This window comes from Camellia sinensis, chromosome 12 (genome assembly GCF_055761805.1).
Source record: "Camellia sinensis isolate YWXY chromosome 12, ASM5576180v1, whole genome shotgun sequence".
Taxonomy (NCBI): domain Eukaryota; kingdom Viridiplantae; phylum Streptophyta; class Magnoliopsida; order Ericales; family Theaceae; genus Camellia; species Camellia sinensis.
This window is the reverse complement of record NC_138972.1, coordinates 131,101,990-131,174,078: the sequence shown is the minus strand read 5'-3', so window position 1 is coordinate 131,174,078 and position 72,089 is coordinate 131,101,990. Positions and strand designations below refer to the sequence as shown.

General features: G+C 35.6%; 2 protein-coding genes across 9 annotated transcripts; both read right to left on the bottom strand.

Moving 5' to 3' along the window:
* Positions 1-17,408: 17,408 nt before the first annotated feature.
* On the bottom strand, positions 17,409-26,322 carry LOC114306674 (protein argonaute 4). Of its 5 annotated transcripts, none has more exons than XM_028251955.2 (24): positions 26,164-26,322; positions 25,922-25,948; positions 24,320-24,576; positions 23,994-24,199; positions 23,678-23,893; positions 23,455-23,591; positions 23,249-23,346; positions 23,045-23,142; positions 22,718-22,886; positions 22,512-22,628; positions 22,331-22,438; positions 22,138-22,200; positions 21,908-22,021; positions 21,657-21,822; positions 21,459-21,571; positions 21,193-21,330; positions 20,872-21,002; positions 20,403-20,468; positions 19,813-19,876; positions 19,591-19,702; positions 19,439-19,512; positions 18,459-18,553; positions 18,319-18,350; positions 17,409-17,785 (listed from the first exon to the last, which is right to left on the bottom strand). In XM_028251955.2, the coding sequence occupies exons 3-24, from the start codon at positions 24,563-24,565 to the stop codon at positions 17,610-17,612; spliced, it is 2,739 nt and encodes a 912-aa protein (XP_028107756.1). In that variant the 5' UTR covers positions 24,566-24,576; positions 25,922-25,948; positions 26,164-26,322; the 3' UTR covers positions 17,409-17,609. The 5 variants fall into 5 exon arrangements, with proteins under 5 accessions (XP_028107756.1, XP_028107758.1, XP_082756010.1 ...); XM_028251957.2 differs by having other exon boundaries at positions 24,320-24,571; positions 26,164-26,293; XM_082899884.1 differs by having other exon boundaries at positions 26,111-26,277.
* Positions 26,323-37,549: 11,227 nt separating this feature from the next.
* Positions 37,550-52,949, bottom strand: LOC114306676 (cyclin-dependent kinase C-1). Of its 4 annotated transcripts, none has more exons than XM_028251958.2 (13): positions 52,663-52,949; positions 52,282-52,574; positions 48,979-49,060; positions 47,898-47,988; positions 47,740-47,781; positions 47,496-47,605; positions 47,308-47,380; positions 47,100-47,220; positions 45,775-45,892; positions 39,925-40,064; positions 39,778-39,835; positions 38,506-38,576; positions 37,550-38,392 (listed from the first exon to the last, which is right to left on the bottom strand). In XM_028251958.2, the coding sequence occupies exons 2-13, from the start codon at positions 52,389-52,391 to the stop codon at positions 37,831-37,833; spliced, it is 1,578 nt and encodes a 525-aa protein (XP_028107759.1). In that variant the 5' UTR covers positions 52,392-52,574; positions 52,663-52,949; the 3' UTR covers positions 37,550-37,830. The 4 variants fall into 4 exon arrangements, with proteins under 4 accessions (XP_028107759.1, XP_028107762.1, XP_028107760.1 ...); XM_028251961.2 differs by having other exon boundaries at positions 47,752-47,781; XM_028251959.2 differs by having other exon boundaries at positions 52,282-52,571; positions 52,663-52,932.
* Positions 52,950-72,089: the final 19,140 nt, after the last annotated feature.

Here is a 72,089-nt window from a genome sequence, read left to right as displayed (position 1 = left end):
TCCATTCACACACACCCCCCCTCCAAAAAAAAAAAAGAAGAAGATAAATGAAGAGTGAGACTCAAACCTTAAACATTAGATTTAATGAAGAAGACTTTCGTGTCCCTTGAACAATAAACAATATAAACCTAATTTAGATACACGTAAATATAATAAAATTAAAATTTTGTTATATATAGTTAGCTGGTTACTTACAAAGAAAGCAGAGTACAAATAGACATATCATGGCAAGTAGGGATGACAATTTGAACCCGGCTCGACGGGGACCCGACCCCCGATTAGAGCGGTTTTTTCCTGAAAAATACTCCCAACGGGCCGAGGATGTTATTCGAAAATGAATCCCCGTTGACTTTCAGGCGAGGGACGGTGATATGTTTTCTAGCCCCGACCCCGACTCCGTCCCCGTTACCCCCCCGAAATAAACATACTATATATACCCCTAAAAAATTTATGCCCTCTGTGTCTCACTCTCTCTCTTCCCTGTACTCTCTCTCACTTTCGCACCTCTCCTTTGCTTCCCTCTACTCTCTCTCACTCTCGCACATCTCCTTCTCCTCAGTGCTACTGCCACTATTCGCGATGTCGGAGTTGCTGTCGTCCTCCGTTGTTCGTCGCAGTCACATCGTCCATCGCCGCCGATCTCTTCCGTTGTCTGTCGTAGTCACCATCACCTCTGCCGATCTCAGATCTGTGTTGATCTCCTACGTCATCGCTGTCGATCTCTGCCGATCTCCATCGTCCTCTTTGTATGTGTATGTATACAGGTGTATGTATGTGTGTCTCTGTGTGTATATATACATGTATGTGTGTGTCTTTCTCTTTGTGAATGTATATATGTATGTATGTATGTATGTGTGTGTGTCTCTCTGTGTGTATGATTTTGTTGATGATGTTGATGTTGAAAGTTGTTGTTGATGACGTTGTTGAACAGATTTGGACCGGGGTTGTTGTTGATGATATTGTTGAACAGATTTGGATCGGGGAATTTTCGAGGTCGGGGAAACCCGATCCCTGCTGGGGACCGGGATGGTGATAGGTTTCCCGTCGGGGATCAGGGCCGGGGACAGATCAGGGATCGAGGACGGGGAGTGGGATCCCTGGCCCCGCCGTGCCCCATTGCCATTCCTAATGGCAAGAGAGGATGAACATATTATGCACCAGGATTCCAAAGATAAAATAAATAAATAAAATCAAAGTGGATATCTATGTTTTGGTTTTAGTTTTTAAAACATAGTTTTCAAAAAAAATTATTTTTTTATTTTTTGTATTTTAATGCAAATTTTTTTTTTTTAATTTTTAGACACGCCTAATATAAATACATTTTAAAAGTATAATATTTGTGAAATTTTAAAAAAAAAATTCAATAAATACCAAAAAAATATATGAAAATTCAGTATTCACTAAATACCAAAAGAAAATATGAAAATTCAGTATATTTTTTATATTTTTGTGTATTTATTAATTTTTTAAAATATTTTTTCACAAATATTTTACTATTTAGATATATCTAAGTAAGATGTATCTAAAAAAGTAAAAAAAAAATGCTTAAGATTTTAAAAATATACACTAAAAACAAAAATGCTTAAGATTTTAAAAATATACACTAAAAACAAAAAAATCACAAAAAATGAAAATTTTAATTTTTAAAAAACTGAATTTAAAAAATTAAAAATAAACATACTGAATGGGGTGATGTTGTTGTTGCCTAAGTTGAAGTGTAGCTGTGCTGCGTGCTTTCAGTGTTATAAAATTCTTGAAAGTACTGTTCAACTTTAATTATTGATTGTTTTGAGAAATTAGTTAAAAGTTGGCTTTTTAATTTTTTATGACTTTTTTTAAAAAAATGTATAAAAAAAAATAGAGAGTTAATATGATCTAAAATAAATTAAAATTAAAAAATAACTTTTAACTATCTTCCCAAAAGAAGCGTATAATTATCAATTTAAACTTTAAAAATAAATCCACCAAACAAGTCCTAACTTCAAAGCGTGAAACTACTGTTCGCCTGTCTGTAAAATATTAGACCGACATTTATCTAACCAATAGTAATTTGAGGAGACAACTTCTAATTAGCGGGACCTAGTCTCCATATCTAAAATCAGATTTTCAAATCAAGTTCCTATATGTTTTACAGAGTGATGTAGTCTTGGCGAGTAGCTTCTTTCTATATAATTATCATTCATATTTTTTTATAATAATGCTAGGTAATTCGAGAGTGAAGTGGTTTAAATCGTTTTGATACTTTTTTTTTTTTTCTTTTTCTTTCTCCTTTTCTTCTTCCTCTTCTTCATTCCCCCTCTATTTTTCGTTCTTCTTCTTCTTCTGTTCTTTCTGAATCCAAACTCAAAATCACAATCAAATTTTGTTTTTTGTTTTTTCTCTTTTTCCTTCCCCTTCTCTTCTTCCTTCCCCTTCTCTTTTTCCGTTCTCTTCTTCCTTTGTCCTTTTCTAAATCTAAACTTAGAATCAAAATCAAAATCAAAACTCAAAATCAAAATTCAAATCCAAAATCAAAATCCAAAATCAAAACCAAACTCAAAACCAAACCCACAGCCACAGCCAAAGATCTAGCTTCGGTCTCTCCATCCATGGTGATGGGTTGGGTTGTTGTGGTTCGAGTGGTTCGCAACCTGGTTCCGCTATTCCTCGTCTTTTTCTTTTCTTCTCCTCTTTTTCTCCTTCTCTCTTTCTCTCGGCTCTCTCACTTCTATGTTTCTCTCTCTTTCTCTCAAATCAGTTTCAGAGAGAAAAGAGAGGGAGAAGGAAGAAGGAAAAAGAGGGGAAAAAAAGTGCCAAAACAATGTCGTTTTGGCACTACCAGAATTCAGGGCATTTGAGCCCCTCCAATTTCAGCTATCCCGCATTTTTGTATTTTTTATTATCAGCGTCATTTTAAACTCACAATCATAATTCGGATAATTTATCTCGTGTATTTTACAGTAATGACCGTTAATATAAAAAAAATTAATTTTATCGAATATCAATAAATAAATAAATAAATTACATTGAAATGAACGTTGTCATCTATTTTAGTTAACATAATATAATTTAATTATGGGAGTTAATGTAAATAAATTTAATGATTAAATTCACAAAAATTCTATAACTATTATTTCATAACGGCTATTATATTAAATATAATTTATTTGATGTGTCACGTTGATGTGATTTAAAATTTTCTTAATACTCAATTTAAAATTGCATATTAATATATTTAGTGATCCTTCAAAAACATCTAAATTGAGTCCACAATTCCTAAAAATCATTTCAAATTAGGTAAATTATAAATACACCTATTGAAATTTGCTTTAAAAAAAAATCGCCCTTGTAATTTTAGAACATACATTTCACCTCCTGAGATTTATAATTTCATAACAAATCGTCTAATTTATTAATAAATCATCAAATCAATTAATAATTTTTAATGATATTAAAAATATATTTTAATTAATAATTTAGCTCAATCAGTATACTTTTCCTAAATGTGACAACATGGTGGGTATGATGTGACACTTAAAAATAAATAAAAACTCTTTAGTGTACTTTTCTCTAATGTGACAACATGACGGATATGATGTGACACTTCAAAAAAAATAAAAATTCCTTAGCGTACTTTTCTCAAACGTGACAACGTGGCGGGTATGATGTGACGCGCTAAAAAAAATATACTCCAATGTGGCTAAGACACACACCAAAAACAAGCTCCCAAATTTTCAATCCTCTATTGTCTCTCTACTCTTCCCTCTCTTCCGCACACCAAAAATGAGCTCCGAAATTTCCAATCCCACATTGTCTCAGTACTCTTCCCTCTCTTCTCCTCTCATTTCGCCATGGGCAGCGATATTGAAGCTTCAAACTATATTACGCCTGGGTCCTCCTGTTTGCAGAGTTTGATGAATTGTAGGAAAGCATGTGCGCACACAGTAAAGATAGAATGCATGAAGATGAAACAGTGGTTTGGAAATTGTTTAAAAGCTTGTGCCCTTAATATTTAATAAATTGAGTATTAAGAAAATTCTAAATTATATTTTCTCTCACAAAAGTTTAAAAAATCAAAAAGTTCAACCAAAACGAGACTTTTTAGTCCCAAACTAAAATAGCTAAAAAGCTAACTCACATCCCAAATGTAACGCCCTCAAAATAAACCCATAAATCATACATTCAAGACATCCATAATCTCAAGGGAATAAAGCTTAATTCTATTTATTCATTACAAAGTATTACATGTTGACATCAAAAGTAAATACCCTACGGGCTTACAACTTTCTAAGCCAACACCTGGTTACAAAAAGAGAGTACTAACTCAAAGCACAAAATAAGCCCTTGGCTTGATTTACATGTAATACACAAATTAATCACAAAAGGAAGCCTTCAGCTTCTACAACTTCCCAAGCTATAACCTTGGAGGCGACATATCACCTGTACCTGAAAATGATGTTCCATATAGGGTGAGCCAACGCCCAGTAGAGATATGTTAAACATAATATGAGCAATAACTAAAACATTAACATCTGATAAATGTTTAACTCATATAAATCAATTCATAACACATTTCAGTCCCATGACACATATGTCCATGCTTTATTCCATTTTCCTTTACTTAATAATTTCGATTTATAAACATGGCTTAGAACCTGGCCAACCAATTCCCATGAGACCACGGCTCATGTTAAAAACCTTTCCAATATCAACAATTCAAATGAATTAAAATTCATAACAAACACTTCCATACTTCACAATTCACATGAGATAACAACTCATATTAAAACACTTCCATACTTCATAAATGATACACAAATTTGTTGTATCAATAGAGTCCATCCCCTATCTCCTCCCAAATAATATCCGGTTTAGGAGTCCATTCCCTATCTCCTCCCAAACCGTAGAGTACATCCCCTATCTCCTCCCACACAATACAATGTATATAAACAATTATCATATACACGATCAATCAATACACAGATTCGATGTATTATTCCAACCGTCATATTCAATGACATATTCAACCGATTAGTTTTAATTCACCTAATCATCATGCAGTGTCTAGAACAATCAAGACTATCCTCCACCGATAGCCCAAAGCAATTATTTCTAAACAGATAATAATTACATCCAACAGATAAATTATCAACATTTCCAAGGTGGGTGATTAATAAATCCAACTCCACCATTCAATCTCATATTAAGCCAATTTCATCATTTTCATCCCAATTTCATATTTCACAATGAAAGTCATTAATTACACTAATGACCCAATAAAACCCAAATATGGCATTTTTTCCAATATTGACCCAATGGTCCAAATATCAACAATAAATATCACTAATCTCATTTTAAGGCCCATAATACACATGTATGGGTTAAAACAACAAAACCCCTTTTTCTCAATGTTCCAAATCTCAAACCCTAACACCCAAAACAAACCATTTACACAAAATGCCCAAAATCTATGTCAAAACTCATAAAGATGAGTAGTTATCCCTATCTCAAGAGATGAGACCAAATGGAGAAGATGAAGAATTTTGAAGGTGCTCCAAAACTCAAGATTTTCGGATGGAAAGGCAGCCCAAGCCAAGCTCTACACTTTTTACAAAGGGACAAGGATGGAAGATCACTCAAACTAGATCAAACCTTAGAGAGAAGATGTGTTTTAGAGAGAGAAGCTCTCCAATGGAGGTTTTGAAAAGTTAGAGAGAGAGAAGAGGTCAAAAAGTGATCCAAAAAGTGAAATCCCGAACTGATATAAAAATAGGTCCGCTCAAGCGTGGGATTCCCCGCTCGAGCGTCAGACACAAACTTACGCTCGAGCGTCAAAAGCACCGCTCGAGCGCCGGATGCATACTTCCAGAAGTTTTGCAGACGATGGTCCCCGCTCGAGCGTGAAAGTGGACGCTCGAGCGTCCGAAGACCTGCAGACCAAAAATATTGGGAGATGAAAAATCACACTCGAGCGCCAAAATGCCCGCTTGAGCAAAGAAGCAAAAACAAAGTGCTCGCTCAAACGTCAAAAGCCCCGCTCGAGCGTGAAAGCCAAAATCTGGGCATCAATCTTTAGTTTCTAAACACAACTAACCTGTTTCAAACCTGCCCAACACAACCCAAGACTCAAATACAAAGAGTAAAGGATGGAAATACGAATACGACAATAAAACATCCATGGACCCGAGTCCAGAATACAATAAACAAAGAAAGAAAAACCGGGATCGCTATAACCTCCACTCCTTAAAGAATTTCGTCCCCAAAATTAGATATAAGTTTCAAAAACATTTTTTCTCAATTCTTAACAATATTACAACTCAGTATTCAACAACCTGACCCATTACCGGTCATCTCATCTCTTTTCAAGAGGCAAATCACAATATATTACTCAATATGCATTATCAATATGCTTTCGCTTGAAATTTACCAATTTCAACACATATTCCACCATTCAACTACATATTCAATGCTAATAATATATTTTCATTTCTAAAATAGAATTAACATATGCGATGTTAAAATAAACTTCCACTTTAAGGCAAGTTCCATAATACTTTCATAAATCGAAACATTTACAAAGTTTTACAACTTAAGACATATTCAATGCTCTTAAAGTTCATCAATACAACAAAATACACAACATATGCTCAAACATCCACAAATAGATCCAGATATTTCTCTCGGACCTCCAACTCACGTTCCCAAGTGGCTTCTTCCATTCCGTGATGTTTCCACAAAACCTTCAATAAGGGAATGGTCTTGCCTCGCAAGACTTGACCCCACCTATCCAAGACCCGCACCAGTCTCTCCTCATACGAGGCATCCTCGTCTACCTCTAAGTCGGTCCAATCCAATACATGCGACGGATCCGACTCGTACTTCCGAAGCATACTAACATGAAACACGTCATCATGCACTCCAGACAACTGTGGCGGTAAAGTTAAATGGTATGCAACCTCCCTAATCCTCTCAAGGATCTCAAAGAGACCTATAAATCGAGGAGACAACTTCTCACTCTTCCCAAATCTCATCAAACCCTGCCTAGGTGATATTTTCAAGAAGACGTGATCACCCGCCTCAAATTCCAAAGGCCTCCTCCTACGGTCGGCATAACTCTTTTGGCGACTCTGGGCTGTAAGAAGCCTCCTACGGATAAGCTCAACTTTCTCCGTCGTTTCCCTCACCAACTCCGGGCCCAACAAAGGTGCATCACCCACCTCGGCCCAACACACTAGAGACCTACAAGATCGGCCATACAAGGCCTCAAACGGTGCCATACCAATACACAACTGGAAATTGTTGTTGTAGGTAAACTTCACCAAGGGCAAGTGCTTCTCCCACGACCCACTAAAGTCAAGAACACAACCTCGAAGCATATCCTCAAGGATCTGAATAGTACGCTCGGACTGTCTGTCAGTCTGAGGATGATAAACCGTGCTAAAGGTCAATCTAGTACCCAAGGCACTCTGCAAACTCTGCCACAACCTAGCAGTAAAACGTGGATCTCTATCTTAGACGATCAACACTGGGACCCCGTGCAACCTCACTATGTCCCGAATATACAAGTCGGCAAGATGATCTACCAAATCTCTCACGCGTGACATGCTCCCACTTCCACTCGGCAATAAGCAAGGGTTGCAACAAACCCGCTGGCCTCTGATGCTCGGCCTTCACTTACTGACAAGTAAGGCACTTTGATACAAAAACTACCACATCTTTCTTCATACCCCGCCATCAAAACTGGCGACCTAAATCACGATACATCTTAGTGCCTCTCGGATGCACCGAAAGGCGTGCATGATGAAACTCTCGAAGTACCTTCTCTCGGCAAGACTCCGGCACGAACAAGCGATCTCGGTATCTCACACTCAGGTTGGGATACACAGTCAAACCCTTCTCAACCTTCCCACTAGAAATCTTATCTCGGAGGGATTTTACCTCAAGGTCACCTCCCTGTGCCTCTAACACTCGACTCACAAGTGTAGGCTGCACAACTACCAAAAACAAGGCCGCAACCTCAACAGATTTGCCCAGAAGAAAATCAAACTCGCCAAGTGTACCCAACATCTCCCACTCCCGGATGGCTATACAAACTACATCACTAATGAATTTCCTACTAAGGGCATCGGCCACAACATTGGCCTTTCCCGGGTGATAGTACAACTCGAAATCATAATCCTCAATGAATTCCATCCATCTTTTCTGCCTCAAATTCATGTCTCTCTGTGTAAACAGATACTTCAGACTCTTATGATCCGAGAACACCTTGAATCTCTCACCGTAAAGGTAATGCCTCTAAATCTTCAAGGCAAAAATCACAGCTGCTAACTCTAGGTCATGGGTAGGGTAATTCATCTCGTGTATTTTCAACTGCTGCGAGCCATAGGCTACCACTTTCCCCTCTTGCATCAGCACACAACCCAAACCCTCTCGTGAGGCATCACAATAAATCGCATAACCTAAACCTCTCTCTGGAATAATCAACGCTGGAGCAGTGGTAAGTCTAACTTTCAACTCCTAGAACAACTTTTCACAAGTCTCACTCCACACAAATTTGACCCCTTTCCGCGTCAATCTAGTCAACGACGAAGCTAGCCTGGAGAAATCCTTCACAAACCGGTGGTAATATCCAGCTAATCCCATAAAACTACGGATCTCAAAAACACTCTTAGGCTTTGCCCAATCTTGCACTGCCTCAATCTTGGATGTATCAACAGACACCCCTTCCCTGGAGACTACATGGCCTAAGAATTTAACCTCTCTTAGCCAGAACTCACACTTCCCAAACTTAGAATACAGCTTATGGGCTCTAAGCAACTCAAGCACCACTCTCAAGTGTTCCTCGTGCTCCTCCTCAGAAGGTGAATAAATCAGAATGTCGTCTACGAAGATGACCACAAAACGATCTAAGAATTCTCGGAATATCCGGTTCATCAAGTCCATAAACACTGCTGGTGCATTGGTGAGCCCAAAGGCATCACTAGAAACTCATAGTGGCCATACCGCGTACGGAATGCCGTCTTCGGGATATCCTCCTCCCTGACCCTCAACTGATGGTAACCCGATCTCAAGTCTATCTTAGAGAAACAACAGGACCCTTTCAACTGGTCAAACATATCAACTATACGAGGCATAGGGTATTTATTCTTAACTGTAGCCCCGATTCAATTTCCGGTAATCAATACAAAGTCTCAAGGCACCATCTTTCTTTTTAGCAAAGAGGGCCGATGCTCCCCACGGTGAAACACTAGGACACACAAAACCCTTATCTAGCAACTCCTGGAGTTGAACCTTCAACTCACTTAACTCGGCTGGGGCAAAACGATAAGGTGCCATAGAAATCGGTGTCGTGCCGGGCACTAAATCAATAGAAAACTCCACCTCTCGATGTGGCGTCAAACTAATAAGATCCTCGGGAAAGACGTCCAAGTACTCACAAACTACTCTCAGCAATACAGTTTGAGTCTCATCACACTCACTACTCATAAAGCTAGCGAGAAGACCACTAAGCTCACTTCGCCTTCGCGGATCATAGACTGGTGGCAATACTCTACCAACCTGATCCCCCAAGAAATGGAAACAATCCCCGCTCAAGGTACATGCAGTGACCCTCTGGCGGTAACAATCGATAACAGCTCGGTATGACGATAACCAGTCCATACCTAAAATCACATCAAAACCCGACATAGTCATAACTACAAAAGAAAATAGAAGTTGACGGTCGGCGACCTCTATATCACAACCCCGACACCCTTGTTTCAAAATCAACTCACCCCCAACAGGTGATACAACACAAATAGGAGATGCTAGTTGTGCCAACTCCAACCCCAAAACAGATGCAAATGCAGCAAATATAAAGGAATATGATGTACCTATATCAATCAACACATTGGCAACCGAGTAGCAAAACAAAAAGGTACCTCTCACAACAGATGGAGTCAGTACAAGATCCTGCGCGGTATCAGCATACACGCGCCCAGAAGGTCTCTGGTCTACCTGTTCATCTCTAAGAGCAAAAAGACTGCTGCACAGACTGAGACGATAAAGCCCCCTGATTGGCCCTCGAGGCCTGAACTGACTGTGCTGGCTGAAAACTCTGCGATTGCCTCGAACCAGACGCACCAGATGTGCCACTCAACTGCGGCCAATACCTCTTCAGGTGCCCCGCCTGACCACACTGGTAACAAGAGAGCGGCTGGCCTCTGTCCTGACTCTGGCTCTAAGGTCGAGTCGAAGATGAAGCTGCTCTCTGCCCTCCTCCCCTCTGCGGGCAAGCTGGAGACTTGTGGCCCAGCTGAGCACATTTGTAACAAGTAATGTCTCCTTGACTGCCTCTCTCGAAGCCTGCACTCGGCACTGGAAAGGTTCATCTAGCAAATGCACCTTGGGACTACTGAGGGTTAGAACCCCTCTGCCTCCTACCATCCCCCTGGCCATCCCAACTCCTCTTGGAGCCCCTCATCCTCTCCTCCTCCTCTTGCATGATAATCTCAAGATGCGTCGCGGCATCTACAAGGCGTCCATACTCCCGAGTCATGGACCCAGCAACTCTAGTCTTAAGCCCATGTCTCAGCTTCTTCTCGAACTCAAGACAACGGCGTTCCTCAGACGCCACAAGCTCAGGAGCGAACCGAGATAGACTAGTAAATGCGGCCTCAAACTCGGCCACAAGCATACTCAGCTGCTTGAGCTGACAAAACTGGTCCTTCAATTTCCCCCTAACAGTTGGAGACAGAAACTTCTCTTGGAAAGCATCTACAAATGCCTCCCACGTGCCACCAATACAGCCCCAGACAAACTTCCACCACTAACCCGCGTCTCCCTTCAACTGGAAAAACGCTCAAAGCCCCGTCTTCGATGCCAAGCATCTTAAACGTCTTCGTCATCTATTTAAGCCACTCATCAGCCTTAAGTGGCTCTTTTGGATCACCTACAAACTCGTCCAGATTAGACCGGAAGAACTCCCTCTTCAAGAAAGAAGGCCCTACCTCAGCAACTTGGGCCTGGACCTGATTCTCAACTCTGAGAATGTCCATGGACTCCCTCAATGCTCCTGCCATCTCGCGGGCTAAGGCGCCCATAGCCTGCTGACCTACTGGCTCAGCCACATTGGCCTGACCAATACCCTCCTGCTGCGCCAGAATTTCATTCGGTATAGGCATCTCCTGCCTCCTAGGCCTACCTCGCCTACCACCACGTCCTCGTCCTGACATCCTAATAAAGGTAACGAAGAACATTAGCACATTCATAAATGTGCCGAAACTATAACACTCGCGTCCTAATGCATGGAAAACTGTAATTCACTCCACATAAGCACATAATCACATAAGCACTTACGAATTTCATCTCCGGATAATGACAGTCCCATGGCATTACTAGAGTTCCGGTTAGAAACAGTATTGATCAAGTGCTTTTCCAACAAGACTCACAGAAACCCAAGGGTCCAATCAACATCCTAGAAAGTAAATCTCATACCCATATAGTCACATAAACATGTTATCACATAAGCACATAACATTACACCTAAGTCTCTAACAAACGAGACAAACCCATTGTGATACTAATCACTTCCCACGTACCCAAAGTATTCAAACCCGGTACGCTCTAATACCAAGTTGTAACGCCCTCAAAATAAATCCATAAATCATACATTCAAGACATCCATAATCTCACGGGCATAAAGCTTAATTCTATTTATCAGAGTGTTCATTACAAAGTATTACATGTTGACATCAAAAGTAAATGCCCTACGGGCTTACAACTTTCCAAGCCAACACTTGGTTACAAAAAGAGAGTACTAACTCAAAGCACAAAATAAGCCCTTGGCTTGATTTACATGTAATACACAAAATAATCACAAAAGGAAGCCTTCAGCTTCTACAACCTCCCAAGCTACAACCTTGGAGGCGGCATATCACCTGTACCTGAAAATGATGTCCCATATAGGGTGAGCCAACGCCTAGTAGAGATATGTTAAACATAATATGAGCAATAACTAAAACATTAACATCTGATAAATGTTTAACTCATATAAATCAATTCATAATACATTTCAGTCCCATGACACATATGTCCATGCTTTATTCAATTTTCCTTTACTTTACAATTTCGATTTATAAACATGCTCAGAACCTGGTCAAACAATTCCCATGAGACCACAGCTCATGTTAAAAACCTTTCCAATATCAATAATTCAAATGAATTAAAATTTATAACAAACACTTCCATACTTCACAATTCACATAAGATAACAACCCATATTAAAACACTTCCATACTTCATAAATGATACACAGATTTGCTGTATCAATGGAGTCCATCCCTTATCTCCTCCCAAATAATATCCGGTTTAGGAGTCCATCCCCTATCTCCTCCCAAACCGTGGAGTACATCCCCTATCTCCTCCCACACAATACAATGTATATAAACAATTATCATATACACGATTAATCAATACACAGATTCGATGTATTATTCCAACCATCATATTCAATGACATATTCAACCGATTAGTTTTAATTCACCTAATCATCATGCAGTGTCTACAACAATCAAGATTATTCTCCACCGATAGCCCAAAGTAATTATTTCTAAATAGATAATAATTACATCCAACAGATAAATTATCAACATTTCCAAGATGGGTGATTAATAAATCCAACTCCACCATTCAATCTCATATTAAGCCAATTTCATCATTTTCATCCCTATTTCATATTTCACAATGAAAGTCATTAATTACACTAATGATCCAATAAAACCCAAATATGGCATTTTTTTTTTCAATATTGACCTAATGGTCCAAATATCAACAGTAAATATCACTAATCTCATTTTAAGACCCAAAATACACATGTATGGGTTAAAATAACAAAACTCCTCTTTCTCAATGTTCCAAATCTCAAACCCTAACACCCAAAACAAACCATTTACACAAAATGCCCAAAATCTATGTTAAAACTCATAAAGATGAGTAGTTATCCCTACCTCAAGAGATGAGACCAAATGGAGAAGATGAAGAATTTCGAAGGTGCTCCAAAACTCAAGATTTTCAGATGGAAAGGTAGCCCAAGCCAAGCTCTACACTTTTTACAAAGGGACAAGGGTGGAAGATCACTCAAACTAGATCAAACCTTAGAGAGAAGTTGTGTTTTAGAGAGAGAAGCTCTCCAATGGAGGTTTTGAAAAGTTAGAGAGAGAGAAGAGGTCAAAAAGTGATCCAAAAAGCGAAATCCTGAACTGATATAAAAACATGTCCGCTCGAGCGTGGGATTCCCCGCTCGAGCGTCAGACACAGACTTACGCTTGAGCGTCAAAAGCGCCGCTCGAGCGCCGAATGCATACTTCCAGAAGTTTTGCAGACAATGGTCCCCGCTCGAGCGTGAAAGTGGATGCTCGAGCGTCCGAAGACCTACAGACCAAAAATACTGGGAGATGAAAAATCACGCTCGAGCGTCAAAATGCCCGCTCGAGCGGAGAAGCAAAAACAAAGTGCCCGCTCGAGCGTCGTAGCCAAAATCTGGGCATCAATATTTGGTTTCTAAACACAACCAACCTGTTTTAAACCTACCCAACACAACCCAAGACTCAAATACAAAGAGTAAAGGATGGAAATACGAATACGACAATAACACATCCACGGAGCCGAGTCCGAAATACAATAAACAAAGAAGAAAAAACCGGGATCGCTATACCAAACGAAACTTAAATTAAAATTAAGAATTTACTGATAATATATATATATATATATATTTAATTTGTTAGATATTATATCCGGTCTAGTGGAAATATGAAAGAAGAGTTGTTAATCAACAATTATTTGAGAGAATTTATAAAATTTTAAGTGTTCAAGTTCCTGAAGCTCCCATCCAAAAAAAAATTAAAAAAATTAAAAAGCTAAATTACTATGATGAGCTAAGAATACCTTAATCATTTATCATTTTGATAAATTATTCTAATTATTTATCGTTTTCATAAATTTATCAATATTATTACCAGTACTAAATAATTATTCTATAAACACAAAGATACAACTAAAAAAAATTAAAATTTTTAGACTATAAACACAACCATTCATCTAAAAAATTTAATTTATTTTTATTATCAAAACGATAAACAAATATAGTTAAAATTAAAATTTTCACTCATGATTTACGAGTAGGCAAATTTTAAAGATAGTGGTCTTATGATTATATTTTATAATTTTTGATCATTAAATTTTACCTAAATATATTTTAAAGTGATGTTATACAAACATAAATTTTAAGGACATTTTTTCATAAATTCCTTTTTACATACTTATGTTTTATTTAATTTACATTATTTTTTTATATTTCAATAAATCTTATAAGTGATATAGTTATCAAAATATCTTTAATAATATTCACATTTACAGTATGAATGCTCTGTGATGTGAATGTTTACACTATTAATGTGAATGTTAACATGTCAATGTTAATATTCATATTGCAAAATATGAATGTTCACATTATTAAATTGCTAATGGTTCAAAAAATATTTGACGGTAGAAATGTCAATAAAATACCTTAAATATGAAAATTAGGATTTGATACATCAAATGTTCAAATAATAGAATTTATTGGAATATAAGAAGATTTTATGCACTAATTGGGATATAAACACTTGGAAAAAGATTTTTTAATAAATCTCCCTAAATTTTATATAAGATTTTCAAACATAATGATCTAGTTTAATGGTGACTTTCTATTTTAAAACAAAACACCTATAAATATAATTTATATTTAGGGTAAATTACAAATACACCTCTTGAGGTTTGCTTAAAATACGAATTGCCCCCGAGGTTTGAAAAATTACAAATAGTTCCCTATCGGAATTTTTTATTTAACATAATTAATTAAAAACGTGAAATTTCTAACTGTTCACCTATACAATAATAAAATTATATGAATTATTAATTGAAATAAAATTTTAACATTATTAAATACTATTAAGTAACTTGATAATTTATTAATAAAAGGACATAATTTGCTATGAAATTAGAAATTTTAGGGGGCATAATGTAATTTCTAGAACTACAAGGGGTAATATGTAATTTAAGTAAACCTCAAGGGGTGTGTTTATAATTTACCCCCCAAAAAATTTTGATCTTTACTTTATATTTGTTAATTTTATTGAAACTCACATTTGTAGTGATATGTGATTAAATTTATTTAAAAAAAATTTTAATTTATAATGATATTAATATATTTATTTAAGAAATATATAACGTGTGATTGAATTTAATTACAAAATATTTTATTTTTTCATAGCTCAATCAAATTTATCATGACCACCTATTATCAAATGAGACCATTAAAAAAATAATCGTATTGAGGCTGGGGCTGGACCAATAAATATATGTTTTATTATTAATCAATATCATTAAAATAAATTTTAACCATTGAATATAATTTTAAAAATAATTAAAACTTCTCAAATTAGCATCCAATTTAACAGAGCGTTTAGATTCGATGAGCCAATTTTTTGGCCAATCTTAGTGATAAAAAACGGTTCATTTTTTAATGATTCGTTGAGTATATATTCATAAAAAAAAATTGAGATGATCGGGCATCAATAACTATATATTTAAATCACATTTGTTTTTGAGCCAATTTAGATTATTTTAATGATTCGTTGAGCCAATTTAGATTATTTTATTTTATAATTATATATGAGAGTAGTTATAAATTTAATTTTTTTAGTTAATAATATTAAATAAAAAATTATGACATTAGAGTATTTATAATTTTTTAAATCACATGAGATAATTTATATTTTATATAAATCTCACAAGATGTATTTGTAATTTATCCATCAAATTAAAATGATCAATTTTAGATAATCTAAACACATTTAAAACAATTAAGTTCATTATATAATTGTATACGAAATGTATTATTATATATTAATAAGAATTACATCGTTCTAAATCAAGAAAGTTCCATAATTATATATGAAATATATTGTTAGTTTAGGGATTATTAAATTATTTTTGGGTAAATTACTAATGTTTACTTAAATTATAAATTACTCATTGTGGTTCTAGAAATTACATTATACCCCTGAAATTTCTAATTTCATAACAAAGAGGTCCTTTTATTAATAAATCATTAAGTTAATTAATAGCATTTAATAATGTTAAAATTTTATTTCAATTAATAACACGGATAATTTTATTATTATATAGATAAATAGTTAGAATTTCACTTCTTCAATTAATTCTGTTAAATAGAAAATTCTGACAATATAATATTTGTATTTTTTCAAATTACAGAGAGTAATTCGTATTTTAAGCAAATCTCAAGAGGTGTATTTATAATTTATCCTAAATATAAATTATATTTATAAGTGTTATGTTCAAAAATAAAAAGTCACCTTTAAACTATATCATTATGTTTGAAAATCTTATATAAAATTTAGGGAGATTTTTTTTTAAAAAAAAAAAATTATTAATCCATAAAATATTGTTATATTCCAATAAATCCTCTCATTTGAACATTTCATCTATCAAATCCTAATTTTCATATTTAAGATAATTTATTGACATTTCTACCTTTAAATATTTTTTAAAGGGTTAACAATTTAATAATGTCAACATTTATATTTTATAATATGAATATTAACATTGACATATTAATATTCACATTAACAGTGTAAACATTCATGACAAAACATTCACACTATAAATATAAATATTATGAAAGATATTTTGATAACTATATCACTCATAAAACTTATTAAAATATAAAAAAACAATATAGATTAAATAAAACATAAATAGGTAAAAAGAAATTTATGAAAAAATACCCTTAAAATTTAAATTTATATAACATCATTTTAGAATATATTCAGGTAAAATTTCATGATCAAAAACTATAAAATATAATCATAATAAAAAGAAGAAAAAATGGTCCGAAAAAAGACAAGATAATCGTTGAAAAAATTTTAAAACATAACATCAACAATCTCAAGGAGGAAAACATAATTTTTCAAAAGTGAAGTGACATCTCTACTAATAAAAAACCTCAGGGGCGTTGTCAGTGTAATTTACCCAATGATAAAATCACCTCAAGAGAATTCCACTTCAAACCCTGATGTTATTAGCTTTTATACTGCGCTTCAACATCCAACATTCCATCAAAATTGGATGAAAAATACATGCCAACCTCTTGGCATAATAACCCATAACACACTCCCTTCCACTACCCCCCAACCCAACTTCCATTAACGCCCTCCACAGGCACAATACCAGCACCTATCCACCGCTTTCTTACTCACCTTGGGCAGTATATAACTGTATTTCGGTCCACATTTACTAACTCGGCGCAACCCATCCATGATGGCTCTACCTACTCTAGCAACGGATATGCATCACTTTCAGGCACAAGAAAGAGAACACAAAATGCAATCTGAACAACCTTAGTAACTCTAGCAATATCTATAACATGTCTCTGCAAAACAGGCATATAGCCAGAGCGCACAGTCGAAGGAAAAGTTTAAAAAGTACTAGAGTCCAAGAAACCAAAAGAGGATTCGATGTTCCTACGTGAAGTCGGAGCCCCTCCATAGAGGAAGGTCAACACCATAGGTTTTACATAAAAGGGACCTTACTTAACAAAAGAACATAGAATTGCAAACATTCTCTTTTAATTTCGGCAGCTGGGGGACAGGAACAGCCCCAGCAGATGTCATTCCACCATGGCTCGAGGACGTCTCTGATTGGTCCTCAAATTTCATGAATTGTCCCACTTGAGTCGCCGCCAAGTGAGCGTAACATATTGGAGCAACTGCATACAAATAGGGGGGGCGGGGGGGGGGGGGGGGCGCAATAAAAAAATCAAAATTTGAAATCAATAGAATTGGAACAAAAAATGGAGGAAACCACATTTTTGCATTTGAGTGAACCAACCACCATTATGACTAAACATCAAACACATAACCATCATCATTTGGTTAAAAAAACGGAACACGCTTCTCTTCTCTCCGGTCCTTAATTGGACTAGAGAGGTTCAGTTGGCCCATCTAGGGGCCACTTCGGTGATCCAAACCATTCAACATGTAGGCTGTACAAGTAGATGGCCGGACATCGATAGCTATACAGTCAGATCACATTTGTATTTAAAAAAATGGATGGGCTATTCTCCAAATCATAATTATTTTTAAGAGGATCCGATCATATGGCTACCGATCTCTACAACCATACCGAGAGAGAAGGCAACTATATCTTTAGGTTAGATTTTAGAAGGCTAACTACTGAACAACATGATAATAATATTTTTGCTAGAATTAGATGATGCATTCATATGAAGATCATAATTACCAACGGAAATTGCAGTTGTGCTTCTCTGGTACCTAAAAAAATTTTAAAACACAGATTAAAAAGGAATTTATAATTTTCTATAGTTCTACAGATATAATTGAAGTGATAATGTTCTAGACACCGGTCAAAAATCTACTTACACATAGGACAAGGAATGTACAAGCTCCTGGAGGTCGTCAGCTGAAAAACCAACCTCATCTAATAGAACGTGGTAGTGTGTTGGCCTTGTGGTCCCCTATAAAGTAAACATGAGACAAAGAAAGTTCAATATACTCTCAATTGTCAAAGCAAGATACAAAGATTACACAAGGATACATATAAGGACAAAATCGGAACTTCAAAAAGCATTTCTACTGTAAATAGGTTTGCATGTTAAGTATGTAAATCTAAACTACCACTCCCATTATGATATACATGGAGGGATGAGCTAAACAACAGGGGATAGAAAATGATAAAAGGGCAGGCAAGAGAGGGGGGAATGAAGGCAAAGACTTAACATTTGTTACTTTGCTCTCATTATATAGTTTATAATTACAAAGCAAACACATTACCCTTATGAAGAGTAAGGAACCAGACAATAGAGCCAACAATTTCTGTTCCAAAACTGAAGCAGGTTTTAACTTGGTGTAGATGCGCAACACTAACTAAAAATTTAGGGCAAAAAAATGAAATATGTGGGAGCAATTCAAACTTTAAAGGGAAGAAAGAGGGCCAAAACCAAATTGCCCAAAAATTAATCTCTATACTACAAAATTAAAAACTGGTACTAACTTAAGAATCATGGTTATCACCCACTTTTCTTTTTACACCAGCAGCAAATAGGTTTGTTGGGTGGGGGACGGGGGGTGGAAGCGCTATCACAAAAATAAAATCCTAAATGGGGACTTCACAGGTCAAGCCACACAGAATTTAATAATGTACTTAAAAAGTTCAGCATTACTAGCAAAATAGAGGCAAAGGCTCAGGCCAGCCTGTTTCATCGATTGCTGAATCAACAATCAAAAGGAAACAACTCCAAAAAACACTTCTAGGAAAATAAACATATAAACAGACAAACATGCAATCAAAGAAAACCGAGTTTGAATCCAATGTCATATGTGTATGGTATGGTAATACTCACAATCATTCCAGCTTGTGCACACAAGTAAAAGTCATTGTTCTTCGGATGACATATTTTATTGTCTATTATCGTCCCTGCATAAATTGAAATGTTAAGGGCTTTCATTCAATACAATTTTTAAACTTTCACCGCGATGTTACTGGAGGACTAACCTGGTGGAACATTATCTGGAGATCCAGGCTGGAAAAATTTTGTATGATGATTTTTCTGAGCAACAATCACCACAAACTTGGGTGACCATTTCTCATCAAGGAACTTGCAGGCCTGCACACACAATAGATAAATAAAAATTACAACTACAGCTTTTAATTTCACTAAACCGGAAATAGATGACTGCTTCTAAGCATATCAAAGGATGAAAATTAGCCAAAAACCTCAATAATTTGATCGAGTTCAATATTCAGAACTTGGTTGAATTGTGATTCACTGACTCCATCCCTAGAAGAATTCACAATGTTATTCATTGACAAAGAAAGGGTAAAATTGGCAGACTACATAGTGCAAAAGAAAGTAGAACATCTAAAGAGAAAAAGAAAAGGCATAAAAATACACATGCATGTAAGAGAAGTTTATGTTGCAGAGGCCTTGTTAAATCTATCAGGCCAAAGGGTTACAAGTTTCTTTTTCTTTCCACTTGATAAATGCAACAGGGCAATACTACAAAACATAAGTTGATGGCAATGATGTATATGGTAAAATTGAGCTCCAATAAACCAATAGAACTATTACACATGACAAAAAGCAAAGCCAACATCAAAGGGTACAAGTTCATAGCATCCATTAAGCATATGCAGTATGAACAACAGGGGTAGAAACAATTAATTATGAATCAACCAACCCATGCCCGAGAATCTCCTTTATATTATTTACAAAGATGCAGAGCCAGAGCAAGTGAAAAAGTCAGTCATGAATATGATAACATGATCCAGAGAAAATACTTGCTATTGGCCAAACAGAGAAGTACCTGAATATGATAATTTGATCAGGCTTCCTTTTCCCTGATGTCACATAGAACTCCAATAAAAGCTCCCTGAAATTAAATGAATAATTCTCACATGGCTCTCTAAAGCTTACCCACAGTCAAAGGACAATAACTAGAAACTAATCACATGCACAATCTAATAGCATTCTAAAATCCATAACATTAATAAATCAACAACAATGATACATCCCTCTAATTTGGGAGCTCTAATTGAGCTCTGATGACATGGAAAATCCCAAAAAAAAAAAAAAAACAAACAAGGCCAAAACATCACATCACAGTGGGACCCACCTCCCATTAGAGCTCTTAGAGCTCCTATATTAAAGCTCTAAAACATTTTTGATAAATCAAACAATCAACAGAATTTGTAAATAATAAACAGTGAAGGCATGCATGCAGTCTCTCACACAAAAGCAAAAAACGTCACATCATTAAACACAAAAATCCCCACCTCATTATACCCTCATCTTCACTTTCAGAAACACGCTTATATAGCGAATCTATCATCTCAACCTTCGGGGACTGTGTGCGGACAGATGCCCTATAACGTGAAATCAGTGGCCACTGCCTGGAGCTCACCACCTATGAATTTAAACAATAAGACGAAATGTATTTCAATAATACGGAAACATAATAGAAAAATAAAGTAAAAAATGTGACATTTTTGTATGGATTCCCAAGTACATGTTAGATACTGATAGTATCAGAGGGAAAAAACAAGTATGGCAAAAGCATACAGAAAGCCAGAGATGAGAAAAAGGCAGCATGTTACCGCAGCAATAGATGGTATATCAGACTGCCCAGGAGAGCCATGTGAGACATCCATCCCGAGAATTATGGTGGGAACCTTCGATATCAAGGGAATAGAGGGAGAATGTTCAACAGATAACATTGAATTCAATCCACCAAGCTGCAGGTAAGAAGATGACAAAGAAGATGACAAAAAAGGATATCACAATGTCCAAACTTATAATCTGAAAATTGAGGGGAAGCTTGTCTCATTGAGGAACTCACACCTCCATACAGTAAGTACCTCACCTTCGCATTGATCTTAAGGAGAACATTAGTAAGATACTGGTCATTAACTCTTGTAGGTGCAATGCATTGAGTGACAATGCCGAAGTCAGCGAGATTCTTTCGTTTCCATGGACCTTACAAATTAAAATGGATTTATTCATTGAACACTGGTAAAAAAAAACAACAGTGTGATAAAGGAATAAATCAAATCAAACAAACCATATAGATCAGAGTTCTTCCTCTCTGGAAGCAGACAGAGAAGGAATTGAGGAGCCCCAGGAAGCTTGGATTGTATATCTTCAAACATTTTTTCCACTCTAACAAGAGGTGGGGCCCGCCTATTTTGTGGACTCTCTTCAAATACATCGAACGGAGCATCAATTTGCTACAAAAACAAAATAAAAAAGATTTGTATTTTAAATCATATAGTAGTGAACCTGAGTTAAGCTAGAATAAATGACAGGACATACAATTCCCTTCATGTCTCCACATTTGATCAAATCCCTAACAAGGCCACGGATATCGCAGCGAGCTGAAAAGTTCACGACAGCCCAGCGATCGATCTTTGTTGGGTCCACTAGTTTCTACACCAGCAAAGAAAAATTTTGTAAGAACACAGAATTAAAATTGAACTGTGCCAAGTTCTAAGAAAAATAAATAAATAAATAAATTAGAGAGCCATGCAGAACCCAAAGATCACCTTATTGTTAAAATTCCACCGGCCATTTCGAGGAAAGAAGTCTTCGCCATTCCCCACTTTCAACTGTAATAGGATAAAGGTATAGTTAGCCCAAAATCAGTTAACGCTTAAGGTAACAAAATAGAAGATCAAATAGATCAACAAAACAGAAAGACAAACCACAAGCCATACACAAATGGAATTAGATAAATACCCTTGGAGCTGGGAGCACACGACCTTCAACTTGGGTGAAGTTAGTACCAATTGAAATGCCACAAGACTTCAGCATAGGCTCAGCTTCATATTTGTTGAGTTTTAAAGCCTATCAAAACCGATGAAAGACTTAGCCAAATGCAAAGAGCAATATCAATCACATGTTTGAGGACGACACCTACATCACTTAATACTCTCATCCTTTCTTGTGGCTTTTGTCTTGATTTCTCCACTAGAGAAGATCTTTGAAAAGTTGACAGAGCTTTCGTATAGCGTTGCAGGGACACCAAAGAACATAGCTAGAAAAACAAAGCTGTGATTAGATACCATATATTAAAATTGGATCACGTCAGGCTTTTCATTTAAATAGAACTAACTCATCATTCACCTCAAGAGGGAAGTAAGTAGGGCGCTTTGGCTTCCCAACATTAATGCATGGAAGATCACCAGAATATCGTAAATCTATGTGGCGATAATTAACAAAATAATCATAAACAGTCACTTCCAGTGTCTGAACTTCGCCATCATCATCTTTTCCCTTCTGCTTCAATGAAAACCTACAACATGCAACCAAAAAGAAAAAGAAAAAGAAAAAGAAAAAGGGGAAATGGCCAGGAACATTAACATAAACCCAATTATCTCGCAATTCATAAACTTAGCAGGGAAGAAATAATAATCATGCTTGGGAAAGGGAACTAATAATAGGGAAGCCTACATCTGCTCTTTGCAAGGCTTCTCGCTCAATCCAGTTATTTTGTACTCAGTATTGGAGGGATTTGTCTTTACCCTCAAATTCTTAAGAATACGTTTGGCCTAAACAAAACAAGTTACAAAAGATTCAACATAATTCAGGAAAGAGAAAGAATATGATTACGAAGAAGTAAAATTAAAGTAAAAACAGAAAGGTGAAGATTACTACCTTTGCCCAGTCAATTGAAAAAGGATCTTTCACATTTTGGTTTGCAATCAGAAAATCCACCACTGGCCCAGGCTGGATTATCATGGTGGTAGACACATCTGAAAGTGAAGCGTGCAGAATTGTGATGAACATAACACAATTGGATAAGAAAGTAACATAGACCAAAGAAAGTGCATATAATGTCTGTCTCTGTATTCGTGTCCTACCTATGTTCAGAGACAGGCCACCCTGGGTAGTTCTAAAACTCGAATGGAACCCTCTGCAGCCGAGGACACCACCTCCCACATCTGAAAAGTTCCTCGGGTCATTATGGAAGAAAGATTGACGAACAAGAAGGCAACCCCTGCAATTCACCCTCATTAGGTTAGAAAGTAGATAAAATCAAGCCTTGCACACTTCTAACTTCCAAGTATATGAATTATCACTCACTGTTTTGCAGCATGCTGTCTCAGGATAATATCAAGAACTCTTAAGCCTTCTTGAGAGTTCTCCGACTCCTGACCACGCAATGCATTTGCAATTGCCTGCATAGGAATTTTAGCAGCAAAGCTTATCTCCACTTTAAAAGTTTTAGATTGATATGGTCGTCGTTGTCTCTTTCGGTCATTCTCATTAGGACTTCCTGGGCTGCGATTACCATTATTTCTGAACATGAAAATAAAAAACATGTTACTATATATAATACAAACAAAACATCAATAAAAACGTGCAAACAAAGCAATAGCAAAGCACTCTATGTCTATACCTGTTTGACGATATATCCTCAAGCACAACAGTGAATTCAAGCTTGTTCCGAGGAAGGGGACCAACTGTAAACAAGCTCTTCTCGCCATCATAAGCAAAGTCCTTTCCTGCTAGCTCCGTGTCATAAGTCTCATGAACTCTATCAATCACTTTTCTTCCAACACCCTTGCCATCTACCGGCCGGCCATCTTCGTAAGAGACTGAAACCTGTTTAGAGAATGCAAAAAAACAAAAAATGAGTATGAATGAGTTTTACAACTTCGTAGATTCCATCAAATTCCAGAAAGAGTTGTGACATAGTATTAGAAAGACAGATATGAAACATACACTGTAGTGGAAGAAGTGCCCATCAACATTGGTTACATTCACTTTGAAGTGATTAGTTAGGAGCGGAACCTTTTGCCCCTTGGATCCCTGGCCACGTCTAGTCATTGGAACACGCATGACCTTTTTCTTAACTGGTTCAGGCGCATGATCTGGTTCTGCTTGCAATGGAACAATATTTGGTGGAACAGGTGGGGGAGGCGGCAAAGCTTCTGTCGCACCATTTCCATCGTGTTCAAATGAATCCATCAGATCCTAAACTGAAAATAATTAAAATACATCTCAAGTTATCAGAAATGTCTGAAAAAAATACAGCTATGAAATTATATTTATTTAAAGGTGTTAAACCCGAGTAAAAGGAGACAAAACTCAAAGCCATTGAACCAACAGAAAAGCTATACATCCTGAAGCCAAAATAGAACAGCAATACAAAAGCAATTGCCACAACCAGAAGCTGTGAAAATTGTGGAAAACGATAGATGTATGAAGTTCAGGAAGTAAAGGGGGAAAAGTAGTCAAATGATAACACTAAAATGTCAAAGCTAAAAAATAAGTAAAGCACAAGTCATTTGATATGACTAGGAGGCATTTTACCCTTAATGGATCCTAAAAACACCAAATACAAGCCTGCGAAAAGATATATATATGTGTGAAGAAGAAAAAAATCAACCTCATCACATTAAAAGGTAGTATTGGTTGTTAAAAATGTAAAGGCGTAGATAGCACTCTGATCTAGGCAGGGACAAAACTTTCTGGACATTTAACTCAGTTCAACTCCTCAAGAGGAAGACCCAACTTCAAATAAGGGTCTCAAAACCTGAGACTCGTGCTAAAAAAATAAGCATACTTAACAGATAGCAAGACATATCCCAGCATTAACGACCACAAGCCTTGAAACCCAAAAAAAACATAGACAGCAAGACCTTTAAGTGCATGCTAATAAAGCTGAAGGACCAGAAACCCACCATATATTAGACAAAAAAAATTGGCCAGATTAAAAAAAAGGGTTTTGATTGGTTTTTCATAATCTATTTTCTAAACAAATTAAAAACAAGTTTGGTAAAATAAAAAATAAAAGATGCACATTATTTTCATATTATTTTATCATTTTGGGGCGGAAACAATTTTTTAAAATTCAAAAATATCTTTTCAGTTGTTTATATATTTGTCAAAATAGTTTCTAATTATTTTTTTTTTAAACTGAAAATTAAAAACTTGGCAAAAATGTTATCAAAAGCAAAATCGAAAAGACCAGAAAAGAAACAAAAAAAATACCCCCAATATGTATATATCCAGAACCAAACTAGCAGGAGCCAGAAATTAGAGACAAAATACAACCACACAAGAAAATGAAGAACACAAACTGCAAGAAAAAAACAGAGAAAAACACAAAAAACGACCACAAAATTAAAGCAAAAAACAAATAATCTAGCAAAAGAACTACTTTTAGACAAAACAAAACAGAGGAACTTCCACTAAAACAGCATAAGAAATACCAGAAGAACAAAAAATAAAAAAAAATACAAATAAACACAAGTCAAGAAAAGGATCATGCAAGTCAAGAAAACACTCACGTTAAAAGAGAGACGGAGAGAGAGAATTTACCTGAATGTGAAAGATTTCCTCAAAGCACTGAAAAAAAAAAAAAAACAGAAAATTTAAATAAACGCAGAGATCGAGCACAAACCCTAAAGTCAACAAGAAAATGTTTCTAAAAAACAAAAACACAACAACATTGCAGAGATTTCAGAGAAAAACACCAAAAACAGACTATTAAACAAGCAAAAAACACACTTTGGAAGATTGAAGATTCACAGCAAGTGACGTCTCAAGAAACGAAGCAGTACCTGCGAGACTGAGAGACAGTAAGAGAGAGAAGGATGAGACGATAGAAAAACCCTAATGTTACTCCATCTATAGAGAGAGAGAATAGAAGATTTTAGAGAGAGAGAGAGAGAGAGAGTGTGTGATGCGTTTGAGGTATAGTTATATAGTAATGACTCTCTATTATTTTATTTTATTTTTTTCCTTTTATTTTTCCTTAATCCTCGCAACTGCATTTTTTAAGAGATATTTTAGGCATTTTATTTTTAGTATTTTTTATTTATATAAAAGAAATTTAAATCTTTTTTTCTTAGAAAGCTTTAAATAAAAAAAAAATGGATAAGTTTAAAACACACCTAAAAAATAAAAAAAGTAATAAATAATAAAATAAAACAAAAACAGAAACAAAATAAAAAGTGGAGAAAAGTTTAAAACAAACAATCACCTAAATAAAGCACACAAAAAAACAAAAAAATAAAACCTGAATAAAACAAAAACATAAACAACAAATTAATAAATGAACTATTAAATTTGAAATTTTGTTGTAATTTTATTATTATATAACTGTTTAGAGTGAACTAAATACGTCTCTATTTTTTTATTATATTAAATTTTTTATTTTTTCAATCTGTCTTGTATAAAATAATCTAAAAAAATTAAAATTAAAATAAGCCAGAATAGTTCACTATTTTTTTTTAATTTATATCAAATTAAATTTTTTTACTCAGATTTATAGTCAAATTAGATGGGAAAAAAACACTGAAGAGTTGGAAATGCTCTAAAATTCTGTAATTTGAATTGTAAGGTACACTGATTGGTTTTGTGGATTTATTTTTAAATCTATTAATACCCTACAAATTAAAATTATTTGAGATCCATAAAAAAAATTTAAAAAATGCAAATCAATTTAAACTTCATAAAAGATTTGCAAATTCATGAAAAAAAAATTCTATTTCTAATTATTAAAATTGATAACGTTTCCCAATAATTTGAAAATATTTTTAAAAACTTACATTAATTTACAATTTTCTTGAACAAAATTTGAGAACTTAAGGCACCGTTTGGGAAGAAGTTGGTTGGGCTTTTTTGGTTATTTTAGCCACAAAAAACAAAATAGGTTATTTTAGCCATAACAAACAAAACATCACATCCAACCCATAATTATTACACTCTTCTCTCACAAAAAAAGTCAAAAAAGCCAAAAAGCCCTTTCCAAACTAAATTTTTTAGCTCAAGCTAAAATAACCAAAAAAATCAAAAAGTCAAAAAGCCAACCCACTTCTCAAACGGAGGCTAAGGCAATAGCCATGGATCAGGATCAGCCCTATCCGCTAACCCTATCTCTCTCTTTCTCATATCATGGAAAATAAATATTGGCCCGTTGCCCTACTGAACCCACTTAGCCTTTGTTTGGGAACTTGGTTTGGGGCTAAAATAGCCACAAAAAACAAAATAGGCTATTTTAGCCACAAAAAACAAAACATCAAATCCAACCCATAATCATTACAATCCTCTCTCACAAAAAAAGCCAAAAAAGCTAAAAAGCCAAAAAGCCCTTCCCAAACCAGGCTAAAATAGCCCAGGCTAAAATAGCCAAAAAGCCAAAAAGCCAAAAAGCCAACCCACTTCCCAAACGGAGGCTTAATGAGTTTAAGGATTTGAAAAAGGTTATTTTCACCCATAAGACCGGGTCAGGCTACCATTTTTAACCAAATATATTAACGAGACTGGAAGAGTTTAGTATTTATTCTTTCAACCTGATTTGTTATTAAATTAATTATATTTATGATTTTTTTTATCTATACTTCACATTTGTTGATTTTATTAAAACTCACATTTGTGGTGATATGTGATTAAATTTATTAAGAAATCTTTTAATTTATAATGATATTAATATATTTATTTAAGAAATATATGACGTGTGATTGAATTTAATTACAAAATATTTTTTTTTTAATAGCCCAATAGGTGGGCTTGAAATTTATCATGACCACCTATTATCAAATGAGACCATTAAAAAAAATAATTCTACTCAGGCTAAGGCTGGGCCGGACCAATAAATATATGGTTTATTATTAATCAATATCATTAAAATAAACTTTAACCATTGAATATGATTTTAAAAATAATTAGAATTTCTCAAATTAGCATCCAATTTAAGAGAGTGTTTGGATTTGATGAGCCAATTTTTTAGCCAATCTTAGGGTTGGTTTGGGAAGTGGGTTGACTTTTTGGCTTTTAGGCTTTTTTGGTTATTTTAGCCTTGAAAAATGCTAGAGGTCTCAAATTTTTTACCAAATAAATGACCAAATGTCTCACATTGGTGTGGGGCCCACAAAATTGCGGACCCCACACCTATGTGAGACATTTGGTCATTTTTTTGGTAAAAAATTTGGTGTCCCTAGCATTACCCGCCTTGGAAAACCCTAATGATTATGGGTTTGATGTGATATTTTGTTGGTTATGGCTAAAATAACCTATTTTGTCTTTTGTGACTAAAATAGCCAAAAAAACCTACAAACCTTCTTCCCAAACAATGCGTTCATCTTTTAGTGATTCGTTGAGTATATATTGATGAAAAAAATTGAGATGATCAAATATTAATAGTTATATATTTAAATTACATTTATTTTTTAAAAAATTAACAACAATTATAATGATAAGAATAATTATCTATTTTTTTAAACAAATATAATTCAAATATATAACTACCAATTTTTTGCCATCCTTTTTTTTTCATAAATATTATATTTGCACAATTGAATTCGACTCTAAATTGAGTCCACAAAGCCTAAACATCATTTCAAATTAGGTAAATTATAAATATACCCATTGAAATTTGTTTAAAATATAAATCGCTCCCTGCGATTTTAGAACTTATATTCTAGCTCATGAGATTTATAATTTCATAACAAATCTCCTATTTTATCAATAAATTATCAAATTAATTAATTATTTTTAATGATATCATAAATATATTTCAATTAATAATTTTAATAATGTTAAATAAAAAATTATAACATTAGAATATTTATAATTTTTTAAATCACATGAAATAATTTATATTTTATATAAATCTCAAAAGATGTATTTATAATTTATCCTTCAAATTAAAATGACCAATTTTAAAGAATCTAAATCCATTTAAAACTATTAAATTCATTATATAATTATATATGTAATATATTATTATATATTATTAATAATAATAATTACATCGTTATAATTTATATATGTTGTTGACTCACTTTTTATTATTATTATTATTATTATTATTATTATTATTTATAATGATGAAAGGTATGTCCCACCAAATTAGACAGTGACATCTGGGTATGAGTAAAGTAGTTATGTCATACACCCACCTCCTCGGTTCTCTCGTGCGCGTGTTTGTGTTTTTTTTTTTTTGACTTTCAATTTTGCCCCTTTTTTTGTCGGACAAAAATATGAAATCCCGAGCTTTATTAATTTTACACTTCTTTAACACAAAAAACTAAAGAAATAATGAAATATAATAATATTTTTTATAAAATAATTTAAAAAAATTAAAAAACCCAAAAAATCAAATTGTCGTGTCAGTAAAAAGATATTTATAAAAAAGATAAAATTAATTATAAATATTAATAATTGAGTGGTGCTACATGCACCAATTAGGAATTGTTTGGGATATTCTAAATAAGTGCATCCGTTTGTTTTGGGAGATAAAATGGAGGAGATTGATAGTGAGGGAATTAATAGTGAGGGGATTGTTAGTAAGGGGATTGATAGTGAGGAATTGTTAAATTATTTTTATATAAAATAATAAAAAAAATAAAAATATATAAAAAAAATAAATATTATATTTAAAAAAAATTCCCAATAAATAAAAAATAAAAAAATTTCTAATCCCCTCACTATTTTTCTAATACCATCTCTATCTCCTCCTTACCAATCCCCCTTCCTCCTCCTTACTAATACCAAGGGATTACTAGTCACCTCTCTATCTCTTAAAACAAACACCCCATTCTCAATCCCCTCCTCACTATCAAACCCAATCCCCTCCCCATAACCCCAAACAAACGGGGTCTTTGGACTAAAAAATTGAGAAAAAAAAATATGGATGTTTAGGTTAACTTTTTGACTTTTTATGAAAAAATGTGTAGTAAAAAATTGTAAAAATTAGTTTGTAGGGAAAAATTAAGATTGAGAGTTGTGCAGCCGTAATTGTTGAATTTTGGTGAATAGTATTAACTTTTTAATTTTTTGACTTTTTCGCTTTTTCTTATCTTCCCAAACTTGGCCTTAGTGTACAATGTACCAACACTAACCTTATTATTGGCTTCTCTCATTATACAAATAACAAATACTAAAAATATCTTAAACTATGTCACATCATCAATTGGTACACTAATTAGTATACTAATTGGTACATATAACATTCCTCTTAATAATTAATATCATAATTTTTTTCACCAATATGTACTAATTAGCTTATTTGATTTGAATTTTCAAAATTCACTTTTTAAAAAAATATTTTTTTTATTATTTTGATTTTTTTACTGATTTTTTTAATATTCTAAGCAATTTTTTTTAAATTTGAAATATACCTAATATTAATACACTTAAAAAATATAATATTTGTGAAAAAAATCTTTAGAAAATTCACTAAATACCAAAATATCAAAAAAATACAAGAACATTTTTACAAATGTACTGAATTGATTTTTTTAGATAATTTTTTACACGAAAATATTTTTTTTTATAATCAATACAAGAATATCTTTTTTATCAATACGAAAATCAATTTTTTAGATATTCTCGTGTATTTATTGATAATCAATACAAGAATTCAATATGAGAATATTTTTTTTAGATGCACTTTATTGATTTTTTTAAATATATTTTTTATAAATATTTTATTTTTTAGATACATTTAAGTAAAGTGTATTTGAAAAAGTAAAAAAATTATTTAAAATTTTAAAACTATTCACTAAAAATAAATAAAAAAATAAAAAAAATAATAAAACTCAATTTCTAAAAAATTAAATACATAAAATTGAAATCTAACACACTAGATAGTATCCCGTTAGTGGTGGTTGGGCCCACTTATTTTATTTTTTACACACTCAAATAGTTTAATTAATTTAAACACATATTTTAACAACATTCTTAAGAAAAAAAAATTGTAACATCCCTGTTTTTGAATATTTTAAGCTAAATTAATATAAAATAGTTAAATTGATACTTGGAAAATAATATTTTTATAAGCGTAGGTGTTAAAATGTAATTTAATTTATAATTAGGGATCATTAATAATAATAATAATATAAATAAATAAATATATGGATAATATATCTAATTACATAATTATACATGCTAAGGATGTAATTGAATTTGGCATTGGGTTATCAAAAGTGTGATTAATATATAATTTGGGGCCAATATAACACTACTACAAAATTATGATAAAAGTGGGGGCACAAAGGAAACATGAAAAAGGTGGACTATTCGTTGGCATACTAAGGGAAGAGTCACCTGTTATGCCTATTAGGTAAGGGAGTGAATCATCCATGACAATGATTATTAAGGGGTGAGTCACTGTGTGTAAGGAGAGTGAATCATTCTCATTAAGGGGTATAAGGCTCGAGTATATAAAGGGGAAAGGTGAAAAACGGAGAAGAGTAGTAAAAACAAAGAAGAAGAAAAGAAAGTAAAAGCAAGGGGGAACTTTGAGAGATCGGGAAAAAGAAATTAGTAAGATCATCTCCAATGGTTAAGCAAGACCATCACCAATTTGAATTTGGTGAAAAAATTAACTTTTTTTGTTCCAACAGTTTCATCAAACTGATATCAAAATGAGAATTACTCAAAAATTTCACTAAACTGAAGATCTAGCAGATTTCACCAAAACACTGTACGTTTGCGCTAGAGGTAGGTCCTACCGGACAACCGGCCAGACGTCACAGTGGTTGTCCTACCAGTCGTCCCACTACTTCACAATTAATCATTATTTCTCAACGGCAACACAGAGCATTCAAACTACCAAAGCTAGTGAAATGAAAGTTGAATCCTATTTTTTGGGCAATCAAATGGAAGATAGAAAAACAAAAATCAAAAGTACGTGTTTGGTGAATAATAGGAAAATCAGGTCGCGTGATGTGCCCGAGCGAAACGGGACCAAGTTTCGAATCTTCTTCGTGAACGATTGAAGAAGAAGCTTTAGCAGATACAACAGATAGAGAATAAGAAGAAGAAGAAAATCAGCGAAAGACAAAACGAGAATAGTTGTGGAGGTCCGATTAGGGAGAGTGAGATTAGGGTTTATGGCTTTCATAAAAGGGAATTTGACAGCAACACCTTCTGCTGTCGCCGCCATGGTAACCGTCGCCATCGTAATCATCATCCGCGGAATTGTGTAACGATGAGAAAGATAAAATCAAAAGAAAAAACAAAGCAAAGTAGAGAAGGTATGGTTTGATTTGTGTGAAGCCAGAATGGGATAAAACTCCGCCACTATTGCATATAGGTTTGTTCTTTTTCTTTTTTTTAAAAAAAATATCTAATGATTTTTTGTCAAAACAATTTGACTCGTTGCTTGCTTTCTCTCTTGTTCAACGCTTCTTCTTCTCTTCCTCTGTCTGATGTTCTGGTTCTTGAAAACGAAATGGAAATTGAAATGGAGAATGAAAAAAAAAAATTCAGTCCATTCACCAGTCGACCCATCGGACGTCCCCAGTCTTTTGATGCAAGCTACAGTGTAATCGTTGGAGCATTTCGTATCAGATTGAGGAAATGGCCTTTTTTTTTCTCATATTTGATGGAAAAAAAGAAGGTTCACCGTTGGAGATGCTTTAAGGGTTAAAATTAAGGTAAGTTATATTATATCTTGAATCACTATAATATATTTTACATATATTTTGAGTTATCATAATTTATTTTATGTAAATTGGGTTATTTATGTTATGAACCTTATGTTGTATAATAAAGAAAACCCAATATAATTTTGAGCAATTATAAGTACTACCACGGAGGTCCCATTCATCGGGAGACTTAAATAACCATTGACCTTTTGATTAGTCACTTTGTGACCTTCTGTCTGTCATAGATCCACTGACACTTTGATTTTTAGTGTAGAGCAGAGTGCTGTACGAAACTCAGTGCTATAATATTGTGGGAGCCACCTTTGGAGTCCAGGCGAGCCATCTCTTGAGTCCATATATCTGTTCTGTTCCATTCTATACCGTGGTTATGATTATTTTTGTTATATGATTTTTGTATTATACGTCAAATGATTTTCGTATTATATATTTTGTATTTTAATGCCCAACTATTCTCTGTGTATGGTGATTTTTATGCCCTTATACTCTTAGTATAATATTTATCACTCTACAATGTGCTTATAATTGTTAACTACTTACAAGTGACGAGTCAAGAGCATCGCATGGGTAGGCACCAAGAACTTTGTAGACATAATTCAATTATGACAATTTAATTAAACAGAAGCTCCAATGTATATATTATGTTATTATTAAATAAAGTTTTGGGTATCTTTTTGTTTTACTTCGCTATACTATTAATTTGTTATGATTTTATTTTTTATCTTGTCGCGGCACCAAATCTCTGGATACCGAGTTTGGGTTGTGACAAAAATAATAGTTTAGTGTTTGTTTATAAAAAAAAAAAATTAATAATAAATGTTAATAATAAAAATTATACAAATTTTCATGAATCAATAATCATTTTTGATAAATCACACTAATTGATAATTTCTTATTTTTTTAACTTGTTAATTGGAATATTCATACGCTCATTAATTTTTTTAAAAAAAACTCTTAAAATATAAAAATTAGTTTCACTTTTAAAGTTAATTTTGATTAAAAATAAATATCAACTTCTTTTTTATTGTAAAAAAATATTATGTTATTTATTTATTTTTCATCAGAAGACTCCATCTTAAATTCATCATCTGTTTTTTTTTTCCCATTAGGAAACTCATTGTTAAGTTTTTGGGGGTGTTTTAGAAGACGGTTAAAAGTTATTTTTTATTTATTTATTTTTTTGTAAGAGAGGAAAGTGGGTTAAAAGTTAGGAAGTGACTTTTAATCCACTTCCCAAAATAGGTTCATAAATTATTTTTTATCTACTTATGTTTGATTTAGTTTACATTAATTTCTTGGGAAATGCTAGAGAGCTCTAAATCTAGAGCTCTAATTTGAGCTCTAGTGATGTGTCAAAGCAAAAAAAAAAAAAAAAAACAAAACAAGGCACAAACATCACATCAGGGTGGGTCCCACCTTCCCATTAGAGTTCTAAAGCATTTTTGTAATTTCTTATGTTTCAATAAATCTTATGGGTGAGATAGTTACCAGAATACACTTAACAATATTCATATTTACAGTGTGAATATTTTGTGATGTGAATATTTACATCATCAATGTGAATATTCACAATGTAAAATATGAATGTTCGCAACACCAAATTGCTAGCCATTCAAAATATATTTATTAGGGTAAAAATATTCATAAAATATCTTAAATATAAGAATTAAGATTTGGTAGATCCAATATCCAAATAATAGGATTTATTAAAATATGATAATATCTTATGAATTAATTAAAATACAAACACTTGAAGAAAAAAAATTCTAAGAAATTTTCCTTAAATTTTTGTAGACATTAATACACAATTTTAAAATTTAAATTAGAAATGTTTTAATAGTAACACAAAAAGTAGGTGACGACATTGCAGCTTTCATCAGCCATTTTTTATGATAAGATTGTAATTAAAATTTTGACTTTAAAGCATATTACGTGGCACTATTACACTAAGGCCTTGTTATTTATTTATTTATTTATTTTATTCGATTTAAAATTAAAAAAAAAATCAATTGAGTGAAGATTTCATGATTAATCATGAACCTTGACCAATTGACAGTACTAATTGGTTAATTTATACTTTGGAAAATAAGATCCTGTTTGTTTCTCTTCATATTAGATTATTAATCCTGTAGATCCTACTAGAATAATATTTATTTAGAACAAAAATATTTGGGAGTCTAAACTATAAGCTCCAAAGGAGTCTTAGGGGGTGGACTCGTTTATTGATGTGATATTTTGATCTTAGTTTTTGTTTTCTTTTTTTTGAATTTTCACCTTATTAGTGTTCAATTAGAGTTCCCAAATTAGAGGATTGAATCATTGTTATTATTTAGAATTAAAATGATTATTTTGTTTTTCATTCTTAGAAATAATAATAAAATCACTTTCTACATTACAATTTTTTTAATGTTAATTTATATATTTAATTATAACTAAATAATATCATCATATTATTACGTAAACAGCCTCAATTTATTTTACATTAATACCACCATATTAGTAATTCTCTCATTCGATCTCACCGTATTAATAATTTCATCAAATTGAGTTCGACCAACAAACAAAGCCTAAGAAATGCATGGGACATGAATAATCATTATAGCCTCCGTTTGGGAAGTGGGTTGGCTTTTTAATTTTTTGGCTTTTTTGCTATTTTAGCCTGGGGCTAAAAAGTATGGTTTGAGAAGGGTTTTTTGACTTTTTTGACTTTTTTTTGTAAGAGAGGAGTGTAATGATTATGGGTTGAATTTGATGTTTTGTTTTTGTGGCTAAAATAGCCTATTTTGTTTTTTGTGGCTAAAATAGCCTATTTTGTTTTTTGTGACTATTTTAGCCCCTAACCCACCAAAACCAACTTTCCAAACTATGCCATTGGTTCCATGTTTTTGAATTTTTTTTTTTTTTCAAAAAGTGATTTGAAAACTTTATTTTAAAAAAGAATATGTTTTTAGTTTTCAAAAAAATGCATCATTACAATTTCAAGTTTCCCTCTAATTTAAGGAGAGAGACAATTTTTTTAAAAATAATTTGTCACATCAAAAAATACTGTCATCTTAGGGTTCGTTTGGCAAGAAGAGTTTGGGACTTTTTTTGGCTATTTTAGCCACAAAAGACAAAATAGGCTATTTTAGCCACAAAAAATAAAACATCACATCTAACCCATAATCATTGCACTCTTCTCTCACAAAAAAAGTCAAAAAAGTCAAAAAGCCAAAAAGCCCTTCCCAAACCAAACTTTTTAGCCCAGGCTAAAATAGCCAAAAAAGCCAAAAAGCCAAAAACCCAACCTACTTCCCAAACGGAGGCTTAGTTATATATACAAAAATACTTGAGACCTCTAATTAGAGGTGCCACTAGTGATGTGGCAGTGGATCCCACCCACTGTCACTGTCAGTGCTGTGCCTGTTTTTTTTTTTCCACCTCATTAGAAGTGTGTTTAGAGTATCTAATTCAGAGGTCCCTAACATCACTGTTATATATATATATATATACGTATATGCTATATATGTATAAAAACACAATTTGGTATGTATTCATTTATGGGTACATATCTTACCATTAATTGTGTGACTTTATTATAAAATTTTCATTTATTTCAACCACAGAAAACGTAAATTTTTATTCCAAATTGGCATTAAAAAATGTATTTCATATAATTAAATTTTCATAAATGTTATGCAAAAAAATTATTTACAAATTCGCATTAAAAAAAATCATATTTTTTGGCTGCATATATTTACAAATTTCCGAAAAACCTAATTTGTTACAAATTTTTGGAAAACGTAATTTTTTTTTACAAATTGACATTAAAAAAAATTGTAAATTTATGTTTAAATTTATTTACAAAATCTTAGATTTAGGTTTAAATTTACGATTTACAAAATTTTCTACAGAACATTTATGAAAATTTAATTCTATGAAAGAAATTAATGTCAATTTGGAAAAAAAATTACGTTTTCTGTAATTAAAATGAATGAAAATTTTATGATAAAATCACACATTTAATGATAAGATATATACCCATAAATGAATGCATGCCAAATTATTTTTTCATACATATAACAGACACACACACACACATATATATATATATATATATATATATGATGAGAGTACTTTTTCATGTGACAGATTTTTTTCTTTTCTTTTCAAAATTGTCCACCTCCTTAAATTAGAGGAAAACTTCAATTTAGAAAGTCCTCAATATATCATTTTCAAAATTGTCTCTCTCCTTAATATCCTCAACATATCATCTTGAAAAGTGAGCTCAACTTTTGAAATAACCGAACAAATATTCTAAAATTTAAAAAAAACGAAGCTTGAAAAACAACCACCAAACATAGTGAATAATTGTCCATAATACACCAGGCCAAGTTTATCCTAAAATTTAAAATCCGTAAGTTTTGAATCCAAAATTAAAAAGGAGACTCTGGGCTTTGGACCAACTTAGTTTATAACAAACAATTTGACACAGACTAAAAAAATATAAAAACCAAAATTCAGATAAGCCGCACCAAATAATTCAAAATAGACCAATAAGCAATAGCACCAATTTGCAATAAGAACACTACTTATATTCACATGGCCAAAGCTGCAATCCACACAAAGCATGTAAAGTTGTCTTTAACACAACATAAAAAGAATATGAATTATACAAAATTCAAGCAATAATCAATTATTTATCTTCTCATCAAGAACCACCTTAAATAATAGAACTATGGGCATACGAGGCATAGAAAACAAAAATTGAAATCATCCTATTATTCATTTTGTTTTCCGTTATCACTCACAATCAAGCTTGTCAACAGATCTCACTTAGCACAAGCTATAATGTCACTGTTGCCAACCATACTGTTGATTGCGGTTCCCACCGATCATACTCGAGCCACGGCCAGCACCGGAACCTCCATATGGACCGCCTTGAGGGTAATTCGGAGCACCAACTCCATACCCACTAGCCCCTCCTCCCCGGGGACCCGCACCAGGCATGTTACTCGAACCATATGGTGGGCCGCGTCCTTGAGGTGGATATGCACCACTACCATACCCTCCACCTCCTCCTCCTCCGCCTTGAGCACGGTTCGAGTGATTGTAGGCCCCACTCGCAGTGGGGTTTCCGCCTTGGGGATATCGGCTCGGTCCTCCAGAGGGTCCACGTGGCTTCGCATAATGGTGGCTAGGTCCTGCAGCTACTGGGGGTTGAGAACCGTGCATGGGTTGGTTCGGTCCTGGTCGCATTTGGGCGTGTGCTTGACCAGTCTGCTGAATTGGCGGAAGTCGAGTGTGCTGCTGTTGGTGCTGTAGTTTTTGACGTTTTGCAGTTTCTTCATGTTGTCGCTGCTGCTGTCGCTTTTTCTTAGTTTGGAACTCATGTGAGGATTCGTATTTTGGTAAACTGAGGGAAGCCGGTTGTAATTGGTAGTTAAGGAAGAGAAATATATCGACGCTTTGAAGAATTTAAGTACTATTACACAAGATGGGAAAAAAGAAACAGAATGAAATTCAAACCTCTTAGGATCACAAGGTAATGGGTCGGTCCAAAAATACTCGGCATCAAGTGCATCCTTGGCTGATATTCTCTATAAAAAATAAAACAAAATAAAATAAAAAATCAATGCAGACTATCAAATGAAGAATGCTGTTATAGAACAAGAGTATTTAATCAAGGCAAATGCTAAAGAGTGCCACTGGGGCATTGTTTAACATTGGATTGGGATTAAGGTAAAAAGTGTCTTGAAAATAAGTGAAAAAATTAACGAGTATATTGATTTTAATAAAAACTGTCTTCTTCAAAAAAAATTTTTATCTTTCTCTTGTGCCCCATTGGCACTTTTTAGCCGGACCCTTTAATTAATTATAAAAACTCAAAAGAGTAGCTTTCTCATATATATTTTTTGAACGAATGAGTAGCTTTCTCATAGGAGTTCAACAAACGACAATATGAATACCCCCCTAACAGAGGAATGTTTGGTGTACTTATCACAAAGATAAACCAAACAAACCAAATTAAATTAAACCAAACTAATCTTGTATCCCAATCAAGTGAAGTCGGCTACATGAATTTTTTTTTTTGTAATCTTTCATAAATTACAAGTCAGGCTTGTGCTGTGACATCCGCAAAGGGGTCAACGAATGCACCTCTGAGAGCACTCAATATGAAAGATAGATAGAAAGCACTTGATTAAGGACTGGACTAGGCCCTATACTGATTACGGCTGAGCTACCGAAGTAGGGAATTGCTTCTTCAAGTTAGGTTTTTATTACTTCTCCCGCTAATCTCCTCTTTGCACGAGGAAGACGAGCAATACCTTGATGGCTCACACCATTCAACCCCATCAAGGGCAATATGTTCAGTTAAAATAAATTCATAGTTTTTCGCTATCACATCCCATGTCAGTTAAAATAAATTCATAGCCTTACTACACATCCATCTAAGCTTTCTCATCTCAGCAACTTTTAGTGCTCAAAAGAACCCACATACACATAATTCAAGAAGAAGAATAGAAATTGGAACCAAATATTAAAATATTAACCAAAAGAAAAACTGAAATTTTATGTAAACCGAAATATTTAAGAACTTATACACGAGTGGCATTAAGTCAGTCAAAATTTATTAATGGACCTTGTATAAATGTGGCAGTAGGGGTCAGGGTTCAACTCCCATCAAGATTGGCCAAACTCTTAGAAAAAAACGTAACTGGAGAAGATGGCCCTACTTATAATAATAATAATAATAATAATAATAAATAGAGAAGATGATCATAAGAGTGGAAGAGATACCTGAGATGGATCAAGAGCCAGCATTCTCTCAAGTAATTCCAAAGCATGCCGATCAAAGCTATAATGCAAAAGTAGTAGTGTGAATAATGATGCACTAAACTCCTGGTCTACACTGAAAATACAGGTTATAGGATATGATTTACTTACTGTCTGAAGACCTCCCTGAGACGTCTTTTCATTGGCCTTGTTGGCTTGAAATTGTTGTACCAAGGAATCTTAGAGACCCCGGGCCAGTTAGACTCATCAGGAGCTCCACATAACTCAAATATCTTGTTTAATTGCTCGGGCTACAAACAACAACAAAACCAATAAACATAACTTCCTGGAAAACAATACCATAAAACGAAAAGACCCACCCAAAAAATATAAAGAGGCTGTTTGGCAAAACTTCCTTGTATCTTAAAAAAAAGCATATCAAACTCAGCTTTAAAAAGGTGGCTTTTTTAACTGAAAAAAGCAAATAGCTGAAAACTTGAAAAGTTTTACCAAGTACCTTAACACTCTGTTTGGATTGAGGGGAGAGGAAGGGAAGGGAAGAGTTAGTTATGAGGGGAAAGAAGGGAATGAGAAAGAAAAGGAAGGGAAAGTCTCATCTCTCTTGTTTGGTAGACAGCACTTAATTAATGGGAGATATATTTAATAAGATATTTTAATATATTAGTATGAGAAGCACTTCACTTCCCTTCCGTTTCCTCCCAATATGGACGGAAAGTGAGGTGCTTAAAATACTTGTACTCTCTCCCCCTCATAATCCCTCCATGCACTTTCTTTCCCTTCTAAAAAAGAATCCAAGCACAAATCCAAACACAATTTAACTAACTTTATCCCTTTAGATCCTTCACTTCCCCTCCTAAACCATCAATCCAAACGGAGTGTAACTTTTCAAATTATAACTGCTTAATCATGAAATATCAAATTGTAAGCTAAAAAAGGTACAAACAAGATTTGCCAAACGGGGAGCATATTACCCACAGTATTTTGTTAGAATGTTGTCATAATCGGGACAAATACAGTAGGTAATTATAATGGAAAATGCCAAACAAACAAACAAAGTTCAAAAACTTCTCTTAATAAATGTGGCATGCATTAATGGAACTTTGGAATTTGAAAATGGGACCCACTAAATTAGTGTGATAGGAACATCTGATGTGAGTAAGAAGGTTTATTAGTTTGCATAGCATTAATCCATTATGTAAACAAACTGATGTATTATTGATTGATTTGTGTTGTTGTTATATTACAATGATTCATGATTCCTATATATAGAAGAGGGTGAGTGTGTAGTAGGTAAGAAGTAGGTGTAGTGGAGGTGGTAGTGGTGTAGTGGGTTAGGTTTAGTGGAGTAGGTGAGGTGGTAGTGGTGTAGTGGGTTAGGTTTAGTGGAGTAGGTTTAAGTGGGTGTAGTGGGTTAGGTTTAGTGGAGTAGGTTTAAGTGGGTGAAGTAGGTGATAAATTTTAACAGCCCCCCGCAAACTCAAGGGGGATAGGAACTAGCCAACTTGAGTTTGGAGAGAGTTACAAAACAAGAAAATACATAAAAATAAAAGAGGATAGGTGACACTGTATGGTCGTGTCAGACCATTGGTGAAGACACTGGATGGTGGTGTCATAACGTTGTAGAGGACACCGGATGGCGGTGTCAGACCGATGTAGAAGACAGTTTATGGGGTCATGTCGGACCGTTGTAGCAGACAATGTTGTGACAGTTGTTGTGACAGTTTACGGAGTCTTGCTGGACCCTTGTAGAAACTAACCGGAATCAATGTCGGGACAGTTTACAGAGTCTTGTCGGACCCATAAAGGAGCTAACCGGAATCAATGTCGGGACAGTTTACAGAGTCTTGTCGGACCCCTAAAAAAGTCGTACCCTCAAAAGGTGTGCCCAATTTTGTCAAAAGGCGTGCCATCAAAAGGCGTGCCCAATTCATCAAAAGGTGTGCCGGACATGATGGCGAGGCACGTGAGTGCCTTGGTTGGCGCGCCCGTTTGTCGTCTGGCGTCAAGTGGCGCGCGATACGCGTGGTTGCCTTGGCTATTTAACCAAGGTTGATGCTGAGGCTGAGGCAGACAAAAAACTTCTGAACATTCCTCTGAAAAAAAAACCTCTTCCTTTGCTGAGAGAGAAACGCTGTAATACTCTGTAACCAACCCGTCTCTGAAACACTCAGCAACATGGCCTCTTCTTCCCGTCCAGCTACCCAGAACATGGCCTCCTCTTCCCGTGGTCTGCTTACGCTCTTTCCAGAACTGAACGAGTCCACAAGAGAAATAACTAGTGCGGTGGCCAGTGAACCTCATCCAAACACCTCTGGTTTTGCTCCGTTGAACTTTCCGATGCGGTCGGTGGAGCAAAAAATGGCGGTGCAAACTGATATTGAGGCCAATCAGTATACTCTGAAGTCATGCGTGGAAACCATGACGGCGGTCACAAACTTGTCGCACCGGCTGCAGAGCAGGACAAATGAGGTGCAACAGTTAAACTCCCAGCTGGCTCTGCTCCAACGCATGTATAAGGATGCGCGAGCAGAGATAAGTGTGCTAAAGGCAGAAAACAAGGAGCTGAAGCGGAAGGCCACCGTGATGTTCCGATTCGGAGGTCCGCCATATGCTGCAGTGGAGGAGTATGGGGGAGTGAACGTGCTCGGTGGACAAGGAAGTACTGAGGTAAGAGCCGCCCAGGATGGAGGCAAGAAGAAGAGACCTGCAGCAGAGTAGAGAAGAAAAAATCCCACTGTGGGTGTGGGTGTGTTGTGGTGGTTTGTTTTTTTTTTTTTTTTTTTGTGGTGTAAAATAGTGATCGGGGTGAGCCCCGACATGAAGAAAATGCGTTTCGTGTGCAGTTCGTCTTCTTCTTCTTCTTCTTCTTCTTTTTTTTTTTTTTTTTTTTGTGCAAAAAAAAATAAAATAAAAAATAATAATAATAATAATAATGGAAAAAAAAAAATGAAAAATAAAGTGAAAGAAAAAAATAAAATAAAAGAAGAATAACGACAGGATAAGGGTGAGGTTGTTGTGGGGAAGAATAAAAATAAAATAAAAGAAAAAAAAAATAGATAAAAAAACAATATTTTTGGATGGGGAGTGGAGAAAGATCAGGGTTTGGGAAAATACGGAATTATCTGCATTGAAGATCTTATCCACGAGATCTTGACTGTTGGGCCGAACTTTAAGAAGGCCAATAACTTCCTCTGGCCATTCAAACTGAAGGCACCATTAGGTGGCCGAAAGAAGAAGAGGAACCATTATGTTGAAGGAGGTGATGCCGGAAACCGTGAAGACTACATTTTTTTTTTTTTTTGGTGGAATAATAAGAATAATAATAATATATAAAATAAAGTGTCTTGAGTGGAAGAGGGATGTGGGCGGTGGGAAAGTGCAAAAGGTAATGGAAGATAGGTGGGAAAGTTGAGAAAGTGGTGGGTGTCTTGAGTGGAGAGAGAGTTCCAGCACAAAAGCCAAATCAACACTGTACGAAACCAACTATGCTAGGGTGCTCTAAAGAAGAAGATAAACAAGAGGGTGAGGAACTGATGTGCTTGCTGTGTGTAAATGTAGCTGCCATGGCCATGAGGGAGAGGGATCATGTCTGATGCAGAGGATCCGGCGGGCGGTCAAGGCAAGGTTGCCGCCCGCCGGAAGGCTGAGATCACCGAGAACACCAAGATCTTTAACCTATTGCTCTGATACCATGTAAACAAACTGATGTATTATTGATTGATTTGTGTTGTTATATTACAATGATTCATGATTCCTATATATAGAAGAGGGTGAGTGTGTAGTAGGTAAGAAGTAGGTGTAGTGGAGGTGGTAGTGGTGTAGTGGGTTAGGTTTAGTGGAGTAGGTTTAAGTGGGTGAAGTAGGTGATAAATTTTAACACATTATAATGGTCTTCTCAAGGTAGCTTCATAATATCCTACAACAATTTGGTATGAGAGAGCTGAAAATCCCACTTTCTTCGCATGAATTGCTTGATATAATTTGATCTTTTATCAAAATGGTGACAAAGAAGTATCGAGCTCGAAGTTAGAAGCATTTCTTAAAGAAAGCAAGGGCAAGAATGACATTAATTCAACTACATAAGGTGGAAAGAACTGAAGGAAGTATGGCGTCACCCTAAGAAGCACAAACACTTAAGGTAACGTAGACACTCATCGGACACTTTCTAACACTTGCACACACATGAAATACATTACAAATTGGAATAAAATAACTTGGAAGTTGGAATCCAATGATAAAACAACAGCAATGTAAATTCATATCTAATTTTCTCCTTTAGGCTTTTAAAATGATTATATTTTGACTTAAATATTCATACATATGACATATAATAATTATTTATCCTTATATATGATATATAATAAATACTATATATTTTGCACGTGTCAACCATGTGCCGTGTCTTTCATTTTTTGAAATTTTCCATGTCGTCATCGTGTCACATGTCCATGCTTCTTAGAAAACAAAACACTACACTAAATGGCTATATTAATAGCTCCTCTAAGTAAGTTGCTCAAGGATCGGGTAGGGTCGGGTCAGTTTTGCTGCCACACCGCCACCCAACAAACACCTGACAATATAAACTGAGAAAAACTCCATCCTCATCTCTTGCAAACACACCAAATCCCCTTTCCACTTCTTCAAGGATGATTTCACCACTGTCCTCTTATCCCCCTGTGGACCACCACCAATCAAGGAAAACAGATTTGCCGTCGCATTCCCAATCCACCGAGAGGATTCTATGAGACCCCTACATGGAAGGGAGAATGAAAGGAAAGAATGTTTCACTTAACTCCACCACGTCCTCTCCCACAAACCCCTCCTAATGCTTGTTCACCCATTGCTAGTCTCTCCCCAAGAGCCAAACCTACCCACAAGAGGCATCTCTGCCAATAACCTACAACTTGCGCATAGGACTCTAGAACCAGCTCGACCCCTCCAAACCCCCTAGGCCCTTTGTGATGCACCTTCATAGTGTATTTCAACCATTGTTGCAATCCCACCATTTCAAGAAAAGACCTCTACTTCTTGTGGAGGTCTTCCCCAACAACAATCTCAGAAAACGTCTTTAACAGATCCCCCACCCAACGAAACACTTATCTTCAAGTAAGCAAATCCCTCCCCCCCCCCCAAAAAAAAAAAACACCTCCAAATCAAAGGTTTTTTGATCTACTCCACAACAATCTCAGAAAACGTCTTTAACAGCTCCCCACCCAACGAAACACTTATCTTCAAGTAAGCAAATTCCCTTCCAGCAAAGCCCACCCCAAATCAAAGGTTTTTCGATCTAACAAGCTATCTTCATCCGAATTTCATTATGTTGTTTCAGTTATCTTGGAAACGAAAACATAAGTGAAACAAGAAAAAAATTGAAAACGTTTGAAAACAAAAACAACCACCTATATAAATGTTTAATTTATTTAAATAATTAAATAACTGAGAATGTTGAGGTTTATGAATATAATGAGCTTAAGAAAAAATGTTTAAAGGCTTAGTTGAGGAATATGTTTGCCATTGTAAGAAAAACCATTTAAATTACAAAATTCTAATAGTACTAGCGGTGAAAAAGAAAAAGTACATTGCTATAACAAAGAAAAAGAATCGATAACAAAATCATGCTTGTTTTATCTTCACTTTTCTGGTTTCTTGGATTTCCTAATAAATTTAATATTTTTCTTTTTCTCTCAAATCCCATTGCATGTGTGAACGAATAAAGCATGATTCTTGTAACCAAAACAAGACAAATATTGAAGGCTATCATCATCTTCTTTAAATCACAGAAGCACAACTGAGATTGCTTAAACAAAATACATCATTGTCTGCTCACAATTTGACAATCACACACTGTGAATGCCACTGTGATCTCAGAATCCAAAGTGCTCCATGTGATGGCCAGAAATCAAGATTGCGGCGTGATATGTGACATTCACACTAAGCCCATGTTCATCAGGCATATCATTCTTTAGTACACTAAAAAGAATTTAATTAACAGTACTGTACCTCATCTTTCCCAGGAAAGATTGGTTTCCCATGTAGAAGCTCTGCGAAGATACAACCAACTGACCACATATCAACAGCTGGACCATATCTTGTTGTCCCAAGCAGTAACTCAGGAGGTCTGTTAAGTTTATTATGGATCAGGATCAATCAAATGACATTTAGACATAGTTGTCAAATCGTGAATCGAAATGGCTTGGTACTGAATTGTGAATCATAATGATTCAGTTACTTTTTCTAAATTACTAGAAAAATACATCTACACACTTGGATATTAATATATCTTATAAATATAAAAAATTTAGACTTAAATCAATGAAAATGTTATTTTGAATGATGATCACGTGGTTTAATAGGTAAAAAGTTAACACAGGTTCCCTTGTAAGATCGCCATCTTACCTTCTCCCTTTGTTAGATATTGCTTATCAACCATTCTAAATAAAGAAAATAAACAAAGACAAACTCTCAATTTTTAAGTAAAAATAATTTAACAACGATATTGATATTTCATAAACATATATACATTTACAAGTAACAATGACCCAATAATAAGAAAGAATTAATTAGAATATTTTATTTTGAAATCTAAAATATTTTAGAAGGTATATATGTTTATTGTTTAAATATATATTTTTTAAATATAAAAACTTATATTGCAAGTAATATTTTAATATATTTATTGCAACTTTTAACTATTGTCACCCATGTAATATTTTAGCATATTTATTTCAATAAAATAGCAATAAATAATTTATATTGCAAGTTACTTTAATCTTAAACATCTTTAGAATATACATTATATTTTTTTTAAAGAAAAAAAAAATGAGAAGAAAAAGTTAAAAACATGTTGGGTCTAACTTGATCTAATTGGATCCCATTAAAAACTCTCGGATCTCCAAAATAACAACAAATCATGTTATATTTTGGTTATTTTTGTACTAAACTCTATTAGAAGTTGTATTATGTCATTTCAACTTAAAAAAAAAAAAAAAAAAAAAAAAAAAAAAAGGAAAAAGAGGAAAAAAAGAATCGAAATATGTTGGATATGATAATTTCAAGAATTGCATGAATCGTAAAAAGTGAATTAAATCGTGAATTGATGAATCATGTGATTCACTAAAGATTCACTTCCAAAATAGATTCGCCCATAGATTCATATCGATTTTGCAAAAATTGCGAATTGAAACGTGAATCGAATCACGAATCGTAAGATTCTTATTACAGAGCATTTAGAAGACAAAATCTTGAACAAAAATTAGATACACTCATCAAAGTTGCTTTTGTGCACATGCATGTTTCTTTCCTAGAGGGTGAGCTGAACAGTTTACCTATACCATAAAGTAATTACACGATTCGTGAGATTTCCATTATGATCATTTGAGAATGACCGAGCAAGGCCAAAATCTGCGAGCTTTAAATTTCCCTCATTGTCTATCAGAAGATTGGAGCCTGCAACACAATGGTACAACCACATACCTTATCGTCATGAAAACAAAAGCAAGATCTCCTAGGGAAAAAACTAGCTTTCGTGCTAACCCTTAATATCACGGTGAAGTACTTGGTTTACATGACAATAGTGAAGCCCTGTCAAAAGCTGTCTCATGTAGCACTGAAAGATGAAGGAGAAAAAGAAGGGTGTGTGAGAGAGAGAGAGGGAGAGGGTCAATCATCTAAAGGTCAATAATTAGATATTGCAGCATTTTGTTCACACAATTTGGTATTACCTTAATCTGTGGCACTGAAAATCTCATCCCAGGACGGTCAGCAAGACCTGTCAAATCATGGTCCATGTATTCGAAAACCATGTAGATGCCACCTTTATATTTGTTACCATCTGCAACTCCAAGTAATGACACTGACGTTAGAAATTCCCTGCTCTCACATAAGTAGGCCAGTAAACAAAATAAATAAACTGTTCATGAAACAGAATATAAATGGAGACAGATTACAGCATCTAAAAGTGCACACCAAAATACTTGCCTGGCCTCCCTTGCTCATCCTTCTCAGCACCTGGACAATGATCTCAATCAATTAGCTACGTAAACTAAAATAGCTACTCTTAGAGAATAGAATAACAGGACAGAAAATCTAGAGATGAACAGTGAATATGAATCTGAATAGCTTACCTGGAGATGTTACAATTTCTTTCAGCTTAATCACATTTTCATGATGCAGCTTCTTCAATATCTTAATTTCGCGTATGGCAGTTATAGGGAACTGCATAGTCAAATAGAATAAAAAAAAAGCATTTAGAAAGATATTAAAAGCATTTAGAAAGATATTACAAGGAACCTCAAAACATGTTTTCCATATAGAGTTACCCAAAATGTTTTCCGTTATCCATTATAACTAGGAATGGCAAAGTTCAATCTAGAAAACCAATCGCCTGAACTCCTGTCCATTCCATCGGACACAACCCTTTGAAGATAATGTGGCCCTTAAATGCTTTCTAGCATTACTCAAGTTGAGATTTTGACTCATTAATAGGATCACAATGCCAAAATTTTCATTCATGGCAGACCAGGTTTCTGAAAAATTACGAATTTATATAGTAATACCCTATGTTGGACAAGTGCAATTAAAATGGCGCATCAGAACATCTCGATCGTTGGTCAGCCTTCAAGTCAATGTTGACCACCAGAACACAACCCAGCCACCTCTGTTATTGTCAGTTTTACTTATAGGCAACACCAAATATTAGATGACTGGTTTCCTACTTAGTTGCTTCTGCAAGAAAAAAAAAAAAAATCAGTCTAACCAAAGTTCAAAGGTTACATTGCGCCTTCATCTCATAAATTTTGTTTCCAGTGGAAACTTCGACCTAATTTTAAGAAAACTGATCAGATCTACTGACACTCTATCCTGTGGACCTATGGTAACTAATTTTCAGAAGGCAAGTTCAATGCCAACTCGCAGAAGCCAGGTTACAGAAGTATCAGAAGGTAGGTAAGTTCATCCGGAAGAGGATATTTTTGAACTGCAAAGGAAAGCCATTTAAGAACCAACTTTCTAGACACAATAACTTATTTCCAGGTTATATTAAACAAAAAACAGTGCCTGGCCTCCACAACTGAAAACTTTTTTGGAAGGGGCCTTGTAACTTTCTCCTTAATTTTTTTCTTGATCCTTTCAAAATCCTCGCAAAACTCAAAAAAAAAAATAAAAAAAAATCAAAGGCCAATGATATGAAAGGAAAGAAAACCTTACCCCCTCTCTTTCATTGTCCATCCGTATTTTCTTCAAAGCCACAATTTCTCCTGTTTTAATTTCTCTCGCCATGTAAACTTGACTGCAAAAGCAGAATTGCACAGGCAGAAGATTAGGTTCCACTGCCATCACAACAATCATAGGAGACTACATGCAAGAAGCAAATTTTCCTTCCTCTATGAAACATACGAATTGAAACAAGAGCTCCACAAACAAGAATCACTAATAAATTAAACATGAATGCACAAGCCACAAGTTGAATTCATGCGTGAATTAAAACCAACAAAGCACTATCCCAACTACTTGGAAATGAGTATTGCTATATATAATCGGATTTCTTACCAGATATCCTCACTTCTAAACACAATGGTAGTGGAGACCACATTAATAAATACAAGTGGAATTCATTGCCTTTATGTCTAGTGATAAGAAAATCTAGTAAGAAATTCGTTTATGACATACCAACTTATTATTCCATTTCTCATATTGGTACAATAAATAATAACATAAAATTACTCTCTTCTAAGGTGCACAAATTGAAGATTCGACATTTTTCTCTATTTCCTAATGACTGAAGGTACATTTGGTATTAGGGCTGTTCATAGAACCGAACCACCAATGAAATCTGACCAACCAACCCGATTTTGACTATTGCAGACGGTTTCGACACAATATACGGTCAGCTGCGGGTTTTGGAGCTCTATAAATTTGGGTGTCGGTTCGGTATTCAGATGTAATATTAATGAAACCGTAGAAACCAACTGACCGAAATATGATAGAATCTACATGTGTCTTTTTATTATTTCCTTACCAGATTACATGATCTCCAAAATCTTCTACCTATCTTATCTCTAAATCTTAAGTTTCAAAAAAAGTCTATTTCTTTTCCCACTAACATATGTTTCTCTTCCCCATCCAAACTATCTCTCTCTCTATTTAATTTTGTTAACTTTTCTCTCTCTCTCACTTCTCTCTTCCTCATTACTTGAGTACACTCTCTCTCTCTCTCTCTCTCTCTCTCACTCTCACGTATGTTACAGACATCTCTCCATCTTCCCTCATGGTGCATCTTTGATGGAGGAACTGTTGATGAACGCCTTGATTGGGGGCCTCATTCGTCTATAAAAACACACTCAATACTCCAATCCTGATATTGGATACGTATAAACTCACTCCCAAAACCCTCATCTCATTTCTTCTCTCTCCCTAAACCCTTCTCCGTTCATTTATGATCTTCTTCTCCCAAAACCACTCCATCTCATTTTCTCTCTCTATGCTTTGCCTCCCTCAAAATCCTCATCCCTTTCTCGTTCCATCTTTGATCTTCCTCCCCTAAAGCCCTCAAGCAGTTCTCTTGAGGAAGACGACTGAGTTGCAATACTGACCGAAGCTCGATTGGATTTTCTACGACCCGAAGTCAATGGTCTCCAAACAATGGTTGAACGAGTTCAGTTGATGGATTTTTCAAACCGATGTTGTCGGTTCAGATGACGATGACCAGCAAAACTGAGTTGATCTGACCCGTGAACACCCCTATATGGTATGAGAGAATGGGTAAATGGCCATTCCAGGTTCTCATTCCCTTTCTTATATATATATATATATATATATTTTGATTGGCAGTAAATAAAAACGCAAGTTATGAAAGGAATGGGGTCATCAGACTAACGGAAAAAGGTCAAGAAAGTTTAAGAGAATTGTTTCTTCTCCTCTTGGTGGGCAAGGGTTGGTACACTTAAGTCAGTTATATTCAAAAAGATGGATTTATCTTTAGTTAGTTTGAATAGTAAGAGGAAGCGGGAGAGAGGGGTGTAGTTCTAAGGGGTTGGAAAGTCAAAAAAGATGAGCAAAAGGAAATAGGTTGAGTTAAGAAATTTAATTTCAAATGTTAATAATTACAATGGTTTCCCTAATGCTGTGTTTGATTGGGGGATTTGGAAAAGGATTTGGAAATCGAAAGAGAAAATATAGGTAGAATGTGAATAAAATACATCTACATTTCATGTAATTTCACACACCTTTTCCCTTTCTTTTTTTTTCCAAATCCCTTCCCAAATCCACTAATCAAACACAACATAAAGAGATTAGGATTAGTCAGGTAGAGATAGTTCTAAATGAAGATGGTAGTTTGGAATGCAAGAGCAATTAGGTCAAGAAGAAAGAGAGTAGTAGTTAGAGAGGTTTGAGTTAAATATAGTCTAGATATTGCTATTTTCCAAATTTCCAGAACAAAAATTGAAGACTTTGATAGAAAACTAAATAAGAGTATATAGGAGCCTAGATATAGGAGGTGGGTAGTTTACCTTCGTGTAGCACTTCAAGGGGAGTCATAATTATTTGAGATGAAAGAAAGATTTTTGAACATGAAACAATAGTATGGGAGTTTTTGTTGTCCATTAGATTGAGGAATGTGGATAAAAGTGAGTGGAGGTCTTTGTTAAGGAATCCTTTGTGGAGGAGTTAGCTAGCCTTTATGGTTCATGCTCTTCGTTTGGTGTGTGGGTGTGACTTTAATGTCATTAGAATGGTTTCGGAAAAGCTTACATTATACAGCTCACTGTTTATTTATTTTCTCTCCTTTTATCTTCCCAAGTGAGAAAGATATGATAACCCACTCTTTTATCTTCATTTATCTCCTGAATTATTTAAATAAAAAGAAGAGATGCCAACATCTCTTTTTTTCTCTCTTTCCTCTCCATCCTTTCTTTTCTCTTCTTTTCTAGTTTACCCTTCGGAACTAGATTTTTCAGTACTATTTGGAATTGGTAATACCATGATTACTAGCATGTAGGACATGGAATGATTTTCCGTATTTGGTACTATCTTTAATTAGATGTAACAACATGAATAAAAGGAGAGAATTATTTTTACCATTCAATGAGATAACAACAAACACCCATTTTTGTCAATCAAATATGGTAAAGGACACAAAAAAAAAATGTGAAGCCCGTGAAAGCTGCAGGGTATTACCAATCTCGATTCCCATCTCCATCCCCTTCTAATTTACCAAACAGATTGTTAGTAAACACACTAGGTAGAGGCCAGGTATTTCCTAGAATGTTTGAGACCCTAAAAAGCTTTCCCCAATGAAATAGCATAATTTTACACGTTAAATTTTAATTTATCACAAACTCAACTGTACATGTCCTCAACTCCCATGCCACTTTTAAAAATTGTGGGTCTAAGCAATACTAAAAAATTAAAAAAATAAATTAAGTTCAATGAACAATACATAGCAAGGGCAATCAAATTGAAATAGAAAGGGAAAGGAAAATAGAATTTGGGTAAGTTTGTAAAACTGACCCATAAGTGCCTTCGCCAATCTGTTCCAATTTCTCGAAACAGTCGACGCTTCTGGAACCCCACGACGGCGATTCGCTGACATTCAGTTGCCCTGGCGCCGCAATTGCCATCCCAATTCCCAAACCCTAACAATCCCCTTCTTTTTTGATTTTTTCTTCTAATCCCTCCCTCCCCCTCCTTGTTGATAGATCTTCTATGCGATTACCCAACGCAGCAACCTCGGCAGCGGCGGCGGAGGAGGAGGCGGCGGCGGTTTCTTCAAGAGCTTAACTTGATGGTTACTACTACTTCTACTGTACATAAAACAGGTTAAAGATAGAAGGAAATTGAACGATAATTGACAGATAAATAGATAGAAACAGAGAGAGTAGGGTTTTTTACCTCTGTGTAGGCAAATTCGAATCATTCACAGAACCGACATGGGATTATATGTGTTCGATCGCTTTATATCTCATACCGATTCCCTCCGATTTTACTAATTAATTGGTCGAACATAATTAATCCGACACGCGACAAAGTTATCATAATTTGTTTATTTATTTAGATTGGAATTTGGACCTCAAATAATGAACGAATTTTTTGGTCAAACCTCCCCCTTGGGCGTGTAGGTGTGGCACTGACATCAGTTTGGTATTTGAAATCTCTTAGCTCATTTTTAATGATCTATTAAATTTATTTAATGGAGAGAAAATTTAATAAATTATTTGAAATCTCTTAGTTTATTTTTAATGATTCATTAAATTTATTTTCAAATTTAATGACTATTTGAGATGATTTCTATAAATATATTTTTTGATTTTTTTGTTAAAAAAGTAAAGAAAAAAAAATATATGTTTAAAATATTTTTTTAACCTTCTATGAAAAAATGCATAATAAAATATTATAGTAAAATTAAAATGATCATTCTATCTTTATTGGCTTTTTGACTACTGGATATTTGAATTCAAATGGTAAAATAATAATTTTGCCCTTTAAGCTTTTCCCAAATAGTATGGACTTTATAATTTTTTTAGTAATTTTTTGATTTTTTAATTTTTGTAGGTTATCCCAAACATCTACTTAAATTTGATAGAAAAAACTTAGGTAGCGTTTCATAAAGTTTTAGAATTATGATTTAAGAATAGAGCTGTATTTTGAGTTTGTGAGTTTTTTAATTATGATTTGAATCAGAAAAATTTGTTTGATTATGAGTTTTGAATTGAATTTGAAATTTTTTATATGACATATGATATTTGATTCAAAAACTTACAACTCATAACCAAATACAACCCAAAATTCTATTCAAAACTCATTAAAAAAAAATTAAAAATTTTGAAAATATTTTTTTATTTAAAATATAAAAATAGCAAGCGCTAAAAAAAACTGTTCCCGTCAATCAGTTGGGCATTTAGGGGATGACCAGGTAAACGAGTTTTCAAACGCAGGTGTAGAAATGATTTTTAAAAACTAAAACCAAACGTAGCATTAAAATCAGTGGATTGAAAATTAATTACAAAGTCCCACCAAGTACAACCTTACTTTTTGCTCCTCCAACGGTTCATCAAATCTAAAATTTCTCAAATCTTTTATCAAATTGACGACCAACGTAACTTTTATCAAATTACTGTTCATTGCCATTAAATTTTTATCACCGAATGTTCTCCAGGTGAACACCTCAAGGCAAAAATTTATGAAAAAATTACACTGACCGGTGACCAGCTAATCATCTGGTGATTTGATTAAATCTTAAAACTCTCTGTTAGAACACTTTGATATCAACAAAACTTTTACTCAAATTTAATTTTTTTTTTAAAAAATGGACAGTTGAAAATGTCGTAACATCACACTTTTTTTTTTTTATATGTTGGGGGTAAGCATAAATTACACTTTTTTATTTTCACTTTTATGTTTCAGGTTTTTTAGTTTATTTTTAAAATTAAATAAACAAATATTATGTTAATTGTCATATAAAATAATAAAATTTATTGTTATATTATGGCCTCGTTTGGAAATAGATTTTTTTAGTAATTTCTTAATTTTTTGGCCAAAATATGATATAAAAAAAATTAATATGTTTGGAGTAACTTTTTAATTTTTTACGAAAAGATATGTAAAAAGTAGAAAGAAATTTTTTTTTTTGACTTTTTGATATAGATGGTTAGTTTTTTGATATTTTTTTAATAACTTTTTGGCTAAAATCATCACTTGTCAAACGAGACCTAAAATTTGTATTTGTATTAGACGTATGAGTTATATATATTTTAAAATATTTTTATCTCATGTGATTGTGTTATTTTTTTATCTAATTTTGGATATCAATAAACTTTTAGAGTAAATTAAAAATAATTTAAAACGTGAACAACTAAAGTTAAAAAAAAAATATAATTAAGAGCTAAAATGAAAAAAGGGTCAAACATAAATGAATAAAGTGTAATTTACCCTTTATGTTTATAATAATGTTTTAAAATGTTTGTAAAAACTGTAATTATAAATTTTAAATATTTATTGTAATAAAAAAGTTATAAAACATTGAAACAAAATAATTTTTAAGTTTTTAATTTCATCAATTTAAATCATAATCTTTTATTTATTTGTAATTTAAACTATCTTTTTATTTTTTGTCAAGCAAAAACTGATGGAAAAAAAAAAGTATTAAATTGAAAATAAATAAAAAAATTATAATTTAAATTGACAAATTTATTACAGATTGGATATTTTTGTATTTTTTTCTAAAAATTCATTGCATTTTGTGTGATCATAAATAATTTTTAAGTTTAAATTATTTGGGAATATATTCAAAAAAAATAATAATAAATATAATATTGTTGGCTACATATTTTGTATAAATCAATTACAATTCGACGCGTGACAGAATATGGGTAATACAGGAAGGCTATTCAAGTCTTCGATCATGATCGTACGTGGCAGTTAGTATTGGTTATTACGAGATCTGAGTAGCATTGGATCAGCAAGGAGATGCAAAGTGATGTGGCTTCAACGGTTACTCACATGCAAATTCAAAATTAAGAAGGAAGCTTAACTGCAAGTGATGGCATAATGGAGCTAATTATAAGGCAACATGATCAGCGATCATGGAGGAGCAGTTCGACGGTTGGAAATGCAGTTTGATGGTCATCCTTGAGAAGTATAAATAGCAGAGAAGGCCCCAGGAAAAAAACCCCAGACTCAGATCCAAAAAACCAGTCTTATTCTACTTTATTTCCTTTCCAGTTTTACATTTCCTGTTTTTTACATTTCTGTACTTTAAAATTCCTGCACTACACTTCGTTCATAGGAGTAGTTTCAAGTAGATTGTTATTGTAAACCTCTACGAGGCTGAGTTTGGATCATTGTAAGTTTTTCATTTTTATGAAATGCTTCAATTGGTCTTCATTTAATTGTTATTTGCTTAATTCTCCTAAATCAAGCCACCAGTAAAAGTTCTCTTCATTGAGGCTAAAAGAACTAAAACACAATCATCTGATAATTGGTTGGCAATTAATTTTCTGTAAGGACTGATTGATCCTTGCTGGCACACTCATAATTACAAAAGTAACATTCGAAAGCTAAAAAAGCCAACATATATTTTTGGCACGCCCGGTGGGACTAATTGAAATGGCTAGACGTAGGAGACAAGGAGAAATGAACCCTTGGAAGAAGGCGTGGAAAGAGAGGTAGAAATACCTAATCCAGATGATAATGCGACAACACATCCTGTGGAGACACCTATTTTATCAGAACCTATGGTCGAACAGACCAGCACTTCGGAACAAGTACCACATGTTCAGAATATTGGACGAGGCCAAGGAATTGGACCATCCACTGTTCCATCTACTCAGCCAATGAATCCATGGGGTGACTTAATAGATGCCATGGGACAGCAGTTAATGAATACAATGGAAATGTGGGCAACATCCTTTTTGGATCGAATGAATCCCCATCAACCAACAAACACAAGATACACAGAAGATATTCCAAATGTCCCTCAGCAAAGATTGGCTAGAGATAAACAACCTATGCAAATTAATGGACATTCTAATGGTCAAACTAGCAATCAAAACTATGAAAGACCATCACTTCAGTCTTGGTATGAACCTATTTCGAGGCCTGCATCAGTACTTAACAGTGAAGCCATACAAGCTGGTGGATCTGGCCTAGTACAGGAAAATGGCATAAGAATGTTCCTAAATCCCATGTTCGAAGCCATACCTGGCACGAGGGGGTTCACTAATCCCTTGTTCGAATTTATACCCGGGGGGTTTGGAAAGTTTTCCTACAAATGGAAGAGACACAATACCAGTTCCAACACCTTTCGCAGGACAGGCTCAAAGGGGTTACCTACACCTCCAACAGCAACTGGTACCACAGGGACAACCAGCCCCAAATATACCACCTTATGGACCAAGAGGACCCCAGGCACAAGGTTGTCTACCAAACCCTGTGTTTGTCCCTCCAGTAGTGGTTCAGCAGGCACAAAATATGGTCCCTAGGGACCAAATTACTGATATTGTTAGAGAGATGTGTGGACCGATGGCTCGGGGGGTCCAGACTCCTGTGTATAGGAAACCGTACCCAAAATGGATAGATAGGGTACATGAATACCCAAGAGGTTTCAGGATACCAGATTTTGCCCTTTTTTATGGGAATAGAAATCAGTCAACAGTGGAGCATATTGTAGGTTTGCTGCTCAATTCGGTGAATTTACTAATAATGACTATATGAAGTTAAGATTATTCCCAAATTCTCTAACTGGGGGAGCATTTGTATGATATATTAACCTTACACCTAGCTCTATCCAAATTTGGCAACAAATGGAAGAGACATTTCATGCCCAATTCTTCCAATCGGAGCTAGAGGTTTCCATGGCAGACTCGGCAAGATGGAGTCAAAAGCTTGATGAAAAGGCTACTCAGTTTATTGCTAGATTTAAAAGAGCACGAAACAAATGTAGGGTTATCCTACCAGAGCCAGAATTCGTGAGATTGGCTCAAAATGGCTTAGAGTTTAGGTTTCGAAAGAAGTTTGATTCAACTGAGTTCAGAGACTTGGTGGAACTAACTTATAAGATGTCTAGGTATGAAGCATTACTAGAGGATGAACAAGATTGAAATAATGCATCATACAAGACATATTATAGAGATCCTAATTATGAGATTGATGCAGAAGAGATTGTAGGGAAAGAACCTGTGATCTGTGAGGTATTAATTCATAAGGATACAACAATTGACCAGCAGTTTAAAAAGAAAGACCTTCATAGGAAATACTCTTTTGATTTAACTAAGGCAGATGACATTTTTGATCATTTGCTTGCGGCCAACTTCCTTAAGTTACCAAAAGGAGTCAAAATTTCATCTCCAGATGAACTTAAAGGAAAAGTGTATTGTAAATGGCATAATTTTTTGTCTCACTCGACTAAAAACTGTATTGTTTTTCGAGACAGGATCCAAGAACAAATTTGGAAAGGAAGTTTAAAATTCTCAACTAAAGCAGATAAAGCCATGGGGATCGACAGTAATCCATTTCCAGAAATTGGAGAGGCAGCAGCCAATGTCATTATGCCAGACTTCCAGAACTTGTCTTTGAAAGAATTGGAAGAAGTCAATGTGCAGATGCATGTTGCCAACCAGACAACTATCAAGAAAGACACTAGAAATCTACCAACTATTGGACAAGGTTTCTCACACCAGAAGGAAGACTCTGATGAAGAAGCACTGGATGACGATTCTTTAGAGGCAGCTGTAATGCAAAGGATGTGTCCCAGGTGCAGACTGAGCTACAAGTGGTTGAAAGGGATTCCAATTGATGGGAAGCAGTCTTACAAGGATGCGCAGAGGCGTCCTAAACCAACCAATACTTATAACAAGATGCCATACCCAACTAGTGTTAGGCAGCAGCCATTAATGGTTGAGCCAACAGCCGATAGAGTGCATTCTAAAGGCAAGAGGCCTTTATATGAGTCCAGGCCACCTAATTATTACAGAATGGAGAGCAGTCATCTTGAAAGGAGATTGGAGAAGGGTTCAGTTTATGGGATCAAAGCCAGAGATTGGCCTTCTAGACCAGCCTCACACAGGACAGAAAGTGGCTACCTTCATCAAAGGCCTGAATTAGGCCCAAAACATAAAGTCAGGGCCAAGCAGTGGCCTTCACAGCCAGCTTTGAAGATGGCTTCGAATGAGGAAAGAAACAGTTCAACAGCTGAGTTAGTAAGTTCGTGAGTACCTGGAGTTCCAGATTGGTTTGTGATGCAGAACAAACCTAGGGAAGTGTCTACCCAAGGCAATGTTGTTGGAAACCAAGGTAGGATGGTCAAACCTCCTTTGGTGGCTCCAAACAATTAGGTATTGCTTAAACACCCAAAAACAAATGAACCAGATATGGTCCCCGTAATTTCTAGATTACAAAGGAGGAAGATTCAGCGTAGGTACACTCAGTACCAGAAAGACCTGAAAGAAAGTGGAGAAAGCTCTTCATTGGTCCAGACAGAAGAAAAGAAGAATTCAAAGTCAGACCATACTTGGTAGAGATTGGATTCACACTAACAAGTGTGTGCCTTTCTCTTTGCATCAGAAAATAATGATGGCCTTTGGCAATGGAGAGACAGAGGAAATTGATACAGATCCTTAATCCTTTATAGCCTGTGCAGACTTCACAGAGGCCAAATTGTATGTTGAGGGACTAACACCACTCAGTATACTGAGAAAACCTGATGGCTCAGTCGAAGTGACGGCTGATGAGGAAGTGACACACTTGAACCACTTAGTCCAGAAGAGTGCTGATGAAGAGATTGTCGTTAAGTCTGACAATGATGCTTGGCTATAGACAAAGAAATGAAGCCCAAGAAGCCAAGTCTTTGGCTCTAATTAAGTTCTTAATATTGGATGTAAAATCAATAGTCCAGAAAGTGCAAGAGCAAGAGAAAGAAGCCATGATAATTGGTTGCAAGCAGGAGCAGCAACAGGCCAGAGTTTTGGCCCTTGATAAATACTGTGCATTGGACATTGAAACAAAAGTCCAGGAGATACAGGAAGAAGAAGCCTTATGGACAGGCTTTGTCTATGAGGAGGAGGGCAAAGATGGTGAATCAAAGAACCTGGGAGGAGAACAAAGTAAGGAGATTGCTTCGAAGGCAGAATGAATCAAAGAAAGAGCTTCAATAAGTTCTCAGATACAAGACCCCTTAAAAGAAGTAAATTTAGGGGAATGTTCTATACAACAGCCCATCTATACATGAACCAGTTGTTGGTTGTTCTGAAGAAATATAAAGATTGTTTTGCATGGTCTTATAATGAACTACCAGGATTGGATAGGTCATTAGTAGAACATAGGCTCCCTATGAGGCCTAATTTCAAGCCATACAAGCAAAAACCAAGAAGAATGAGTCCAGAAGTGATTCAGAAAGTTAAAGAGGAAATTTTTAAACTACTCAAAGCATGTTTTATTAGGACAGCCAGGTATGTTGATTGACTATCCAATATTGTGCCTGTAGTTAAGAAGAATGGTAAAATGAGGGTATGCAGTGATTTCAGAAACTTAAATCTAGCAACTCCAAAATATGAGTATCCTATGCCTATAGTAGATTTGTTGGTAGACAGTTCAGCAGGGCATCAAATTTTATCAATGATGGATGGGCACTGTCACAACCCAAACCCGCCCCTAAAAGTTTGGTCCATGACCGGCCTGTACATAGGCCTCAAAACAGAATTTAGAATAATATATAATTACATACGGGGCCTTAAGTGGAAACAATATCAATAAAAGACAACATCCATTGAACTTGTGCATACATGATGGTTTAATTAGATTTAAGCATTTAAATACATTTCTAAATATACATATATAATCACAGAATTTATATAGATCTCACACACACTTACAGAAGATTTACTAATTTATATGACTCCCAACAATAAATTAAGGCCTCCACGTAGAGACATACCCCAGGTGACTTGGCAGACAGGCGAACCTTGGTACAACTCTAGTGTCAATCCCCGACGACTCACCTACAGAAATATACATAAAACAGAATGAGCAATGCTCAGTGAATAATAGCACTCAAACAATTTAATGATTAAACTTGAGTTGTAATATTTATAACGTATATAAGTGCAGAGGTCATATAATTACTCTTGTCTTGTAAACATTTTTAGAACGGCCTTGGCCCCAGTCTTTAAACAGAATGGCTTTAAGCCTTTGAACAGAGTGGTATTAAGCCCTTAAACAGAATGGCATTAAGCCCTTAAACAAAGTGGCATTAAGCCCTTAAACAGAGTGGCATTAAACCCTTGTTCATGCATGTATGAACTCAAGAGGTGTCTTGCACGGATTCTAGAGGTGACTCACACTGTAGCACTTAGTTCCGTACAACACTTTGTTTCATACAAGAAATACATAATGGCCTCTAGCCTAACAAATTATACAGAATGGCCATGGGCTCAAATTGGCTTTAAGCCCAGTTCACATGTGTATGGACTCAAGAGGTGTCTCGCACGGATTCTAGAGGTGACTCGCATTGCAGCACTTAGTTCCATACAGCACTTTGTTCCATACCAAAAAACAATTATATCATGTCATAGCATAAACGAAACGGATAAACAGAACAGAATAATCCTAGACTCATAGGAATACCGTTCACAATAGTGCACATAAATTTCCCCATGGTTTATCACAAGTTGACATAGTTGTCTTACATATAACAAATCATTAACAATAACTATTAACATATAAAGCAACCCATAATTCTATCCGATTAGCCATTTCGATGATCCATTGTAAGATATTCAAAACATCATGTTCTTAGTAGGTGGGGCTTATATTCACAATTTCTTCCTGTCGACAATTTGTACAATATTAATTCATGCAGAGACATAGGCAATCTATAGTTTCCAATCATTTATAACAGTTAACGTAATTAACTTGCGAAGAACAGAGCGTTAATAATAAGAATTATTAATAGTAAGTAAATGTACAACTACAGTACTATTACTCACAGTGGTAGGTCTCCGATAGCGGTGGAACGATGTCCTTGTCTTGACCTACAAACATAATGCACATAGCAGATTATGAGACGAAAACCAATCTCTTTTTATTCCTTATTCAATAGCTATGGTGATTCTAGACTCATTAGTCCTCCATAGGTTATAATCCATGCCTCATAAAATAGGAGGAATCAATAGGAGAAAGGTTCAGGCGAAGAAATGGTACAAACTCAGTAAACAGAAAGTGAACAGTCGCCACTAATTTGGGCATAACTATTTCTGTACTTAGAATTTGGGAGTGAGACCTCCACCATTGAAAACTAGACTTATGGGGCTTGATTTTAGGCTCAAGAAACGGAGTCCGGATGCAAAAGACATGCTTGTTCAAAGTTACAAGGTATAAACTGAAACAGGGTTGGCGCTCGTGCACCCACTTTGGCCGCTCGTGCGGCCCAATTCCACTCGAGCGGAAGAACCCGGCCGCTCGAGCGCCCAAAAGCAGAATGAAAACCTCTTTTTTTTTCTTCATGTCCGCTCGTGCAGTCTGGGCAAAAAAAAACAATCTGAAAATAGCTCTTTTGCTCCAACACTTGGTTCTTTCCCTTTTTAAGCTTGGTTCTAAACATAAATCACTCAAAAACATGTAAAATTGCCTAATAACATGATAAACTAAAATCAACCAAGTATAATCTCATCTTAAATAAATCAATCTTTGCCTCAAGTTAGGAATCCAAGTCTCATCTTTTCCATAAATTCAAACTTCCATAATATATGCTCAAAATCATACTAATACATCTTACCTATGGTTGATTCTCACAATAAATCTTGTTATTCTATAAATCATTTTTAAGATTGAGCCCACACCAAACAAATTAAAGGAAATCAAGATTCAATTCCTTAAATTCAACCCAATCCACTCATAACCCAACACACTTATTCATTTACATATCAAACTCCCAAATTAATCTTTGATCTCATGTAGTAGATGAATTATCTACAAAGATGATAATTAGAGCCCCATACCTTCCACCTTTCCTTTTTCCCTTTGATCTCTTCAATCTTCCAAGCTTTAAGGTTGATCTTCTCTCTTTAATTCCCTTCAACCATCTATGAATGTTGAGCTTCCTTAAAGAATTTGTCTCTTCTTCTCTCCCTCTCTCTTTCACGGTTCTCTCTCTCTTCCTACCTTAGATATTTTTAACTCAAATATCTTGAGTTCCCCAACTCACATAACATGTCTCCATATATATAAATATATACACACTTAAGCTTTCCACAATAAGGAGGCCAAACACGCCCTTATAAATCGCACAAAATCAAATTTCAATTAAACTTCCCAGATGACTCTAAAAATTATGCTGATCATAAATATGCCCTATGTACCGGTTTCTGAAGCCTCTACGGCCTTCAATTTTGCAGTACAAAATTAACCACCCAAACGTGTATTAACGAATTAGACAAATTAGAATTCCAATTAATTTTTCCAAATAGTTCTAAAAATTCCTATTAACATACTCGAGTACTCAATTTTGATTTCTGAACCCGTAAAGGTCGTCAATTCCAATTTTAGAGTCATAACTCAACAGATAGTTCTTCAATTCCAATAGATATAATTAAATTAAAGCACATTATCCCCTAGTTAAATAAGGATGACTTCTTATATGCATTGTGGGGTCGTTACAGGCACTCTGGTTATAACCAAATTTGCATTGCAGATGAGGATGTTCACAAGACAGCATTCAAATGTCCTGAGAATATTGGCACCTTCGAATGGGTTAAAATGCCATTTGGCCTGAAGAATGCTAGGGCTACATATCGGAGGGCTATGAACACTATATTTCATGACCTCATTGGAGGGTATTTAGAGTGTTATACTGATGACATTGTAGTGAAATCCCAATCCATGGAGGAGCATCTGTTTCACTTAGAAGCAGCTTTTGAAAGAATGAGAATGTTCAAGTTGAAATTCAATCCTCTTAAGTGTGCTTTTGGCGTATCATCTGGAAACTTCTTGGGCTATGTAGTACACAAGAAAGGAATACAGATTGACCAGAATAAAGCCAACGCCATCATTGAAGCCAAACCTCCATCAAGTAAGAAAGAATTACAAAAGTTCCTTGGACAGGTTAATTTTATTCGAAGATTCATTTCTAATACTGCAGAGAAAACTAATGTATTTTCTTCCTTGTTAAGGCTAAAAGATGAAGAGGAATTTGTGTGGGCAGCAGAGCATTAAATTGCTTTCGAATGAATCAAAGCCTACTTGGCCATCCCTCCAGTGCTGATGCCACCAAAGGGTGATAAGCCCTTGAAGTTATACATAGCTGCAACAGAAGATTCATTGGGAGCTTTCTTAGCCCAAGACAATGAAGAAGGCAAGGAGCAAGCTGTTTATTACCTTAGCAGGTTTTTAAATTCTTGTAAATGTAAATACTCAGCTGTTGAAAAGCTGTGCCTTGCATTGTATTTTGCTGTAATGAAATTAAGATACTATCTTTTGCCTACAACTGTCTTGGTAATTGCAACCACAGATTTGGTTAAGTATATGTTATCTAGACCTATGTTGAGGGGAAGAATTGGCAAATGGATACTAGCCTTATCAAAATTTCATTTAGAATATGTTCCCCAAAAGGCAGTAAAATGCCAAGTTTTAACTAATTTTTTGGCAGACCATCCATCTCAAACAGAAAGCCAAGAGATAATGAAACTTGGTATGGCTAGTGTTGAACCATGGAAAATGTGGTTTGATGGATCAAAAGCCAATGGTCTAATTGGAATTGGTGTGGTAATTAAGTCACCATAAGGAATAGAAACCACGCATGATTTCAGAGTGAATGAAATTACTTGCTCCAATAATCAAGCTGAATATGAAGCCTTAATAATGGGGCTGAAAATTCTTATTGGATTACAAGTTCATGCAGTTAACATACTTGGAGATTCTTAATTAGTGGTTAACCAAGTGAAAGGGATATTCAAATGTCAAAGTATAAGCATGTTGCCATACTATGTTGTTGCATTACACCTGCTTTCTCAATTTCAAATAGCAAATGTAATTCATGTCACAAGATTCTTGAATAATAGAGCTAATGATGTGGCTCAGAAAGCTTCGAATTTCACGAGAATGAATATGCTCAAAGGGACATAAGCCAAACAACATATCATAAATTAATACCACCCTTAAATAAAAGGAATGTGGTCTTAGAAGTCAATCATAATGACTTACAAGAACAAGATTGGAGGCATCCAATAATACAGTATCTGGCTGGCCCATCTTCAAAGGCCAGCAGAAAAATTAAATTGCAATCTATGCAATACATGATGTATGGTAATGCTCTCTACAAAAGATGGGGAGATATTTATTGCTGGAATGTTTAGGCCCAAAAGAAGCATTGACAGCTATGGCTGAGGTTCATGAAGGCATCTGTGGTGCTCATCAGCCTGGTGTAAAGATGAGATGGTTGCTTCGAAAGCATTCCTACTATTGGCCAACTATCCTTAAAGACTGCATAGAATATGCAAGAGGTTGCCAGGCATGTCAAAAGCATGACACAATAAGGCATGTGTCCATAACTGACCTGCATGCAGTAGTGAAGCCTTGGCCATTTAGAGGATGGGCCATGGATATGATGGGGAAAATACACCCACCCTCTTCGAAGCATCATTGTTTCATTTTAGTGGTCACTGATTACTTCACTAAGTGGGTCGAAGCTAAGCCATACAAGGTTGTAGACCAGATTGAGGTCATTGGATTCATTAAGGACTTAATCCATAGATTTGGTATCCCGCAGACTATAACTGTTGATAATGGGACTATATTTGATGGGAAAATGGTAAAGTTTTTTGTGGCAGAGTTTGGAATTAGCCTTGTTAACTCCACCCCCTATTATGCACAAGCCAATAGTCAAGCTGAATCATCCAATAAGTCCTTAAAAAAGGAATACAAAAGGTTGTGGAAGACAATCCTAGGGATTGGCATAACTTATTGTTGGATGTATTGTGGGCTTATAGAACGTCCCCAAGGTCAAGCACAGGAGTCACTCCTTATGCCTTAATAAATGGGCATGATGCAGTGTTACCTGTGGAAATTAATGTTAAGTCCTTGAGAGTAAGATGCCAAGACTAGTTAGATCTTGAGCAATAGCATCAGAGTATGTGCTTGGAGTTAGAAAGCATAGATGAAGCTAGAATTCTGGTATTAAATAGCATTCATTTCTAAAAGAAGAAAACAACCAAAAATTATAATAAAAAAGTCAAACACATTGGCTTTGATGAATGTGATTTGGTATGGAAGACAATACTCCCAATAGGGATAAAAAGCCATAAGTTTGACAAATGGTCACCTAACTGGGAAGAATCATATCAAGTTCATAGAGTCCTGCCTTTTAAAGCATACCATTTGAGAAATTTGAATGGATATGTACATTCCAAAAAGATTAATGACAGATATTTGAAGCCTTATTTTCCAACTATATGGAAAACACAAGGAATAGAATACATGTTGAATAAAAGAACATGAGAATATTCAAATGTTGATGTAAAAGTCAATAGTGGCTACTGCCTGAGATAAATGACTTGAGACATTCATGCCGGATTGTTCAACGATTTTGCAGCACTGAAGGAAACCATTTCTTATTGTAGGCCTCTGTAAAGCCTCAAAAGAGATCCTCGAAAAAGATGTTAATAGCTCCAGGCAGCTGTCCAAGTCTATCAAAGACGAAGAAGTCTTACTACTGGTAGAAGAGCTCTCAAAAATTTCTAGCAAGGAATCAGCCAGAACTAATGGCTCAGTCTCATCATTAGCTATTCGAGAGGTTGAAAGTATGTCGAAGAGACTAGCTAGTCTCGCTTCGAAGATGTCTACATCATCCATGGACATGAAGGGTATAGAAAGAGCTTTGGTAGAAGGCACAAAGGACTGCATAGGGATAGGAGAAATGGGTAGAGCATCTTTAGCAGTTTCTATGGTTCTAGCCACCAATAGATCGAGGGAAGAAGGGCTGGAACTAGGTAGAGGTGATAAACCATGAGTTGGAGAGCTACTAGTATCCTCTATAGAAGAATCAGCTACCATCAAAGAGGAAGTACTAGCTGGAGTTTCCTTAGGAGGGGAAGGAAAAGTAAGGCTCGAAAGAGAACTAAATTGAGAAAGATCAAAAGACAAATAAGGGAGATATGGGGTTAAGCCAGAAGGAAAAAGAGCATGAATACTTGGCCTTAGGAAGGGTATAGAAAATATAAGGCCTGGAAGTGGCAGAATTATTTGAATGGTCTCCACATCTTGAGTTTATTCCACTTCAACTGAAACTGAGGGAGTCTTTATTGAAAGAATAGGCCCAGTAGTTGTTGCTGCAAAAGAAGAAGTACAAAGTAATGTCAAGTCTCAATACCAAGAAATTGACAAGGGAAAAGAATAGAGACATGAAAGAAGTTACTTGTTTCAGAAGTGGTAGCAACAATGGGAGGGCTGCGAAGAGAATAGTGCTCAGCAATATGCTGCCTCCTTGCAGTTTCTCTGTGGATTGCAACAGCAGCAGAATCTTCATCTTTTAACAGTTGTTGCTGCCGCCTTTTTTCAACTCTCTGAAAAATAATTATGGCCTTAGAATGTTCCTGCTCTACTGCCTTGGCAGCTGCCTCATGAATAGGGTCTTCAACCAAATCAGAAGGGGAGACAGTCATCTTCCTTCTTTTTTTTCTCTGTATTGGTATTGCCTGCTCCTTCTCAATTTCTCTCTCTTCAATCTGGGATTCAGATTCCTCAGAAGTGAGTTCCTCTGCCACTACTCTGGCAGTTGTCTTATGAGTGGGGTCTTGAACCAAATCAGAAGAAGAGACAGTCACTCTCTTTCTTCTTTGTAAGAGTGTCTCTTGCTCTTGATCTGCTTCTTCTTCTTCTTCTGCTGATTGAACTTCAGGTGCTTCCTTTTCAGGATCAGGTAAAAGTTTCCTTTTCTTCTTTTGCTGTTTACTCCTGAGAAGAGTTAAAGCTTGGGTCTTCTGAGGAGAATCTCCCTGTGAAGCACCCGCACAACCTTCACAAAAGAAGAACTAAAGATAAGGCTAAAAAGCATTATAAAAAGACAAAAGGAGAAGAAACAAGGGTATATACTTTTCTTCGAGGTAGCCCGAGTAACTCTAGGAGGAGTGGAGGCAGCAGGAGTAGACTGTATGGTGGTAGGCACAGGAATTGAAGTGGTAAGAGCAGTGGAAGAAGTGACAACTCCAGCTCCTTTGGGCTTGGATTGGGGCACATCCTGCGCCATTAATAAGTCTTGAGGAGTAATGGCCAAGTATACTTCCATATTGGTCACCCACCAGTTTTGGTACCTCTTCAATAGGTTACCTTGAGGAATGAAAGGGATATATTCAAAATCGATCAAGTCCTGTATAAACTTAGAAGTTGCCTCTTCTAGTCTGGACCTTCAAACCTTAAATCCCTGCTAGTAAGACTTAGATTGGTGTTACTGCAGAGAAGTATTGCGACCCCTTGTGAGAAGCCAAATTGCCTAGCAAATTGAGCAGGATAATAGGGCTCAGCAATGCATTTGTAGGCTCTGGGGTTCATAGTCCCAATGAATAACTCTCTGGGGATCAGAATAGAAGCCCATATATCCTTGTGAGGAGGTGAAGCACAGAACCTATCACTTAGAAAATTCTTCAACCAAGATGGGCCAATAGTAATGGGTTCGAAGGGATGAAAGCTGTAAGAAGGAAGGAAAGCTGGAAGTTGGTGGAAGAAAGAGAAGTAAAAAGCAAAAGTAGAAGGATAAAGTGAAGCATTGGCTAGCCTCATGCCATGAGTAAGAGGGTTTGGCTCAAAAAATTTAAGACACTTAGATTGTAGCTCAGCAAAATAAGCAAAAAGTCAAAGCTGAAGTATCCAAAATAGACCCCCTTGATTGGCATCCAAGGGTTTCTCACAAAAAAGAGAACAAGCTCTATATACATGGCCTAGAACGTATGGAGCTAAGGCCACGTTTTTTCTGTAGGACAAGGGCTTTGGCAAGAGGGGCAAATTCAGGTATGATTCTTTGAGAAGAAGTGCAGAAAAGGAATTTGTAAAGCCAATATAGTATGAAGGAAAAGAATTCCCTATCAGTTACAGGGCCCTCCCTTCTATTCTCAGCCTTGACAAAGGCACTGTAGGACGAGTTAAGAGAGGGGAGGGAAAAAGGGATTAGTAGGTCAGGAAAATCTGGTCCAATGGGGGTACCAATGGGGGACAATCCTAATATATGGCAAATATCAAGGATAGTAGGGGCCATCATCCCATATCTGAATTGGAAGAAATTAAAGGCAGAATTCCAGAAGCAAAGGGCAGCAGGTATTAAGAAAGGGTCCTCTGAGATAGTAACCTGGATAGTTGGAGGGCATCGAGAAGGTAGAGCTCTTGAAGGTCCAAAGTCCTATCAAGGACAACCCGATCATACAATTCTTGCCACTCCGGTCTCACCGTGGGCTAGCATCGGTGGGGACGGTTCATCCTCCAGGTTCCCCAGTCAAGACCACCTTCATAAAGGAGACAATGGTCTTCTAAACGTGGGTATAATGCTGGAAGCTCAGTAAAAATCTCCTTGAAGATGGGCCCAAGCACATATTCCTGTTGCTCATGACGTCGAGGGATGAAGATGCGTCTGTCGATGGCGCTTTCTCACCGGCCTTGTACTTTTCACATTCTGCCTCAATGATCCTTTTCAGGGTTACAGACGGGCTCGCACGCTCTACGACTAGTACTTTCAATGAAAAAGAAGCCATTGATAGAAAACTTTCACAGAGGATGAAGTTGGGAAAGGGAGTAGAGAGAAATAAAAGGTTGGTAGAGATAAAGGGTTTGTGTAATAGGGAAACGAGTGATTTCAGAATACGAAATAAAAGGGTTTTAAAAACCGTTGTGTCTGGAAAATATATCGTGTAATTCGTAAAGTACTAAAAATACAGATACGAAGAGTTTATTTCAATATTGATGCTTTTGGAGGGAAAAACACATCCCAGATGTTGATGCCAGCTTCAAAATAAAATATTTGGCTTCGAAACCAGATTTTGGCGCCAAAAGTCAAAATAATAGCGACTTCGAAACTGAGAAGCCTGCTTCGAAGCACATTTCATACCTAAGGATGTATGAATGCACAAGTATTTGTTTACTTTAAAGGGATTAAAGACCTGTTTTAGGTTTCTTAATAAGAGTAATGTCCTTCGAAGCAAAACTTGATACCCCTTAAGGATGGGAATTGGTGTTCGAAACATCAAAACCAATAGTTGGTTTATATATACAGAAAGGATTGTCTTTTCGGACTAAAACAATGCAGCCCTCAAAAGGGGCTTTCATATTTTTGAAAGCATGGACTGTTGTTCGAAGCAAAAATGGTCAATTTAAAACTGATTGATCGTACTAACTGAGAGGGTAATTTGTACCTAAATTGGGCCGAGCTGGGAAAATGGGCCGTTCTTTGGGCCACAGTAAGAAGGGCTGGATGAAAGGGGGCTTGTAGTTAGCCCGGTCCTGGTAAGCCTTATTGTTATCCTGGTCCGAAAGAACCTTAAAGTTAATCCGGTCTACAGAAACTTTGCATATAGCCAGTCATCGTATTCAATGTTAGCCCAGTCGTGGCTTATCGTGGTTATCTCGGTCAGAACCTTGCTGTTTGTTAGCTCGGTTTGATCACACCATGGTCTGTACATAAGAAACCGAGGTAAGAGCAGTGAAAGGAAGAACTAAACTAGCTATAGTTCGGTCTAGTCTGCGGCTTAGTATAGCCATGCTTACCTCAGTCATATTGGAATCCAACCATGGTAAAACCATCTCACTTGGTTTAAGCAGTGAGAGGGGGGTGTTGAAGGATAAGCATTATCTTTCAAGAGTATGACTCCTAGGAGAACTCTACATGGATGAGTAAAAGTCCTACTAGGATTGTGCCACGCAAAACCTATAAAAGCTCATAACATCACCTATGTAGAGGTAACACAGCTTTGATTCTCGAATACACAGAGCTTCGTCTATTTGTCTGTTTTTGCTGACTTATGCATCGGAGAGGTATCTGGCACACACCCGCCGGCTAGCTCACGTTTGTGTTTTTAGGGAGTAAAGCGACGACGTACGGAGGAGCACAGACTTGATCAACAGGATTATACGAGAAGGTTTATTTCTTTCCCGTACAATTGGCGCCGTTTGTGGGAATACCAGACAAAGAACAAAACCTCTTGATCAAGTTTCCCTCGTTAATTGAATGGCGCACAACGAAGATTTGCCGCAGTCTGCCATTGACGGACAAACCCCAGAGGGGGTGGGAGGCGCGAAGGATTGCCCTCTATCTCTCCCATGGCAGACTTAGAGCCCCAGCGACAGAATCCCCGGAGGGATGCAAGGGGGAGGCGGAACAACAGCCCCCGTCGCTCTCGCTCACCAAGTCCTGAAAGGCAAAGGCGAAGAATCGACCCTCAAGCTCTGGAGGATCGTGTAAAAGAGCAAGATGAACTAATAAGGAAGATGGCGGCAGACATTGAGGCCATGAAGCGCCAGATCAAGGGAAAAGGGGTGGCGACAGGAGAGGGGCGCAAAGGCAATACGCCTCCTCACCACTCAAAAGATCGTGGTAGGTATGCCACGCCATCGCAAGCAGAGAGTAGAAGCCTCAGGACAGGCGACACTCAATCAAGGACCTCCAGAACTCGTTACTCCAGATCTGAGAGAACGAGATCATTGAGGTCTTGCACTGAGGGAAGTACCTATCGGCCCTCACATACGCACCAGACATCATTTAGGCAAACGGAGTTGCCTAGATCGTTCGACTTACGGATTGTGCTTGAAGAAAGGGCACGACAGAAGGAGGATGCCAGGGCACGCGACCTGCACAAAATTTCAGCCCTTCAGCGGTTGGCTCCTCGGACGCATGGAAGCGTCGAGGTTGGAATGCCAATACCGCACCTTGCCTACAAACCAACAGATAAAGCGTTGGCAAGACTACATAGCTCACCGTTCGTTCCGGCGATTGAGAACACACCATTACCCTCGAACTTCATCCAGCCTAAATTTATCACGTACGAAGGGAAGCCAGACCCTTACATGCACCTAAGCCACTTCCGCCAGGTCATGGCGGTATACCGGCGGAACGAAGTTTTGATGTGCATCTTATTCCCATCCAGCCTTGGCGACCTAGGTTTAACCTGGTTCGAAAGGCTACCAGAAGGCAGCATAGCCTCCTGGGCACAATTAGCGGAGGCGTTCGTGACAAGATTCAGAACGAACACCAAGACGCCAGTGGAGATTGATCAGCTACTCTCCATTGACATGGGCGACAAAGGCCTCGTTTGGGAAGTGGCTATTTTAGTAGGCTATTTGGCTATTTTAGTAGGCTATTTTAGTTTTTGTGTTTGGGAAGTTGAGATGAATTTTATTTGAGTTGTTGTATTGAAAAATGTGTTGAAATGATGTTTGAAATTAGAATGACAAATTTGCCCCTAAAAATATATTTTTTTAAATTTTTGTCAAGGGATAAAACCATAATTTACCATTGATGGAACAAATTTTGTAACTGACAGTGTAGGCACAGCCTACACTGCCGCTGTGCAGTCCTATTTTTTATTTATTTATTTATTTATTTTTTGAAAAAGCTTGCAAAAGTGGCTTTTTGGCTAAAAAAATTTTTTAGGCTATAATAGCCTCTTTAGGCAGTTCCCAAACAGCCCCAAAGAAACACTGAGGTCCTACAACAGTCGCTACTGGGAGACGTTCAACCAGATAGGGGACTGCCCCACCAATCTCGCCATCGCACAATACAAAAGATGACTTCCAGTGGGAAACTGATTGAGGGATTCGATTACAATGACTCCACCCCTCACGATGGAAGCCTGGAT

Bases quoted from the DNA above. Each gene is read 5' to 3' on its own strand.
- LOC114306674 (XM_028251955.2), bottom strand. From the start codon at position 24,565: ATGGATTCATTTGAACACGATGGAAATGGTGCGACAGAAGCTTTGCCG. The intron at 21,331-21,458 runs GTGAGGTACTTA...TCTTACCTGCAG, and splicing joins TCCTTAAGATCAATGCGAAG to CTTGGTGGATTGAATTCAAT. The intron at 20,469-20,871 runs GTGGGGATTTTT...ATTTAATTTCAG, and splicing joins GAAGATGAGGGTATAATGAG to GGAGCTTTTATTGGAGTTCT.
- LOC114306676 (XM_028251958.2), bottom strand. From the start codon at position 52,391: ATGGCAATTGCGGCGCCAGGGCAACTGAATGTCAGCGAATCGCCGTCG. The intron at 49,061-52,281 runs GTCAGTTTTACA...CTGCTTTTGCAG, and splicing joins ATTGGCGAAGGCACTTATGG to TCAAGTTTACATGGCGAGAG. The intron at 45,893-47,099 runs GTAAACTGTTCA...TAAACTTAACAG, and splicing joins GTAATTACTTTATGGTATAG to ACCTCCTGAGTTACTGCTTG.